The sequence below is a fragment of the Camellia sinensis genome, chromosome 9, assembly GCF_055761805.1.
Source record: "Camellia sinensis isolate YWXY chromosome 9, ASM5576180v1, whole genome shotgun sequence".
NCBI classification, from domain to species: Eukaryota; Viridiplantae; Streptophyta; class Magnoliopsida; order Ericales; family Theaceae; genus Camellia; species Camellia sinensis.
Window position 1 is genome coordinate 79,762,129 of NC_138969.1, and position 72,089 is coordinate 79,834,217.

Below are 72,089 nucleotides of genomic sequence, written 5' to 3' on the forward strand. Positions count from 1 at the left end.
TCAAGAAAAAAAAAACAAAATAAGTCTCATTGTGTGCACAATAAAGGCTATTGTGTGTGAAGTGCAACCGGCACCCGAAAACCGTATGCGATAGAGAAACTTCCGGTGGCCAAATGGAAAAAAAGCAACTTTCTATAGACAACCACAAAAATATTCTCATCAAACTAAGGGCATCCCGATCTTTTCCGGCCATATCACCAAAACCTTCAAAATTTTCCCATACTTTCTTTGGATTTTCTTTCTCAACCTTTAAACACGACACATACATAATCATAATTATTATGCACTATTTGATTTAGTAGAATGAGATGAAATGAAATAGAATGATCCTTAGTCTTTTATATGAAATGAGCATTTCCTTCAAATGGCGAATAATGATTTCATTTTTATTTTGTAATGCATTTATCATTATTTTTTAGTCAACCAAACATGAAATAAACATTTCAATGGTCCATTTTATTTCAGTGAACTAAATATTATCTTGTCAACTATGCTACATCCCTTCAATATAGCACCACCATTTTGACACCTAATGACGTGGAAGAAAGAAAAAATAGAGAGAGAGAGAGAGAGGACACATTATTAGGGGTGATAAATTATGTCTCTCAAGCATTTTTTGAGAGAGGAGGGATGAGAAGTGTGGGCATACCTTTTCACATGGTCCATTCCATGTCATTGGGGTTGGATTAAGAGTGCTTAATTAGGAAAAAATATTCAATGCTCCTGGAATACCATTTGTTTATACTCCTTCACTAATCATCATACAACATACCCCTTTATGTTACTCAATCACCCAATACAAAATCATAGATCCTATATTTTCGACCAATCACAACACTTTGGATTAATTAGTGCTCCCAAATATTTTTCTTATCTTATTGGTGCTCATGAAACACCAATCACAAACCAAATTGATTACTCTATGTTTATTTCTCAAAATTGCATATGATGTGGGCATGTATGTATATGTATATATATATATATATATATTTATGTGTATCTTAACTTTTCTAATTACTGCATGTTTGGTGTGTGTAATTCTTTGCCTGCAATGTTGACTTGCATATTAATGGATGATTTGAAATTTCACATCAGAATATTTATAAGTGAAACTTGACTCTGGTTAATTGCATTGCATTGTTTTTCTCTTCATTTTTGCAGGCTGGGTTTATAATATCTTATTGTTTCTAGCAGTTCTAATTTGGGGACAACTTGGGTTTGGCTAGTAGCAACGAAAGTGGTTGTTGGTGAGATTAATTTTTCACTGGTCTAGGGTTTGTGGGTTTTTGTATGATATTTACACTGAGCAGGGCAGAGAAATTAGACCTGTGGGAGCTTGCACACATGTCATTCTCATTGGAAAGGATACTACATCATCAATTGTGACATGAAATACCTATTACACTAAATACTTTCACAATGTAGTTTAACTGTGGGAAAGCTATTTCTCAGTGTAGTTTATATGGGGCAGATGCTTCCTAAAGAGTAACAGATGTGTGCAATGGTAGTCTCAAGTTAAGATTCTGCTCATGAGCATAATGGTATAAGCCTTACCTGACTAGGAGACCGTAATGTAAGTACCCTAGTGCAAAATCCAAAAAAAGAAATTAAAGCAAAATTCGTTCAGATCCTCTCTCACATGGAGAACAATTTCAAGCTTCTGCAATCATGAACATTATACAACATTGAAATTTCAGGGAAGGCTAGATTTAGGAGAAACCTCTGAACTTTCACAAAGGAACATGTGAAAAGAATATTTTCAACAAACTTCACAGAGCATGAAAAGTTAGATGTTACCATCTTTATTTTATGCCATATATCTACCTATATATACATATAAACAGTTGAGAACAAAACAAACAAATAAATTACAAACTTCATCGGAGAAACGTAACTTTGGAGAGGCAGCAACATCATACATAATTAAAATAACAAAACAACTACCATATCATCTGTACAAACTACCCTGTGCTATTTTGTGATGTTCTGTGCTACATACAAATCTTTTTTTTGTTACTATTTATTCTTATTTTTTATGTGCAACCAAAAGTCTGATTCTCCCAAATTTGTTTGTCTCATCCGTCCATATTTCACCAAGTACCAAAGCTGCAGCCAACATGTTCTTGGGTAATGATGTGAAGATGAGCTTACATAACAGCCTTTGATGGGTATGGTAGGAAACACAACCGGTAGAAGCATGTGTGAAATAAAGGCAAGCGATCACATGACTCTGAAGACTTGCTGATGTAAAGCCAAGAAGACAAATCACGAAAACCCTTTATTGGTAGATATTTTACTGATGTCCAGAAAAAGAGCAGGACCTTTCTCTACTCTGCTGACATTCCCCCAACAATTTGCTAGATACAAAAGCTTATATGAGTTGTTGCTTATAACTCTTTTTTAATTTATTTTTTGAGTATGTGCCAGATTAATTGGTGCAACTTTTGCATGTAGCTTATTAGGCAAAAATAACTCAAATAAGCTGAAAGTAACTGATTATTTGGAAGCTGAAGGAGGGGAGTTTTTGGCTTCTATTTTTTGATTTATTAAGTTTCAGCTTACAAGTAGCTACACCAAATAGGCCTTATGGATTGCACTAGGATCAATGGCTGATTTACATCTCAAATGTAGTTGATAATACAAGAGGCCTCCACCTTTGATGATGACGCGATATTTCTACTCAAGTTAAACAAAATATAAGAAATTTCCCCAACCTATAAACTTATTTAAGACAACCATATGTTGAAATAGATAATTGACCTCTGCCTCGTCAAGGGACAGGTCCAATGGCAAAATATTTTAATGTTGTGGTTTGACTTCAAAAGTTCTTCATTATTGTTATGAGAATATATATATATAGAGAGAGAGAGAGAGAGAGTATAACTCTGTATATTTTAATGAATAAATAATGAATGAATACAAGACTCCTTTATATAGGAAAAGGAGAAGGAGAAGCTAATATGGTAATGTACAATATGGTAAGTAATGTATAATATGGTAACATGGTAAAACACAATATGGTATGGTACACAATATGGAAATATAGCTAACACGCCCCCCCCCCCCCCTCTCAAGCTCAAGGTGGCAATGCAGATATCAACTTGAGCTTGGAAAGTAAATCAAAAAAGTGTTCTGGAGGATGAACCTTGGTGAAGATGTCGGCTATCTGATCGGCAGAGGTAACAAAGATAAGGCGAACAGTGCCACTAGCAACATGTTGCCGCATGAAATGATAATCAATCTCAATATGCTTGGTGCGATCATGGAACACATTACTATGTGCAATTTGAATAGCACTCTGATTGTCACAATAGAGTGTAGTAGCGGTTGGATGAGAAACGCCTATATCAAAAAGAAGCCAACGAAGCCACACAAGCTCTTGAGAAGTATCAGTAAGAGCACAATACTCAACCTCAGTACTAGAACGAGCAATAAAAGTTCTCTTCTTGCTACGCCAGGCAATGAGAGAGTCACCCAAGAAGAAGCAGAACCCTGTAGTAGAATGGCGGTCAGTAGGATCCCTTGCCCAATCTACATCAAAAAAGGCGTGTAGCTGTAGAGAAGAGTGTGTTGAATAGTGAAGACCATAAAACATAGTGTCTTTGAGGTAGCGCAAAATGTGAACCAGAGCATCATAGTGTGGAGAGCAAGGAGCAACCATGAACTGACTGACAATGTGAACAGCATAGGCAATGTCTGGACGAGTAACCGTGAGATAGACAAAACTGCCAACTAGCTGACGATATAAAGTAGCATCAGATAACAGGTGACCATCAAGAGGTGTGAGACGAGTCTGAGAATCAACTGGGGTAGGCATAGTCTTGCAATTGGTAAGACCAACATGAACTAAAAGATTAGATGTATACTTGGCCTGAGTGAGAAAGTAACTAGAAGGATCTTGAGAAATTTCCAAGCTGAGGAAGTAGCTAAGTAGACCCAAATCTTTCATCTCAAACTGGCGACTGAGGAACTATTTGAGACTAGAGATACCCATTGTGTCATCCCCAGTGATAATCATATCATCCACATAGAGAAGAAGAAGAATAATACCACACTCTGTCTTGCAGATAAACAGAGCAGAATCATGGGCACTAGAGGAGAAGCCAAAGTCACAAATGGTAGAACTAAGCTTGGCAAACTAAGCACGAGGAGCCTGTTTCAAACCATACAAAACACGGTGAAGTTAGCAAACTTTGGCGGACGAAACTGAGGAACCAGGATGATGTTGCATATAAACTTCCTCAGTGAGATCACCATTGAGAAAAGCGTTCTTGACATCCATGTGACAAAGACTCTAATGGCGAGCAACAGTGCTGGCAAGGAGGCTGCTAACTGAAGTAAGACGAGCAACAGGGGCAAATGTTTCTGCATAATCAATCCTATATTCTTGAGTAAAAGCCCAGGCAATAAGTCGAGCTTTGTAACGCTCAATAGAACCATCATAATGGGTTTTGATCTTCTAAACCTATTTGCAACTAATAGTACTCTTGCTAGGTAGAATGTTAACTACATCCCAGGTATGAGTTTGATCAAAAGCTAGTAGTTCATCAGTCATAGCTTGCTGCCAAAGAGGGTTAGAGTAAGCCTCTTGATAGGGAGTAGGTTTATGAGAAGAAAAAGCAATGAAACCAATAATGAAATCATGAAGAAGTATAGAAGGTTGTGTTACCCAAATAGAATGACGAAGAGGTGCCTCTCATAGAGAAGATGATGGAGTAGAATCAAGGGATGCATGAAGCTCATTGTTAGATGGAATGAAAATAAAACAAGGAGGTGGAACAGGAGCAGGACCAGGAGTAGGAGTAGGCTTAGGATCAGAGAGTGGGGTAGCAGGACCTGGAGGCGGAGCAGAATCCTCAGGATGAGCCACAGTCATTATGTCAGAAATAATATCTGTATCAAGCTCATCAAATAGAAGAAAAGGATCTATAAAGAATGGTATAGTAGGAGGAGCGGACAAATGAAACTTAGACAAAGAAGAGAACATCTTGTGTTCCCAAAATACCACATGACGAGAGACACGGAGATGATGAGAAAGAGGATCCCAACAATGATAACCTTTATATTCAATCTCATACCCCAAGAAACAACACAGACGGGCGTGAGTTTCTAATTTGTTATGCTCATGGAGGTGAAGAAGAACAAAATGAGCACATCCAAACACACGAAGACCATTATAGGCAAGAGGTCTGCCATACAGATGCGCATATGGGGTTTGATTGTTGATGGTAAGGGAAGGGACACGGTTGATAGTATAGACGGCTGTGAGAGCAGCTTCCCCCCAAAAACGTTCAGGATAAGAAGAAGATATTAAAAAAGCACGAATAGTATCTAAGATATGGCGATGTTTGTGCTCAGTACGACCATTTTGTTAGAAGGTACCAGGACAATAATAGTGAGAAAGTGTACCATTTTGATGAAGGAATCACAAAAAATGAGTTTCCTTATATTCTTGGGCATTATCAACATGAAAAATTTTAATAATGGAATAAAACTGAGTTTTGACTATTTGTGAAAAATCATAGTATAGGTAGTGTAACTCATAACGAGATTTCATAAGAAATAACCAGGTAAAATGAATGAAATCATCAATAAAAATGACAAAGTATTTAGATCCCCCATAGTGGTATTAGGTGAAGGCCCCTAAATATCAGAGTGTATGAGATCAAAAAGTGCATGTGACATAGATGTACAAGGATGAAATGGTAAAGCAGGTTGTTTGGCAAGTTGACAAGATAGGCAGTCTAATGTATCATTTGGAACAGGACCTAATTGATCACTTGAAACTAGAGATTGTAAACAACCAAAAGACACATGACCTAACCAAGAATGCCATAAAGCAAGAAGAGAACTAGTAGTAGCAGGAGCAATAGTCTAGATAGGAGAAGTATTGGATAATGAAATGCGTAGACGGATGAGCTCATACAGATGACCATGTCTATGACCTATGCTAAGAGTCTGTCCTGTCTTCGGATCCTGCAGAACACAACTAGTTGGAGAAAATAAAATAGTGAGACCAAGATGACATAGTTGACCAATAGAGATAAGATTAAGTGTAAGGTTGTGGATCAGATAAGTGTGAGAGAGAGAGATATTAGACGTGGAGATATGGCCTATATGACTAACATGCATTTGAGAGCCATCAGAAGTATGAATAACTGGTAAATTAGAAGAATATGTAATGGAAGAAAAAAGTGTAGGGTCAGAGGTCATATGATTGCAACAAGCTGAATCAAAATACCAAGAAGAGGTACTGAAGTGACTAAGAGAGCAATAGAGGGTGTACCAGAGGTAGAGGTAGAGGTTAAAGTAGGAAGAAGCTTTTTCATGATGGCTTCAATATCATGAAGAGTGTAGGTTGGTGAAGGTGCAGAAGAGTGACCTAGAGAATGTTGAATAGGTGGCTGGCGATGAGTAGTAGTTGAGGCAAAATAAGCCGAAGTGTGATACCGACTATAAGTCGTAGGTGGTATAGAATAGCCAATGTGCTGAGAAGAAGAACCACTGTGCTAAGAAGAGTTGTTTACATGATCCATGGAGTGAGCAAAATATGACTCACAAAGAGGGTCCAGCGGTGTCGAAGTAGAACTAGGTAAAACTGAGTGCACCAGTGAATCTGGAAGGTCAAAAATAGTTAGGAATCGGCCCAAAATAATCAAAATAGGCCGAAACTGGATGAAAAATAACCAAAACAAGAAATAGTGCCAAATAAGGGATAGGGCTGACGTCAGCAGCAAGGGGCTAACGTCGTCAGCAAGGCGCAGTGCACAGTAACGCATAGGGACGCAGCGCAAGTTAGCAGAAAAGGCACAACGTACGTTAGCAACAGATGGACGCTTTGTGCAGGAGACAGAAGGTGCGCATGCAGGCGCATGTGAGTGTGGCGATGGAAGGATGTGACGCGTGGTGATGTAGGTGGGAAAATCTCTTGAACTGAAATCAATGACTGACTACTATCACTGTTTTTCGAGCCTTGCCCAATGCGGATATATTCCAACATTGACCCAAGACTAGTTCTACACAATAAATACAAAGGATCATCATGACCAGCTCTACTGAGCAACTTACAAAATTCTAGAACTATTGCTGCATACAGTGAGTGTACAGTTTTTGGCAACACAATCTTGCTTGAATTAACAAAATACTGAATTGATTCATCAGCACACACCTTGTTACCTTTATCCTGCAACATGTAAAGCATAACCAAACCTGCAGGTGCACACGAGCATAAAAAAAAAAAAATATGCAAATGTCTCGATGCCGCTTCCTTAATATTCATCTTTGTCATTGCCAAGAACTCCATTAGCCTCAACTTCACTAACTTGCAACAATGCGAAACTTCGCTTTTTACATATACGAAAAATTAATGAAACCACCTTGTTAATCACTTTCCAAGCTTGTGGATGATGAGTACCTTGTATCTAACCCACCAATTGATGTCCAGCACCGTTCTGAATCGAACATTCAGCTAAAGATTTCTCCAATTGAAGCTGTTTCTCCCTATAAACCAACCTTTGCTCCGTGACGGGAATTCCAGTAATAGAATGGATGCGTTCATGGACTGATTCGACAGTGTCTTCAGAATTTGCTTGTACAACTAGGGAATTAACTTCAGACATCATTCTAACAAAGAATTACTGTGAAGAACAACAAGCTTCTAACCGTGCAATGGTGTTGTTGGGTTCATCTTTCCTCATCCTGACGGAGACTAAGAATGTCCTTCAATTTGCGCTCCGAAGAGAGACGTTGATGGACGCTATCGATTGAGGTGTCAATGACAGACATTGAAAAACGTTAAGGTAGTAGGTATAAAAAAAAAGAAAAATAAAAACCAAATTGAAAACCTTAGCTGTGTGAAGAAAACGAACAAGTCGAGAACATGAAAAGCATGAATTGCAGTTCTGGAATGACGAAATATAGGAAAAGATATACATTCACTGACTGGGCTCGCAGAGAAGCAGCCATATTACGCTATCTATTTATGGGATATCATAAACGATAATTTCATACTTTCTAAAACGAAAAATGCTAGCAACCAAGGCAGTTTGTTTTTGGGGGTAGATTAGGTAGGGTTATTAGTGATGGAATTATTAGTGAAGAGACTGGTCATAAGGAAATAGTTAGTGAGAGGATTAAGAAAATTTGTATTTGTTTGATAACCAACGGACTAGCAACAATTCCTATTTGTTTTGCGACATAGGAGTCGGATTAACTAGTAAATTTCATAAATACCCTTGTTGCATTACTATCAAATTTGAGAATTGCTAGTGAGTGGATTATGAAAAATTGCATTTGTTTGTGATATATTTTAATATTAAAAATTATGTTTTATAAAAATATTATTATATTAAATTATTTTAAAAAAATATAAGTATGAAATAATGAGAGAAACAAAAAAAAAATCAAATTAGCCCATGGTTTCCAAAACCAATCTATGGTTTTAAAACAGTGTATTGAAAGATTTAATTCAATTAAATGTTGCTTCATTCATCATCAGAAGAGTTTTGCTGATAACGCCGACGGAGAGTAAGAATGAGATCACCGAAACCATGATGATCATCACTGTCAACGACACCTACGATGCCAATGATCACTGTCAACACGATTTTTTTTTCTTCTTGCAAATTTCAATTTCGGAAATTATGAAATACCATTGAGTTGGAGGATGTGGCTAAATCTTGTTATGGGCAAAATTGTCTTTCACACTGTAATGCCAATGACTTCACCTCTAATACCAAGTCTCCTATCACTGTGACTCTGTTGGCCAAAAAAGAAAACAAACGTGAACTCGAGGAGGAAGAGCTCACTGTTAGCCCAGTCCGGAGGTGTAAGTTGGAAAACAAACGAACCCCAAATGTTTTATCAATATTTTTATCAAATGTTTTATATGGGTATCGAACTCACACCTTGTGAATCTTATATGGGTTGCACACCTATGTAAGACATTTAATAAAAATATTGGTACATCCTTTTTAAGAATTGTGTATAATAGAATTTTCCTCTATCATAACTGAGAGGGTAATTTGTGTAGACAAATTGGACCGAACTAGGTGAAAGGGTTTTTGAGAATTGGGCCGAATAATGGACTGTGACAGTGGCCTAGATAGCCCAGTCTCAGGCTAAATATGTTAAAGGCCTGTCAAAGATGGTTGTTAGGGCATGGACCTAGCTATTTATGCATGGTTAGTAAGCGAACTAAGGTGACTTCAATGAAAAAGGCCGAGCTAGTTGGAGCTCGGCAAAGCACCACTCTTTGGTTAGGTTTAGCACGACTCAGCTAAAAGTAAAACAAAGCAAGAAGTGATAACAGAGCAAAGAGTTCTAGCCATCTCACTTGGTTGGCAGTGAGGAAGGTGTTCTGGGGATAAGCATTATCTTTTAGAAATGGCATTCTTATGAGGACTCTATTAAGGAGAGTTAGAGTCCTACTAGGATTGTGCCGCGTAGAATCTGTAAAAGCTCATGACAGAACCATTCCCAGGTATGGCAATTCATATTCCCGAATTCACAGAGCTTTAGTGTCTTTTGTCAACTTATTGACTTCGGCATCAAAGGGGTTTCCGGCATACACCCGCTGGCTAGCTCACGTTTGTGTTTTCAAGTGATAAGAAGAAAACGATGTTTGGAGGAGTGAAAACTTGATCAAAAAGATTATACGAAAAGGATTATTTCGTGCTCGTACAATTGGTGCCGTCTGTAGGAAAGATATAGAGAACTTACCTCTTGATTAAGTTTTCATTCAACTAGTTTTAATGGCGCACAATGAAGACTTGCCTTAGTTTACCATCGATGGACAAACTCCTGGGGGAAACAAAGCGTGAGGGTTTTCCTTGTGTTCCGCCTATGGCAGACTTAGACCTTTAGCAACAAAACCCTCATAAGGGCGCATAAGAAAAGTGGGGCTTATGTCCTCATCGCTCTCAAAGCCTAGATGGACAAAGGCGAAAGACTGAAGCCCAAGTTTTAAAGATCGCGCAAGGGAAAAAGACGAGATGATCAGGAGAATGGCAACTGACATGAAGCCCATGAAGTGCCAGATAAAAGGCAAAGGCATGGTTAAGATGAAAATCTGTGAAGGAAGAATGTGATCTCGCCGTTTTGGGGATAGGGATAGGCAAGCCACGCCTACGCACTCGGAAAGAAAAAGCCAACGAATAGGCGACCCTTATTCGAGAACTTTCAGGACTCGTTACTCCATGTTAGAGAAAACGAGACCTAAAAGGTCATGCACGGAGGAAAGCAGCTACCGACCCTCACACACTCACCAGACAACTTAGCAGTACACCGAGCTTCCTAGATCAATGGACTTGCTAACTGTTCTGGGAAAAAGGGCATGAAGAAGAGAAGTAGCCTATGCACAGGACCCCTAAAAGGTCTCAACTTTGCAGCGACTAGCTCCTAGGACGCACAGAAGCGTCGAGGTTAGAATGTCAATGCCGCACCTTTCCTTTGAACCAGCAGACAAAACGTTAGCAAGGTTGTAAAGTTCACTGTTCGTTCCGATAATAGAGAACGCACCGCTGCCCTTAGGCTTTAACTAGCCTAAGTTCATGACCTACGACGAGAAGTCATATCTGTACATGCATCGAAGCCACTTTCACTAAGTTATGACCATACATCGGTGGAACGAGGCTCTAATGTGCATTTTGTTCCCATCAAACCTTGGGGAGTTAGGCTTGACTTGGTTTGAGAAATTGCCAGAAGGCAACATCGCCTCTTGGGCACAAACTGGCTGAGACGTTTGTTACCAAGTTCAAAATAAACAACAAGATGCTAGTTGAGATAAATCAGTTGCTCGCCATCGACATGGACAAAAAAGCAACATTGAAGTCTTACAACAATAGATATTGGGAGACCTTTAATCAGATTGGCAATTGTCCCACTAACCTAGCTATCGCGCAGTACAAACGGGGTTTGCCAGTTGGGCACAAGTTGAGTTATACACAGATCACAAGAGCCTCAAATAAGTTTGTGCTTTCCTGTAATGCCTGTTGATTTGACAAACGCTCCTGTCTATTTCATGGGCTTGATGAACAAAATTTTTCAACCGTATCTAGATAAGTTTGTGATTATCTTCATAGATGATATCCTGTTGTATTCTAAGAATGAGGAAGAGCACAGGGAACACTTGAAAGTTTTATTACAGACTTTGAGGGAGCAACAGTTATTGTAGACGCCCCATTTTTGACCGACCTTAAGACTCAGACGTCACTGATTGAATGCTCGGTGATATTGTATATTGCGCTCGTTCAAAAGTTTCAGAGTCCCGACTGCAAACCTTGCCTCCGGACTTCTGGACTCTTTCGTGCCTTGCCTCGGTTTGTGAACCAGCTTTGTTTTCTCTATTTTCTCTTCCTGAAGGGAGGGAGAGGTCTCGTAGACCATCTCTCAGTGGCCGTAGGCTACGTTTTGTGGTCGTAGGCCATTTTTTCCCATTTGGAGCCCGATTTCTGGTTTTTCGGAGCCGACGACCGTGTGCCTCGGTTCGGGACCGCTTAACCACCTCCGTTTGCTCTGATTTTTGGCATACATCTTATTTCCTCCCTTTTGAGGGACACTGGGGTCCGAGAGACCAACTTCGTGGTCAAACGCCACCTCCGATGCTTAACAGTCAGTTTTCGGGCCCCCAGACCGCGTGTTTTGGCCCCCGAACCTTTGTTTTGAATAGATTTGGGTTCATTTTTGGTGGAGACCTTATTTTTGTTGTTAGAAAGGTTGTATGAAAGTGGGAGGCCAGCAATTTTTCTGAAAAACCAGCTTTTTTTGGTCAAAAGTGATTCAGCATGAATCCGGGAAGGAGGAAAACACTGCGCGGCGTCACCGAAACGAGCATAACTCTTTGCATATTTAGATTTAAGATATGAGGTTACCACCATTGGAAAGCTTACTTTCGGGGCTTCATTTTTCACTCAAGAATCTCCTAAGGACAAGTTCGGGTGGGGGAGATATGGTTGGTTGAAGTCCGTTTGGACCGAATCTGCGTGGCTTCACGAAAACTGGCATAACTTTTTGCACAGAAGGAATTTTGATGCAAGGTTTGCTACATTGGAAAGTTAACTTCTGGGGCTTCATCCTAGTGGGTGGCCGACCACTTTGACCCTTTTGACCTGGTCGGCCGGCCACCTGAACTGGTCGGCCGGCCACCTTTCCTGGCCGGCAGACCACTTTGGCCCTTTTGAGCTAGCCGGCCATTTTTGCCCTCCTGAGTGTGTTCCAGCTATGCCAGCTATTCTGCATTTGACCCACTGTCCGAAGGTCTTCCCTTTTGGGGGGAAATTTGAATTCATTTTCCCCCCCTTTTCTCCACCCCTCTCCCTCTATATAACCAGCCTCTCCCCTTTATTTCTGAGGGTTACAAAACTTAGTTAGGGCATTATACATACAACTTCCATATCTCTCTCATCCAAGCTCCAAAACCCTAATTTTTTGGACACTTTTACCCTACAACCCATAGCACCACACCTCTACACTCTATTCTAGCACTTTGGAGGACATTTGAAGAGGTTGGAAGCTCACAAATTTGATCCAAAAGCTGCTAGTTTGCTGCTCTTCAAGGGTGAGTTCTTCTTTTCCCCTAAACTAGTCTTTTCTTGCTTCATTCATAAGCCTTGCTTGCAAGCATTTTTGGGCTCCAACCCAAACTGTAAATAGCCATATTTTGAGCTCCTTTTCATGTTTGATCAAGGACCTTCTGTTGTTTGGGGTCTCCTACTACCACTTGCCTCTTAAACTCTCTTTTAGGCCAATTTTTTGCATAGTATTTTAGGCCTATTTGTGAGTTGTTTTGGACTTTTCCATAAACTGTGAAATATCTTGTTTTGAGCCCCTCTTCAACATTGTTGAAGGGATCTCCTCTGTTTGAGAATAGTAGCTACCACTTGTCTCTTTACCCCTCTTTTAGGCCTTTTCTTGCATAGTAGTTTGGCCTTATTTGTGATTATTTTCGTGGCTTGATGTAAACTGTAAAGTGCCTTGTTTTGAGCCCCTATTCAACTTTGTTGAAGGGATCGTTTCCATTTGGGGCCAGCTTCTGTCCCTTTGTGTTTAATCTCTCTTTTAGGGCCGTTTTCGCATGATAGCTTAGCCCTATTTGTGTTCATTTTTGAGACTTGTTATAAACTGGAAATATGCATGTTTTGGGACTGTATTTCATCTCTCTTCATACTTCATGATCAAATAATGCATGCTTTGTATAGCTGTAAGTCATTCTATGTGCCTAGTTTCGAATTTCGGGTTTCATTCCATGCATCGGGTGCCATGTTTCCATGTTTCGGGGCTGTTTTGTATCACATTTCAGCGCTGAAATTCACATGTTTGCATACCATATTCCATGCCTTGCCATGCTTTGGTAGAGTGGCATTTGTTGCCTTAGGTTCGGTCCTCGGTTTGCGTGCATGCGTGCACGTATTTCGAGAGTCTCATTTTTCATCTCACGGCTACTGATGTGAGTGTGGCTGAGGTCCACTCTTGTTGGTGTAAGTCCATTGTGCATTGTGTATGCCATTTCGATTCATAGCATTGCGTATGCTAGGTTGTATGTTAGAGTATTGTGTATGCCTTGTTACATCGTGCATTGTGTATGCCATCTCATAGCATTGTGCATGCTAGGTTGTATATTAGTTGCATTCATGCATGTCATGCATATTGCATTGTGTTTGGGATAGGAGTTAGCCCGAGCACGGGAAACGAGGGACGTTTCGTACTTCTAGTGACGGAACGTGTCTCAATTCCCAGTCACCGACACTCCGGATTATCCATGATGGAGTTTAGGTCTTGTTGTGTTTATATGTGCATTCATTTCATATTGAGTCGTGCAATTCGACTCCTCGACCATCATGCATCGATATGCGTGATTGGTGGCACGAGGATCGAGGACTACACTCCCCGAAGAGTAGTCATGCATACATATGTGAAAATACTTTGCCATGCCCCTTTGTTGCTCTCTGTTGCAGCAAATCAGAAATCGGCATCCTTCCGGAGCTTGGCACGCATTCCAAGAACAATTGCAAACAGAGGCAAACCGGGGCATCACAAGGGATTTTCCGACAAAGGCAACCGGAGCATGCATCATTCATCATCCGGAGCAGATTTGAGGCAGTCCCTGGCTTGCATGCCAATTTATTGCTTTCCTAATTTAATTTGTTAATTAATTAGGGTTTTGTACATATTTGGACTGTAATTATTCATTTGGGACTGTATATTATTTATTCGGACCCTCTGCGCGAGGGCAATGCTGTAATAAGTGTGCGTGTGTGTGATGTATGTCTTCCAACCCCACGTCTTTCTCCCTTTTATTTACCCACTTATGATGGTTAGATTAGGGCATGTTTCAATTAGCATACAGTATGATAGCATGTTTGCATTCATTCATCTCTCTTGCATGCACCGAGCTCGGCGCATCATACTAATTGCATTTGTAGTTCAATTCCAAGTTGAATACATGTTAGCTGTAGCATTTCATATGCCATCTTTAGAATAGCCGAGCCTATCTTAGTTGCATTTTGCATGTGTTGCATTAGGCATTTCTGTATAGTTAGGATCATGCATGGATTTCTAATTAGCTTCTGTTTTGGCTTGGAGTACTCGGTAAGTTTTTATGCTTTAGCATCCTTGCATGCGTGTGAGTGACTGCCATGATAGCATGCTTACCATGAGGCTATGTGCTTATGTGATATAACTGCCTAAATGCCTGTGGGTGAAGGTTGGGTTATTTGGATTGGAACAATTCATTCACTGTGAGTTTTAAGCCCACTAGATAGTGGCAAAATCATGTTTTCTAAGCCCACCCGAGGGTGGCAAATCCGCGTCTTAGCCTACTTGCGAGTAGCACCATCAAACCATTTTCAAATAAACAAACATGAAATGTTTTGTTCCAATTCAAGCGATCCAGTCTATACTTGTATGTTGTGCGCATCACATAGTAAATCTAGGCTAATAACCAGAATAAGAATGCATAATGTTTTCAAAAATAGATATCATGGTTAGTAGAGGCCGATCTTTGATCGGGCGAGCGGGGGTGCTCTCGAAGTGACCTTCCCCAATCGTACCCAAGTTCTCGAGCTGAGGCAACTTTGGTGATGACGGACACGTGGCCTTAGGCAAACGAGTCAGGGTTTCCTAAATTTTCCCAAAATAAAACATTTAGGTGGCGACTCTGTATCTGGCAAAGCAGTCCATGTTTGGCACTTCTTTCAAAATCTGTTTTCTCAAAACGATTTGCCGGATTTGGACTCTTTGGTTCAGATTTAGAACCGTGACAATTTGAGAGTCCTGAACTGTAGTGAGCCCAATATGAACAGAACCGCGGGGGAGGGGGGACTCACCCTCCCGGGGCGTTCGGGGACGTCTACAGTTTCTGGCGACTCTGCTGGGGAATTAGAGAACTTGACTCGAACTCATGATGTCTGTTTTTTACTACACTTATATGTTTCTTTGCATTGCATTTGCATTGGTGCGCCTAGGACACTGTGTTTGCCATCTGCTATTCCTGAACGGTTTGCCGGAGGCTTGTCTTGTCAAGGCATGACCATAAGGCTGACCAGTTATAGGCTCTGCCAGTATGGGAACACAAACCCCGGTTTTACCGGGGCACCCTTTTTGACCATTCGACCTAGCGCATATTCGGATCCATAGTGACCATTACAAACTAGGACAGGTTGCTTACCCAATTTAGGTTGTTTGAAACCGCTGCGTGCGTAGTGAAACCCTAGCTCCTGACAAAATAGGACAGGGAAACCTTACCCCAACATAGGGGTGTTTTGGCTCTCACTTATCTGCTATGTGCTTTTAGAGTGCGTCTCTATAGGAATGCATGTATCAGTCTACAAGTTTGGACATCAGGCTTGCGGGCATCAGTTTAGTAGTTTGGGCATCAGGCCTGCGGGCACCAGTTTAGTACTTTAGGATTCAGCTTACCAAAGGGTATCAGTTTACTGGCAGAATTTTGGGCAGAATTCTGTAGGAGGCACAGTCATTCAGCTCTGCTCATATGGGTTATCGTGAAATCGGGCTGAGATGCTGCATGTTTTCTCTTTTACTAGGTAGTCTAGGAACCATAGCTTCAGAGGGCTCCAATATCCCCCAGGTACACCGAACTTGTGATTGATAGACTTTGTCGGGTCAGAGATTCAGTTCAAAGGCAATCAGTGTTCCTTTACCAGAGGCAGAGTGAAAAGGTCGGTCAGGCACAGATCACCAGTACAGCAGCTACCAGCTCAGTGGTCTTTGAACAGCCAGGTTGAGATTTCTGAGCCTACTGTAGACACAGGTATACCAGTTGCTCAGTTAGATCAGGACAATATGTCGGGTCTGGAAGAGATGGTGCGCCAACTCCAAGATAGTATGAAAGCCATGCAGCAAGATGTTGTCCGTCAAGCGGAATTCACCAAGCAACAGGCCATAGTCATAGCCCAACAGGCAGAGACAATTGCCAGGTTAGAGCAGGAAACTAGAGTATCTACCTCACACCAGGCTCCTCCCCCACCAAGAGTTCCCATACTCGGGTAGGCAACCCACGTCCAGGATGATACGAACATTCCAGGCAAGCCAGCTCCGCCCCTGGTGCTACCCCAGCTGTCTAAAACACCCACCAACTTGCTAAACTCCCCCTTTGAGTTTGAGACGGACCCCACAGCATTGAAAGTGAGCAAGCTTAGGAAATTTTTCAAAAAGTCTCAGGGGGCCCGCTCTATTCCTGATATAGAGGATGGTTATACCGACTCAGTGGTGACCTTGCCAGAGCGGTTTAAAATGTCGTATATCGATCGATTTGATGGCTCTGAAGACCCAATGGTGCACCTCCAACTGTTTTCTGATATCTTGAGGACAATGGGTTTGACCACAGCCCAGAAATTGTCACTATTTGGCCGAACCCTATCTGGGATAGCCGCAATCTGGTATGCAAAATTGGAGAACTCTGTGAAACAGAACTGGGAAGGGCTGGCTGAAGCCTTTATTGCTCAATACTCTTACAACACACAGATCGAGGTCACGACTCGTGATCTCGAAGTCACCCGCCAAGAGCCAAAAGAGGGTTTCTCAGAGTTCGTGACAAGATGGAGAGCAAAGGCCTCAATGATGACTACAAGGCCTTCCGACAAAGATCAGATCAGGATGATTGTTCGGAATCTGCATGGCAAGTTGCTGCAAAAGATTGTCGTTCTACCTCTGTTTACCTTTCCAGCCCTTCATGAAATGGGGGTTCAAATCGAGGATGCCATCAGACAAGGGATCTTTGCAGAAGATAATGAGCCTTCGAAGAGGAATGTTGCTCGCAGTTCCAATGCTACTACCAATGGTAGCACAGCTACGAAATTCTCAGAAGTAGACACTATCACCACTTCCTTCAATGACCAAAAACCAACCACTTCAACTCGGCCCCAAGCCCGAAAATTCCATCCTCTTTACATGAGTCTCTCCCAAGCTTTGAAAAAGCTGCAAGAAGAAGGGCACCTAGAACTCCTAGAACCCCAACCCCTTCCAAATCCTCTTCCACCAAGATATGACCCCGCTAAATACTGTGCCTATCATCAACAACACGGTCATGATACGAACTGTTGCATCCGCCTCCGTCATAAGATTCAGGATCTTATTGACGAAGAGACCCTAGCTCCACCAAAAAGACCTCAGGTTAGTACTGATTCATCACCTCCCCATCTCAACCTCATTCATACACTACCATCCACCTTCAACCCCAGCATATACATCACCCCAGCCCATCTACCCAAGCCTAAGGTGTTCATTCCAGAAAGCATGGACTTATGCATGATGGATGCACCTGAACCTCAACAATCTCAAACCTGTGAACCCACTACTTCTGAGTTGATGGGAATGATTAAAGATCTTCAAAGAACCGTGACAGATCTGGCCTCCGGGACATTGGCTCCATCATCGACCACACCACATACCGGGAACTTCATGTCAAAAGGCTCCTCGATCTTGGGACGGGCCGCATTTGAGGAAGGCCAATCCCTTGGCAAAGTGGAGGTGAGTGGAAAGAACAAGGTAGGGGCAGGCATGGATCCCCATGAACATCTCCTGTTCGCTGTTAAGGCTTTGAAAGCCGAGGGACTGAACAAAGAGCAAGTGCTCACAGTTGTTGCAAAAACTATGGACGACATTTTCGCCACTCAAGTTGGGGGCAGTTTTAATCAAGGGGATTGGGAGAGAAAGTTCGGCAAATATATTCTTTTGATGTGTGTATATTGAGCGACCTTAAATTTTCTTAAGTCATTATTTATTATTATTAATTTTAAACCTAAAACAGATTTATGTTGAAAGTCTTTAATTTAGAGGTAACATTTATTATTAAAAAAATATATATAGAGAGGAGAAATTAGTTAGTGTATTTTGATCTAGTAATAGTGATATTTTATTTAAATTAATGGAGAGTGAAAATAAAATAAAACAAAAGATAATAATAAGTTAGACCCTTTTTGTTTAGATATATATATATATATACTAGCGTATGCCCGTGCCTAAAGGCACGGTGTAAATAATTTTAAAATTAAAATGCAGTTATAATTTATACGTATTATGTTGAAATTTATACAGTTTATGTCATTTTTTGATAAAGATACTGAAAAAATATATTGAAATATTTTGCTTGTATTACACGCTCTACAAAACTCAAATAAAATGACAACTCTCCCTAATCTTAATGCAAATTAAGAAACAAACATTTAAGATTTAAAGTTATATTGCATATCAAAATATAAAAGGCAGTAAAAAAAAGTGTAAACACTGAACAAAAAATAGAAATAAAGTTATACTGTCATACACCAAAAGAGTAGGTTAAAACTTTACAAAAAGTGGGTTAAAGCTTTACAAAAGATGTGTCACTAACATGTCATACACAAAAAATTATATTGTCATACACCAAAAATATGTATGCTTTACAAAAGATGTGTCAATAACATGTCTTCAAATATGCGTTTGCCCAAACTTCCTCCTCATTACTTTCCAAAAAGTCTTTGTATCAACTTTTATGTATCCCCAATGAGGAATATGCACAACAATCTGGTAATTTGTGAAAACAAAAAAAATATAGATTAGTACATGTGTTGGAAATATACATGTCAAAATATTTTCAGATTGAAATTACCTTATTACATCCCCATCGAAGCAAGGTAGTCGTATTTCTCCTTTTAAGCTCCATAGATTTTTCGGTCCAATCCTACAAAAGTCCAAATTTCAAATTATTATTAAATTGAAATTTTTTAAAAAGTTATATAATCAACAGAAATAAATCTACGTGGTTACCTTCTAATAAAACGTCATTTAATCTGCATAGAGTACTACAGCAACACTTCAGGATAAACAATATTTGTAGTAGAATCCAAATTATCTTTAGGAGGGAGAATACTTATACGATCAAATGATGTACATCTAGACAATGCCACATATAATTGCCCATGGCTAAACACTGGTATACGCAAATCAACCCCAACAAATTTCACAGATTGTCCTTGAGATTTATTAATGGTCAAGGCATATGCCAATCAGACTGGAAATTGACGTCTTGTCATTTGGAAAGGCATTTCTGAAGAAGATGGTGTCAAAGATATCCTTGGTATGAATGCCAAATTGCCAAACTTTTCTCCAGTTAAAATTTGAGCTTCAATTATGCGAGTGCCGCACCTAGTAACCATCAATCTTGTACCATTACATAGTCCATCTTTCGGTGCAATGTTTCTTAACAATATTATAGGACAACCCACTTTCAACTCTAACTTAAAAGTTGGCAACCCAAGAGGATCCAATGAATTTAAATATTCATTAGGATATCTATTTGTAATGGTAGGATCAATTTCATTATCTTCAGACATTTTATCTGCTGCAAGATAAGTATATAATCTCCCTGGAAAGATATTCAACGCAGTAGTATTAATGTCACTGACATCATCGTTACGCGCAGATAGAATTGTGCGTTCAGTTAAAAATGTTGGGGTTGACGTCTCTATCATATTCAATTGTGGATAAACTGTAGAGAGTAATTCATTCAAATCTTGACATTTGTGTATTGTTGATGGAAGGTTAACGATTTCTTGAGGATTGGTCCCAATCTAAAAAAAAGTGAAATCAATAAAAGAGTAAGTGTAAACACAATTTATTAATTTAAAATCTATATAATACAGGTTAAAGTAGTGTTACCTCCATCAAGAAATTTGCAAAATTAGCATTTTCATGGCCTTCATGATTCAAGCGCATATTCAAATCCAAAGTCAAGATATATATATGCTTCCATAGAACAGAGTGTCTTAATGATGCATTCACAATTTGCTCACGAACTCCTTTGGGTATAACTGGTAAGATTTGTCGAAAGTCTCCTCCAAGAACAACAGTAATACCCCCAAATGGCTTTTCACTATCACAAATGTCCCTCAATGTACGATCAACCGCCTCAACACAATGTCTATGTTGCATAGGAACTTCATCCCAAATTATGAGTTTTGTTTCTCTAAATAACTCAGCTTGTAATGATTGTTTGCTAAACCCACAAAGTGAATTTTCCAAGACATCTAACGGAATGGAAAATGTTGAATGTGCAGTGCGACCTCCTACCAGTAACAGTGATGCAATTCCAGACGAAGCCACAGTAACAACGATATGCCCAAGGCTACGACATTTTAATGCAATCGTATTGTATAGAAATGTTTTCCATGTTCCTGCACCCCCATTCAGAAAGAAAACAGTTCCTTTATTTTGAAAAACTGAAGAAGTGATTGTATTATAAGCATTCCGTTGTCCATTATTGAGACAATCAATAGTAATTTGTGGATCTGCATGTTCTGCCTCACTCTGCAGTTGTTGATGTTCAACTATCAATCGATTACCAACTACTGCACTCCAATTTGCAGTAGGTTGTGGCATGGGTGGGAAGTCAATTAAACTTTTGCCTGATTCATGAGCATTTGATTCAAAAGATGGAGACCATAATCTTCAATTTGAGCCTCAGTTGGTTTAGAAATGACAAACAATGTACAAATCTTATGTGCAAGATCATCACATATATGCGTTGAAAATTGATTCCATAATGCATATGGATTTAGTGGAGAGCACTGAGTGAGAATAATACTAAACAATCTTCTCAATTGATATCCAGTTTTTATGACTACAGCCTCTTTCAAGCATTGTATCCATTCTTCATCATCTTCTAAAAGCCCCCTTGCAATACATGCTAATTTAAATATATCATGCACAACATTATCGACTGTGCGTAAAGACTGAAACGACTTTGGTCCTTTGACAACAGTTAGTAACAAACGTAGATAAAATCTTTCACCACAATTAGGGCTAGCAAAGTACATTCTACCAATTGCATAACCCCTTTCTCTTGATTTCCATCTCTTTTCTGACTTGAGCCAGACAAAATGTTGTGGAAATTCTTGATAAGTGAATGGACATTCATCTTCACTGGCAGCACAATATGTAAAGAAGCCAGTAAGAGTTGACATTTGTTGACCAGCTCTAGATTGAATCGTTTGTAATGACTCTTCTGGGTAAAAAACAACACGATGCATTCCAGGTAAATGAAGTGCCAATCGTACAACTGTTGGCATCTCCGCATGCAAAGGATGACCAAATATTCGCCAAGCAGCTTCTGGAGGTCCAATATACCTTGCATCGAGATATTGTTGAATCTCATTTATCATTCCTAACACCATCGTTGTACGATCATAACCCTTATAAATGTACTTATGTATATACTTGACACATCTCATTCCGGCACAAACTTCCACATTTATATGACAGTTGAAAAGTTTTGAAAGATATGCATTGTATGGTACGACATCCCTGTTATCAACTTCTTGCCCTCTTACAGTATGTACTTGACCATTATTGCGACGACGATAGATAGGGTACCCATCTTGATCCATAGTTGTTGTTTCTGTGAAAGCTCGAGGGTATCTCTTAGTGCATCTACCATTTTCCATACATGGTGCTTGCAGATTTCGAGCACCACATGGTCCATGTACCATACAACATTTGATAGTTTCAAAAAGCATTGGATCGTCTTTTGGGTCTGGAAATTCTGCACACACCAATTTGTCTACTTGAGCACATGTCCGAATTTTGTCTGGGCCCTTGAGAAATAAAAGTGCATGCATATGAGGGAGGCCTCGTTTTTGAAATTCAATTGTAAAAACATGTGCAACTTTATTTCCAAACACTTTATTTGTTTCTATCTCCTTCATCAAACATTTTCTCTTCAACTCAAAAACACGGGCAATTAAATCAGGACGATCAATAGGTTTTTGATATGGTAATAATGCTGAAGTAATTTCTGGCCAATTGGGATTTGCAGTCATGGTAAGAAAAATACCTGGGTGTTGGTTGTATCGTGTGATAGCCATTGAATCTTGAAAGATTTCAAACATATGTCTAGGACTACCAGTAAATGAAGATGGCAAAACAAACCTTTGACCAATTTGTCCAGGTCGCACATAATCTGGATCCATATCTGACAACTCTTGGTAAAGCTCAGCCCGAAGTTTCCCTTGATTAAGCTTGTAGTATGTCAATCGATTTTGCTCAGTTGCAGCCCAAGCATCTACCAAAAACTCTTGAAATAGTTTCCCACCTCTCAAAATTGTTGAATACTCTGTGGGTCGTTCAAACAAACGATAACTATAAAAATTCATTTGAGTAAGTCGACCAATTGAAGGTCGATCATACTGAACATTCCACAATTTCAACTCAGGTTCCCATCCAAGCTCACCATATGGAAATAATAGAACATAATGTAATGGCAAGTATGCTGGGTGACATTCATTAATTTGCATCAACTCATTATTTCCTCGGAAATGTAAAATAATATCTCTCATTCCATTTACCTCTGTTCCATCACCTGGTATTACAATTGCAATCTCATCTGTAGTTGGTAGGTTATACCGACGTCGATCAGTTGTTGAACTGTAATGAAGATGAGCAGGTAGATTGTGTCCTGCCGAGTCTAATTGATGTAAAATGGCATGAGCCTGGCGATATTTATCTACAAATGCATTGACTTGCAACAAACTATCCTGAATAGTTTTGAGAACATCCCTTCTCAAGTTAGGATTTCTACGATTACGAATTTCTAAAGCTGAATAAGGGTCATAGATATACAGCTGAGCATAACTCGCATCCTGCCCTGGATGTGGTTGTAGTGATCCTGTTCGATGTCGCAATTCCCCATGAATTGTGAATGATGTGGGGCCCCTTCCACTGAGTACTCTAGGATCCAATGTAGCACCAAGACTCGTAAAAGCATTGGCTGCATTGTACACTCGAGTATAACTTCGAAAGGATTTTGATTGATCATTATTCCCATCATACAATGCCTGAAGTGGTGGAGGGGGTGTAATAAGTAAAGGTAGCCTAATCTTCCCTTCCAAACAGCAAGTTCCGAATAAGGGACGCTTTATAGATGATTTTGTCAATTTTTCATCCATCCAATGTAAGGCTGAACAATAAGGACATAATACATCCATCTTGCCAAGATAATGGCGGCAAGAATCTTTGTGTGCCCGGGCGCCAATTGATATACTCGTAGGTAGATCTTCTAATTCATCATCAGTACATAGATCTTGTTGAAGAAATCGATTTATAGGAGTAGACCTACAAATATTTGTGTATAAATAAAATTCTGTAAAACAAAACGGTATGAGTAAAAGTATGTATTGAAGATGTGAGGATCTGAAGATGTGCTTGAAGAAATCGATTTATAGGAGTAGACACAGTAATTTACCGATTCCTTTGTGAATTTGAAGATGTGCTTGGCATAGAAAACGAACATGTCTGATGATAGGTAACCATTGTTCGTTTTTGTGCCGACTGAGAATCTTCAGTTATTGTTTCCCACTCCAAGTGAGTGCGATCGCGACGAATTGGTGTTAAAGAACGTTGTCTTATTTGAACACATTCTTCTAATCCCTCTTGCTCTCGTTGCAAGCATTGAAATTCAATTTTTTCACGCTCTCGCCGTGCCCGTTGGGCCAATGCAGCTTTTGATATTATATTATCATTTTGTGCCTAAAAAGAAAATATTTTATCATTGAAGCAAACAATGTGAATATTTTGTGTTTAAAATGAAACTATCTTCTTATTTCTTCCCTTTCTCTTAATTTTGTTTTATATTTTATTTGTTTTATACCTTTAATAGTGTTATCTTTATTTCTTTTTTTCTTATTTCTTCCCTTTCTATCTTCTTATTTCTTCACTTTCCCTTTCCCTTTCTTTGTTTTCTATTTTGTATATTAAATAAGAATTAAAAACCTATCTTATTTAGTTTCTCCTTTCTTTATATATTTTTTCTTTATTTCTTCGTTTCTTTTTTCCTATTCTCTTTATATAAGTAGCAACTTATGGATGGTACATTATAAATGCACATGTATCCATGCAAAATAAGAATAAATAAATTTGAAAAATACATACAAATAATAGCAAGTTACAGGAAAAAATATTACAATCATTCTACAAAAACAACATAAAACAATAAATTCATTTTACACACTCATATATTTTAACTATCAAAATTTTGATTAGTTTTGCATCATATTTTTAAAAAAGAATATATACCACTTGACATGCATTTGTCATTCTCTTGCCGGAAGGAGCCATCTTTTCTTTTCCTTTAGACATTGGGTTGACCTTTTCTTTATCTTTTGCCTAACAAATATAAATAAAATATTGAAAAGATTAAAAAAAATCTTATATAATCTTATATAAATAAAATACATACAATGTTTGACTTGATTTTGTACTTACCGCACGAACACGGATAACGTTAAAGTCGTGCTCATCACGGATGACCACACCAACATTTCTACATGGAGTTGTAGGAGGAGGCCTACAGAAATAGATTGTGAACAAATTAAAATCTATATAATAAAGTGGTAATAGTAAGAGTAAAAAATTCAAAATTGTCTTGGGTAAAAGATTCTTTTTCTTTTTACCAATTTGGTGTTAAAGAAGGTTGTCTTGGGTTAATACATTCCTTCGATCTTTCTCTTTCTCGTTCTCGTCGCAGGCGTTGTCCTAATTGGTATGCAGAACATGGCTTTTGATTTTTTTCACGTTCTCGCCGTGCACGTTGGGCCAATGCAGCTTTTGATAACACATTCTCATTGTGTGCCTAAAATGAGAATATTATATAAGAATGTGCATAAAATGTGAAGATTAACTAACTTGCTTCCCTTTCATCATGTAATTTTTCTTTCTTTTAACTAACTTTTCCTCTTCACTCGGTTAAGTTGTTAGTCATATAAGAACCAATGCATGTATTTATGAAATTTAAAAAGGAAGGGAAAAATAATTTGAAAACACAAAACTGCAAACTCACTATGCACGCACTTATTGATTTTAAGACACTACCCATCTCTTTACAAAATGTACGTTGAAAAGGTAAATATTAAATCATTGGGTACGTAAAATGTGAATATTAGCATGTAATGTCTTGTACTTTCCTTTTCTCTCTTCTTGTTGTTTCTGTTGTATTAAAATGCATTTTTGTCTTTTTCTTCTTTCCTTAAGAACTTCTTATAAGAAAAATAAAAATTAAAAAAAATTATATTATGTAGTTTCCTTTTCATCACATAATTGTTCTTTCTTCTTATTTTCCTTTTTCGTTTTCTTCTATTTTATTTTTATTATGCTATGTTGTAGATGCAACATATTGTCTCAATGCAACATATTTTTATCATACAAATAGACAAACATATTAAAAATTCAAATTAATGTTTATACAAATGCATTAGCATGTTGTACAAATGCTTACTTTAACATGCTTCAGAAAAACATTTCACATTCAATAAAAAGAATTGAATAAATTTTTGAAAAAGAAACTTTTGAAAAATGTACATAAAAAATAGTATATGACACTATGCAATTCCTAAAAAAATCTATATAATATTCGAAAAAGAAACTTTTAAAAATTGTTGAGAAACCATACCATGGGATGTGCATTTTCCTTTCCTTTGCCACAAGGAATAGCTTTTTTTGTTTCCTTTGATATTGCCTTGTCTTTTTCCTTTGCCTTTGCCTGTAAAAAATAAGTAGAATATATTTATAAATTATTTTTAAAATGATAAGAAAATACATGTCCAATGTTGAAGCGACTTTTAGGCTTACCTCATGAATGCGAATAGTATTAAGGTCACGCTTATTGCGAATAACAACATTAACATTTCTTTCTTAAAGAAATCGAACCTATACATACAAAAATTTTAGAATGATAAATAAAACTTTATACACATAAATAAGAAAATTAGTAAAGGGAGGTGATATTACGGTTCGGTGTAAGTCCCCATCCACCTATAAAGTATGAGGAAAAAAAATAATTAGAATAGTGATATTGTCCATAACTGTTGTACTTAAATTTATAAGAGAGGTACTTAAATTTATATGAAGAGAAAAAAGAAGAAAAAAAACTTACTTGACCAAAAATAGTGATATTGTTCATAACTGTTGTACTTCAGCCTAAAAATGTTTGGTTATATAATTTTAGACACAAAGAAACAAAAAAATAGCAATAATAAAATTAGCAATTAGCAAAAAATTGGAAATGAAATGTTATTTAAATAAAATTCAAATAACATTTAAAATGAAATGTTATTTAAATGAAATGTTATTTAAAATTCGAATAATAAAATTCAAAATTTTATTTAAATAAATAACTACCAGGAATAGAAAATACTTAACGGGTTACAATCAAGAGGAAAAGAAATAAATAAAAATATAAACTTCTAAGAAAAAGAAAAAGGTCAACAGATATCAGAGGCACGTGCCTTCTCTGTTTAGAATGGTACAATTTTTTTTTTTTTTTATAACAAAATGTTAAATACATTTTTTTGGATTAAGTTAAATACTCGGTGAATTTGATTAAAAACAAAACGGATTATGTTAAATACTTGCGTTAAGTTAAATACTTGTAAGTTTAATACATTTTTTTTCATGAAGACAACTAAAGTAATACGCACACATATAAGGATTGACCAGAATTTTTAAAATACAACATAGAATATTATATTCCCTTTAAAAATAAAAATAAATAAACTCTCTTGCCATATTACGCATAAATGTTAAAATGCCAAGTCTTTCATATTTTTCTTTTAATTAGGAACTGTAGATATTCACAAAATAATTAAATGAAAAATATTTATCATCTGTACATTAGAATCACACAGCAAATAAATATTACATTTGAATGTTAAATAAATTTTTCTGAGTGTTAGTTTAATTTTTTTGTTGCAGGAAGATCAACTAAATAAATCACCCTTACTTTCTTTTTAAATAGCTCCAAACAAACAGTCCCTTCCCTCTCCCACTCTGTCTCTCTACATTCTTTGCGAAACCCATAATCAAACTCACATTTTCTGAGTCAACCCAGCATTTAGAATAGATGTTTTTTAACAATCACATTAAAATTAAAATGATAAATTAAAACTCGAGCACAATAATTGTCCGAATTTAAACTTTTCTCTTTCTTAACTGACTTCAATTTTATAGAGATGAAATTAAAACCAAAATTAACACCCATTATAATCATAAATATTTTGAAGTTCACCATTTATGATTTGGAAAGTCCAAACATAAATTTATGCCAAAAAAAAAAATTCACCACATAAGAAAGCCATTTTATAAGCAATAATGAATAATTATTTCATCAAGCAACTAAAATAATACACACATATGCATTGACCTGAATTTTTGAAATGCAACATATAATATTATACTCCCTTAAAAATGTGAAAAAAAAGGAACATAAATCTCTTGCCATATTACACATAAATGTTAAAATGCCAAGTCTTTCAAAAAAAAAATTAAATGAAAAAAAAACAATCACTTTCTTTTTAGAATCACACAACAAATATATTATATTTGAATGGTACAATTTTTATTTTTATTTTTTTTATAATAAAATGTTGAATACATTTTTGTGGGTTAAGTTAAATACTTGGTGAATTTGATTCAAAGCAAAACAAATAATGTTAAATACTTGTGTTAAGTTAAATACTTGTAAGTTTAATACATTTTTTTTCATAAAGACAACTAAAGTAATATACACATATATACATTCAACAGATTTTTTTGAAATACAACATAGAATACTATACTCCTTTAAAAAGGTGCCAAAAAAAGAAAAAAGAAAACATAAACTCTCTTGCCATATTACACATAAATGTTAAAATGCCAAGTCTTTGAAATTTTTCTTTTAATTAGGAGCTCTAGATATTAAAAAAAATTATGAAAAATATTTATCATCCTTTAAAAAGGTGCCAATATTTATCATCTTGCATACATGTGTGACCCACTAAATCATGGTTGATTGCATCTATTTTTGAAAAATAAAATTGAGCATGTAGAGTTCTTCAACTGAGCATTCCAGTGATTAGTGATGTGCTTGATGGTTTAGTAAGTTGAATAGAAATGAATAATGCCTTTTTGTCAGACAATCCTATGGGCGCCTAAGCCTAGGTTTTTATTTTGGAAGGAATAAATAAATAAAAGGGAGAATAGAAGCCCATATTACATCAAAAGATATCATTACATAACTAAGTAAAGGAGTCAGGACAACCAAACCATGATGGTTATGATTAGTAAATTACTTAACTTACTCTCTCTCTCTCTCTCTCTCTCTCTCTCTCTCTCTCTCTATGTTCATCAAATTTGAGTAAAAATTTGATTAAAAGTTTGATCTGATACGAATACTCCAATCGTTGCTCTCATGGTCTTCTTCAAATCTTTTCAAAAAAATTCCAAACTTATCCTAAAAACCATCTCCTATCTATACTATTTTTTATGAAAGAAAACCATCTCCTATCCATACTCTATTTTAAAATTTTATCAGAAAAGATTAAAAGTATTATTATTGGAGATTTGGTAAAAAGATTTGTTCATCCTTGATTTAGTGAAAATTTTGGATCTATTACGTTTTTCTTGTGTATAATAGCCAAATAATTTTGAGACCAACCTTATGTGTAAGGACCAAATTTGTGCTTAATAGTTCAAATAATTGACAGTAATTCTTTGATGAAAAAATAATTTCTGCTTAATGTTTTTTTTGATTAAAAAAATTGGCAATAATTCTAATTAAAAATTGACAGAAATTTGGTGATGAGAGACATTTCCTCAATGTTTAATAGTTCTGAGAGAAATTTGGTTCACAATAATTCTGGTTAATGTTTAATCAAAATTGATAGAAATTTGGTTGACATGATGTTTTTTAAATAATTAACAAACCAACTATTATACACAGTTGACAGTAAACACAATGTGTATAACCTTTTTTTTTTTTTAATAGCAAACCAATTTCTGTTTAATGTTTTTTTTATTAAAAAAATTGACAATAATTCTGATTAAAAATTGACAGAAATTTGGTGATGAGAGACACATTTCCTCAATGTTTAATAGTTATGAGAGAAGGCACTATGTTTAATCAAAATCGACAGAAGGCACGATGTAAATAATTTTAAGATTAAAAATATATTATTTTTTTTTTCTTAAATAACTTGTAACATTTTTGCTTGTATTACATGATCTACAAAACTCAAATAAATAACAACTCTCCCTAATGTTAATGCAAATTAAGAAATAAACATATAAGATTTTTAATGTTCACCAATACTGCAAATCAAAATATAAGAGCAAGTAAAAAAAAAATTATAAACCCTGACAGAATAATTTCTTAGTCGATGATTAAGTAAACCCTAAAAAAAATTGTAAACACCTAATAATTTCTTTGTTGATGATTAAGTAAACAAACAAACCAAATTTTTTAAAATTGAATTTATGCACAATTTGTATATACAGAATCTTTTTATATAATGCACCTAATATTAAAAAATCCAAGGCACTTAGATTCACAGATTCACATGATTTGTGAAGATCATCTATTTTTTTTGAGAGCACTGAATTTCATTTTAAATAACAAACATAGAAAAATCAAAGCACTCAGTAAAATATATCATCAAGTTTCTTTTGAATATGATATCTCAAACCAATAATTTTGAGTCATAAAAAAATCATCTCTAAAGCCAAAAGGGGGCTTGGATTCTCCACAACTTTTTTTTTTTTTCTTTTTGGAGTGTTGAACACATTCAAGAGGCTGAACTAAACCAAGCAAAAGGTCAAACCACTGAACTGAAGTATGCTCTCTCGTGCTGCACATTTTCATTAATTTCCTACCTAATTTTATATACAATTTTTTAAATTTTTTTGTGTAATAAATATAGATATATGAGTGGCATGGTTGTCACAAAAGTTTCATTCAATTTTATTGTTGTGGGATCTCTAGTGTCCAACATTGCAGTGGTGATTTAAAGGGATAGGCAACTTTTGTACTTATTTAGGATATCAAGTTAAAAAGAATCCCATATAGTGTATGTGTATATATAAGTATTTTGTTTTAGAAAATAAAATAGCAAATTGTATGATTGAATTCAAAATATAAAACGTAAAATAAATTTTAAAAAATAATAAAGTTAATATATTTTCCAAAAAAAGAAATAATAAATCATAATTACCCATATAACTAATTTAAAAAATGTCTTCAAATATGAAGTAGTTCAATAATTAGAAAAATGTCTTCAATAACATCAAGTAGTTCAATAACATGTCTTCAAATATGTGTCAATAACCTTTTTTGAAACCAATTTTCAAGTGTATAACACCAAGCTAATTTAAAAAATCCATTGAGCAGAATTTTTGGCGGAACCAAAATTTATGATTTTGGTGATAAACAGTTGACAGTAAACACATTGAGCAGAATTTGGTGATTTTGGTGATAAGAAATTCTGCTTTGAAAACACATTGTGCAGAATTCTTCTAATTGAGCAGAATTCTTTGAAAACAGAATTCTTTGAAAACAGTGGACAATTAAAATTCTTCTCAGTAAACACATTGAGTAGAATTCTTTGAAAACACAGTTGGCTCAATATCAAAGCAAAACAATAACAGAAGCTGCACCCAAACGTTACCAAAGCAATAAACTAACCGAGCAGCCGAGCTTTTTATTTTTTATGGCTCCAAGTTCCTGATTAACTAACCGAGCAGCCGAGCAAAGTTCCTGTTTCAAGTTCAAGTTCCTGATTTCAATTAAAAAATAAGTGATATTGTTGGGTGCAAGAAGATACATGGAGCCATGTGAAACTAAGTGAATAAAATAAATGAACATTCATACTTAAATAAATGAACATTCATACTTATATATATAAATGAACTTTCGCAACCATGTGAAACTAAGTAAATAAAATAAATGAACATTCATACTTAAAATAACATACATTTTTACTCATTAAAAATATATTATAAGAATTTAATATATTTCTATCATAAATATATTTTACTGAGTAGTCATTAAGTATAAATATTTTACTGAGTAGTCATTAGGTGCAAGGGGAACTTCACTCTGGATGATATATGCTAGTAGTCATTAAGTATAAATATTTTACATTGATGATATATGCTGTTAATGTGAATATTTTACATTGATGATAAGAAAATATATGTGAATATTTTCTTAATCATCAACTAAGAAAATATATGCTCGTATAAATATTTTCTTAATCATATTTTCTTAAAATGCTATTCTTAATCATTAAAATACTATGTGCCAAATATGTTTTTCAACTCACATTTTTCCAGATGTCATTGTGCCAAATATGTCACATTTTTCAACCTCTAACACCATTCTGCGAGGGGACCATTTTCAAAATAGAAAGTCACAGCGGTAAACATCATCATGTTTTTCAAAATATGTTTTTCAACCTCTAACACCTCTGTTTGAAGTTCTTAATCAACTAAGAAAATATTCTTAATCAATATTTTCTTAATCATAAACTAAAGCATCAGATTAACCAATCTACTATAATCTCAAGTCTGGAGTAAATGAAACGAAATGGTGGAGTCCTATCTTTTAATGATCAAAATATAAAAGTATTTAAATATATTATTGTATCCTATTTTGTATCCTATAAATTGTAAATTGTATCCTATTAATGATCAAAATCTCACCTCTGTTTGTAGAAAATTTTAAAATCTCAAGTATAAATTTTATGATATATTGTATGATAGAAAATTGTATCCTATAAATTGTATCCTATTAATGATCATAAATATATTTTATGATAGAAAATTGTATCCTATAAATTTTAAATTGTATCCTAAAAGTATTTAAATACTTTAATGATCAAATTTACTCTAGACTTGAGATTATAGTAGATTGGTTAATCTGATGCTTGAGAAAAAGCACTAATGCAAAAATTGAAGAATTGCTTCTGGTTGTTCAATCATTTAACAACCAGATTCCTCTGACAAAAATGAATTTCCCAGGTAACATAAATTTAACATTGATATTTCTAGAGAAATTCATGGAAGAGAAGCTACCATGAAAATGCACAGGAATACATTGACCCAATATAAACATAAACACAAACAGGGAAGAAATGAACAGTGAAGAATGATAATAAGATGCACCTGCAATAAGATCTAAAATACTCCAGCAGTTATATCAATATAGACAAATATTAAAATTAAAATACTCCAGCAGTTAAGAACCCAGAACAGAGCTGGAGCTGCTAATGTTAGATTTCAAGCTCCCTTGAAATCTAGCATATACGCTAGAAATTTTTCCCTTTAATCTCCCTCAGAACAGAGCTGGAGCATATATCAATATCATCCAGCATATATCAATATATCATCCAGCATATATCAATATCGATATCACAGACATTATTCTGAAGTTGGGATCCCAAAAATTCTCAAATACTGTACACTGAGAGAGTCACAGATGATGAGAATACAAAAGGAAGCATTATTGCACGTCAGAGGAGCATAAAAAGGCCCTACTAATGTTATTTTTTAAAATATTTTCAGACAATAAAAGGCCCAGAAAAGAGTTACATGGAAACACATTCTGCAGAATTTTCAAAAAAGCAGTGTGGGCCTAACCCATTCTGCAGAATTTTCATAGAAAAAAGACTATATCATCCAGTGGATCATCTATATCATTCAAAAGCTGATGAAGGCACACATCTATATCATTCAAAGGCTGATGAAGGCACACATCTATATCATTCAAATCATACAAACCCACCAGTGATCATCTATATCATACAAACCCATTTTCTGAAAAAGCTCAAAAGTATTTCTTATCCATACTTTTTCTGAAAAAACAAATGCAAATGAATCGGATATATGACAACACAAACTTCTATTATTTCCATTTGTATCACAACACAAACTTCTATTATTTCCTTCTTTTTTTTTTTCCCCCCGAAGGCAAATGAAACTTCTATTATGAAATGCTATCATCAAATTATGACATAGAATATATACAATATATACAATTTATCATCAAATGCTATCATCAAATGCTATAACAATATATACAATACACACCTCACTATCTGCTTCTCTCAACTCTGCAGCAGTATTGATGACAGAGGGTATGGGAAAAAAATGGTATGGGAAGATCAACTCTGCAGCAGTATTTGATGACTGATGATCGACATACATCTGCTTCATTCACATTATATAAAAAAGTGTAGGAATGGGAAGATCAACTCTGCAGCAGCCAAGCCAAGCTTCACATCTCATCCGAGAGTAGGAATGGGAAGAAGACAGAGGGTATGGGGGAGACAAAGGGTATGGGGGAGATAGAAATGTGTTGGGCGGGAAATGCTTCTCTCCAACCATTGATCTCAACCATTGATATATATTTGGAATTGATCTCAACCATTGGATCAAAATGTATCTCACATACATTTTGATACATTTTTCAAAAAGCTTTGTGCCTTATTATATAGATATATAGGAACCCTAGGTTGTCTATACAATTTATAGTAGCAGTAGTAGTAGTAGCTGAGAAAGAGAGAGTCTGTGATTAGGGCCTATCATTAAGAAGAGAAAGAAAAAAAAAAGAAAAAAAAAAAGAAAAGAAAGAGAGACGGGGAGTTCTGAGAAAGAGAAATGCGAGGTACAGAGAAACAAAAGGGATGAGAGTTTTATTTTAGGGGTTTCATTAATTCTCCAACAATTTCTTTAATCTTCAAAAAGTAATGGTGAGTGCAAAACCCACTTTCCTTGACTTATGTTTATTTCGTTGTTTTATTTATTTATTTGATATTGGTTAGTACTTGCATGTAGATGGTGGATTGATTTCAACTATTGTGGTTAGTTTTGTATACAAGGTTTAGGGCTTTTATATATATTTATTTTATGGTTGTAATTACATTCATGAATATATGAAATTAAAATAAATTAAGAACCCATAAATGAATTTTGTATACTCCACCATGACTTAATGAATTGTTGTTTTATTCGAGTATTGGTGAGAAAAAGTGTATAAAAAAAAGTAAAGATTATGAGATTTATTTGAATGTCTTAGGCTCGGCATTATTATATTTGTTCTCATGAGTAGATGAAGGGTTGTGTATATATATATTGTTGCCTTGTTCTCAGGAGTAGACAAGTGCTTTAATTTACGAGAATACGTATATGCTAACCATCCGGAGAGTGTGAGTCAAACTCGGGACAATATCTCTGCGCAAATTTGGCTTTGGAGCATTGTTAGGTATACGGGAGACACATGGGATATATGTGTAGGCCGGAAGTGAAGGGCTAAGGTGGTGGAGTTAAGATACAAAGAATTAAATATGAATTTATTAGTATAGTTTAAATTATTTTGATTTGTACATCTCGAAAAATAGTAAACGATCTCTATAAATTACGAAATTTGGGCAGAGGCATGTATACGTAATTTTAGACAACTTTTATATTTTAGCTTTTTACTAAAAAGATCAATTAGAACTTGTAATCAAATGATCTTAGTTACAATAGTTGTTATTCATTTTAGCAATACAGACTTTAAATGTTGTTTTAACCTACAAAACGAGCTCATTTTCATTAATTTCCCGTAAAATAATGTAGAACATTATTCTAAACATTTTTCATGTTTTTAACTTTTCTAAAAAAAATCATCTTAGGACAATTTCTTTTTGTTTTCAGCTTCAAGTTTTTTAGTCGAATTCCGTCTAGGTTCTTCTATCAAGTTTTTCTCTCAACCTTTTCAGTTTTTACTAAATCCTTTCTCGCTGCCTTTTAGGAAATTTGATACTATACAACTTTTTTTTTTTTTTTGAGTTTTGATTAATTCGAATGATTTAAGAATGACACGGTACATTTTTTTATTCTCCTTCAGTAATTTATTTATAATTAAATTATATTAACTTTATTTTTTTGCAGAATGGTGGATCGTACTAACTTTTAACGCAGGACTGACCCATCATATTATTTTTATTTTTATTTTTTTATACTCAATTTATATTTAGTTGCGTACGGGCAAGAAACTAAATGCCACTATATCTCGGGAAACTACCTCTTTTGTGGAATTACTTGTCTTGTCTCATAACACGAATTAAATGTACTTTTATTTGTGTCTAGTAAACACATGAGTGTCAAATCTTGTACTCACACCAGTATACTTGTATATTAACTCGTACGATCACTTGGCATCTCAGATGCGTTATGTTTGAGTGCAACCAAGCTTTCTTTGTAGAATTAGTTGGGACTACGATGGTGATGAGAAATAACTATAATTGTAGGACGTGTCTCCTGAACTTCTTTTGCTTTGTTGAGATTAGGTTGATATTAGTTTATTTATTTAATTTGTTTTTATGACTTTAGTATTTTGATAATTTGACATTATGGGTTATTTTTTAAATTTACATTATTTAAGTTGTTTTAACTATTTGTTGTTATTTTAATGTTTGAGGAATTAGATAGTTATGAATTTATGATGGATGGTTTGGTTGGCATTTGTTAAATTTTTTTTTATCCCTTTTAATTTTTATGAGTATTGAAATTTACTTAAACCAGATTAAGACGAAAACATTTAGATTTTATTTCACCCTTAGAACTTGGATAACGGAATATTGATTGCGATTTAGTCCTAATTTAATATTTAATTGTCTAAATTTTGAGACGTGACATTTTACCTATTTTTGTATATTAATTTACACATTTTAATATATTTTATACATATTTTTTCGACACTAATCACAATACTAAGGGCTATTTTAAGGTATTTAGGTTCATTTAGAGTAGATTAGATGCATTAAAAATTTTAAAAACTATAATTATAATATATAAAAATTTACTGAAAACAAAAGACACGAAAAAGTAGAAAATAAAAATATTGATAATAAATCACACAATAATGAGGGGGTGTTTGAGAACGGACTAATACAATAAAAAAAAATTAAATATTCATTGTTATTTTCTCTATTTTTTTCAGTAAAAAGTTAAAAAATTATCTCCAAATATTTCACTTAATATTTTAATCAAAAAATTAAAGGATAAATTATAAATACACCCCTTGAGATTTACTTAAAATACGAATTGTTCCTCGTAGTTTGAAAAATTACAAATACTTCTTATCAGAATTTTTTATTTAACAGATAATTTTTTATTTAACTGAATTAACTGAAAAAATAAAATTTATAACTACTTATCTATACAATGATAACATTACATGAAATATTAATTGAAATAAATTTCTGACATTATTAAAAAAATATTAATTAATTTAATGATTTATTAAATAAATGTTTCATTTATTATAAAATTAAAATTTTCAATAAACAAAATGTAATTTTTGAAATCACATATGGACAAATCGCATTTTAAATATATCACAGTATTTGTATTATATCCATTAAAAAAAAAAAAAAGTCATTTAAAAAGTTACTTTCCAAACCCTAAATCAAGGCGAATTCCGGAATTCTGGCCACAACCACCCACCACGTGCATGATCTCCGCGTTACACTCCCTCCCGCCCCGTCTATAAATTCGAACCAAACCCATCAGCCATTTCCAAACCAGAAGAGACTCTTTTACCATACAAACACTCTTAACAACAAACAATGACTCTCAAATCCAAATCTATCCCCCTCCTCCTCACTCTCACTCTCCTGGTTCCATTTGTTCTCTCTGATGGCTCCGCCGCTTACGACGGCCGGAAGGAGGCGGCGGGGGCTGTGGGCGGTTGGTTGTTGATCAAGAACCTGAAGGCAGCGGAGGTGCAAGAGGTAGCGCAGTTTGCGGTGAGCGGGCACAACAAGCAGGCCAATGCGAAGTTGGTGTTAGAGAGAGTGGTTCGGGGCGAAACCAAGGTTGTTTCTGGCACGAATTACCGACTCGTCATCGCCGCTAAAGATGGTGGGCTTTCCAGCAAGTACGAAGCAATTGTTTGGGTTAAGCTTTGGGAGAATTATAGGAACCTTACTTCCTTCATAAAGTTGTAGGGTTAATGTGACCATCGTGGAGTTTTATGAAATGTGCTACATTGTAAAATCTGTACCCAAATTTTAATGATAATAAAAAGGAAACAAAAAAAAAAAATGGTGCTTGTTCCAGGTCTTCAGCAATGTTTATTTATTTACTTTTGTAATAATTGTTCTAGTAGAATATGTATTTAATTTGGACATATTTGTTTGGATGTAGTGAATTAGGCGAGATTATTCTAATCCTTTTTGCAATTTAGTTAATTAGTTTAAATTTCTCCTTATGCTATATTTGGTTGGAGAATTTGGAGAGACATTTGGAAAGGAAAACGGAAAAGGTAGGTGAAATGTGAATAAAACATGCCTATATTTCACCTAGTTTCACGCACATTTTCCCTTTCCCTTTCCAAATTTCTCTTCAAACCTCTCAACCAAACACAACATTAATCTCTCATTTTACATTTTACTCCATTATTGGGATTCAACTGTTTCTCTATGAATTTTACATTTTACTCTATTATTGGGATTCAACCGTCTCTATATGAGGAATATCATATCTAGTGGATTATTAATTCTTAATTTCTTTAGTTAAATGTGAGATTATATATTTTGTTGAATTATTAATCTAGTCTCAAGGTGATGGATGCTCAAACAAAGCCTTTGTTAATTGTTGGTATGTGGCCTAAATGTCAAATTGATGTGAAATATTACAAAAATGCGAATGATAAATCTAATTAATCACTTAGTGATATGATTTGTTATAATTAACGATTATGCTTGACATAAATGAATGCATATTTGGCGATGATATGATATAATATGAAAATTTATTTTATCTTGTAAGGATCATGTGCTAGGTCCTACATGTTTGAGTATGCTGGGTTATCTTCATGGTTGGAAAGGGAAAGTGATTCCCAGTGTGAAAATACAACAACAAATAATAAAAAACAAAATAATGTCCAATTATTAAATAAAGCTTTCCTCCAAAAGGATGTTAGAACTGTGAATTTAAAGTGTAATTAAGGACTCTCACTTTTAACTTGTCGTAGATGACTAATGTTTAACCAGGTGTTTATATGACTATGGAGGTATTAAAATTACATAATTTTAGTAGTGGATTGAGTGCATTATTTATTATCATTCTTTTCTTTTCTATTTGTTTGTTTGTTTGTTTTTTTTTTTTTTCCTATTTTGCCGAAAAGTCTAGATCAGTTTGATTGTCAATCATGCTTTCCAATAACCATGCTAGAAATGAAAATGGTATTATTTTCTTCTCCGAGTATGATATGCCGGTACCATTTGTGTAATTAGAGAACAAATTAATTTGTTTTTTTCTTTTCTTTTTAAGTCATAGGCTTACAACTCATGAGCTGTTTGACACCAGCTTAGAAGTGTTAATTTTGTTTTAGTTGTTTCTTTTGTTTTGTTTTGTTTTGTCTTGTTTTGTTCTTCTTTTTTTTTTCTTTCTTTTTTTTTTTTTTTTTGGCGTTAAAATAGTTGAAACCTGGTTGAGAAGTGGGAAGTAGAATCTTTTACAATAATTACACAAGGATTCAAATAGATAAAGGATCTTTTATATGAGAAATTGATTGTAAGGTTTTTTGTTTTGCATATGTTAAGTGATTAGCTACATCTACATATAGTCCTAATTATACTTCCTTTGCAGCCTCAGCCCTTTTGAACCAAATTATCTGTCAATGAATTGTACTAGCTTGTGACACAGAGAACAAGTTGTGTGATTTGTGCTATCAATCTGTTAGTTATATTATCTGCTTTTATTAGCACAATTCAAGTGTATATATCCATACCATCTAAAAAATAAAAAATAAAAATTGTATATATCCATATTTTAAAACTTTTTTTAGAGGGCAAATTACACTAACGGTGCCTATAGTTTGGAACTTATGTCACTTAAATCCATGACTTTTCAATTGTGATATATTTGACCATAAATTTTAAATCTTGTTCCAAATAAGGACAATTGAAGATATCATTACTCAATTTTAAGGGTAAAATTGTCAATTTAATAAAATATAAACTAACACTACAAGAAAATGCACCTTTGCCGACTAATTTGGCGAATAAAACATTTTTAGTCGCCAAAAGTAGAATATTTGGCGACTGAAAATTAATTTTGTCGGCATTGGTTTAATATGTGGCTACTAAAATATTTTAGTCAATACATATTTATAATTGGCAACTAAATTTCAATTTAGTCGGCAAAATTTAATTGTTTAGCGACAAAATAGGATATTAGTCACCGTTAGTGTACATTTTAGGCTAAAAAAAAAAATTTAATCTGTAATATTGCTTTTTCCTAACTAAAATATAAGTTAGTCGCGAAAGATGACGTTTCGCAACCAATATTTTTGTCACTGTTGAGTGATATTTGGCTACCAAAGCATTATAGTCGGCATAAGTTATTCCTTTCCTGACTAAGAATAAAATTCGTCGCTAAAAGGTTGAACTTTCAACGTGCACCACTTCTTTTATTGCTGCGCGCGCGTTAATCTGCTAGGCAACAGTGTATCACACACAACTTGACAACAGTGTATCACACACACACCTCACCAAATCTCACAGAAATCAGCCCCCCTCACCGTGGCCTACTGTACGAGTGACATTGCGACGAGGCACAAATCACCACCGTCGTAGCCGTACATCACAGGTTCTCTCTCTCTCTCTCTCTCTCTCTCTCTCTCTCTCTCTCTCGCTCTGCTTCTCAGTCTGTCTGTGCGTCTCTCGCTCTCTCGCTCGAGCCCTCTTCTACAATCTATCTGTCTGTCCCTGTCTCTCTCTATCTCTTTCTCTCTCTCTGTCTCACCCTTTTTGTGTTTCTGCCATTTTTGACATTGTTGCTGTAGGTTTCATTAAATATGTGGCTGTAATTGATTAAAAATTTCGAGCATGATGTTTAATGTGTGTGTGTATGTGCATATATAATGCTTTGTACATGTATTGTAGGCTTCTCTCCCCTCTCTCTTGCTCAACCTCTCTCACTCACAGTCTTTGTGTCTGTCGCTCTCTCTGTCTTTCCCCCCTTTCTCTGTTTCTCCTTTTTGAGTGTTTTACTTCTTGTGTTTTCTGCACCTGCCTTTGAATAAAGGCGCTTAAGGTTTGCATTGATTTATAGGATTTTCAAATTTATATCTATTTCAAAAACGACTTATGCCATTGATTTTTCTTTTATTGTCTTGTTTCACCACCTACTTGGATATACTTGAAAAATGACTTATGCCATTGTTTGATGAATAATTATTAAGAAACTAGTGAACAAGAATACCCGGTGACATTAAACAGTGACTTATGTCATGGCTCCCATTATCATAGTATATTTTCTCTTTGGTTGTTCAAATATGAATTTCAAGCAAACAAGATATAGAAGAGGTTAATGCAGTTTATTTGAATTGTTTCTTATTATTATTAATTATGATAACATATTTATTAAGTAAAAATAATTTAAATAATTAAAAAAATAATTGATTATCTCTAAATGTTTAAGGAATGATACTTTTCATTTCTATTGTTTAATTATTAACTTTTAACTTATAATAAATTGTATTAAACAGACTCGAACACAATGGTGATGGCTCTGTCCTCAAATCACTAGAATTAGACTAAGAATATTTTTATTTTGCTGTCCCTATACTCACGACCATTAAAGTATTAAAAATTTTACTAATTTGCAACCATATAGATACTATAAGATATAGAGATTTAACTATAGGGAATCATATATACTATAACTAACTCACCTTTCATTTTGTTTTGATATAGCTGGAAGTATCGACATAAACATGCATATAATTATAAATTTTACGATGAAATATGCATATGGTGCTCTTAAAGTCGTGCTAGAGGGGAGATTTAATATAGGTTAAGTCAATTCTATTCAAGATCACCATATCAGCATGTTACGTTGATATTCTTGACCATGATTAATTGCACAAGCCAGTGAATCAAAATCATCTATTTCCTTGAAAAAGATGAAAGAGAAACCTAAACTCCATAATGAATGGATTTATCATTATTGTTATTATTATTTTATTTTTAGCTAAAGTTATTTGCAAGGAGTGACGAAGTGACGTTGATGAATGATCATTTCAACTTTAAGTCTAAAAGAGCAACAAAATGTGAGAGATCAATGATTTCAATGTGCTTATTTTTTTCTTAGAATGTATAAATATATGTAAACACAGAGAGTGAATTAAAACGGGCACCAACCCCAATTATCATTAATATTAGTTCTCTTCTATCACAGGGCACAAAACCAAACACCACTGTGAGGAAAAATTTCAAACCTTTTGAGATATACATATGCTATATCTAAATATTTCACTGTTAGGCATTTTCGGTCCAAATTAACAATAAGTACGAAATATGTGCTAAAATGTATCCAGAGGGCAAACCAAAAATGAGAGAATCCTAGCTTCCATTTGGCATTTACTCGTAAATTAACATTCTTTCGTCTTCATGGCTGCAACATCCCAAAAGCCTAACCAGATTACAGTGTTGAAGTTTAGCGATCAAAGTCACTTAAGTTTTGAATTCACTAAGAACTTGTTTTGCGATAGTCGAGAGCCATTTGACAGCTATTTCCTTTCCAGTTGATAGCAGGCCCTATGATAATCAATATGAAGATTTAGTTTGATCATCATGCGAAAGATTATAGTATGTTTTCTTTGTGAAGGATTTCATTTGTCCACTAAAATAGCTAGTGTATGAATGGAACAAACTGACCTTGTAAGACCCATTTTTCATTTTTTAGGTTTCATGGTTTTGGTTATAAATTTCTTTGTGAGTGAGGGATAATAAAATGTTCTTCTAAAATGCCCTTATATTATTTCTCAAACTGGAATGACACTATATCCAAGTATTGTTAGTTAAGATTTTCTGAGCATCTGTTCTGAGATTTTTTGTGATTGGATATAGTGAATACAATTATTTATTGGAGATGTATAGTAATGAAAAATTATGAAAAACATATTCAGAAACCAATATTAACTCATTTTACGTCTTGTTATATTATATTAATTTCTTGAACGTACACAAGTGTGTTATATTATATTTAAGCTTTGATACAATTATCAAACTCTGAATGTTGTTTCTGAGGCCATGTGCTTCCTGAGATATCAAGTATTCTTTCTTTGATGAACCATTTATAGATGTCTCAACATACATTTTCCTTTTGTGATTGAACTTTATTTTTGTTATTATTTTTCTCACATGTTCTAATATCCTGAATGAAATGGCACTGACAGACATTAATAAGTAGGGATGGTTTTATATCCAATCTAATGATTCAAGTGCCTTTTCAAACAATTAATGAGGAAGTTGGTGAAAAGAATGCTTTCTATTCGCATTGGGCTTTGATATTGGTTTAGTCACAGAATTTGGATACATGTTGCATACAAATAGAAGATTGTTACATTAGCTTTATTTTAGTAATGACAGATTTAGTAATGATGGTTCTAAATTTAACAATGTTCCTTATAATAAAAGACTTTAGAAAAACTGATAATTGATTCATCATAAAAGATTGCTTCTTTGATATGTTATTTGTCACTTGTTGCCAAATTCATTCATAAAGTTGGGCATTTTTTAATCCAATTCTAATGTTTTTTTTTTTTTTTGTTTTTTTGTTTTTTGTAGATGACTTTGTTGCGTGGACTTTCAGAGTAATATTTTGGTGTATGGAGAAGAAATTTCACTTTTGTATAGAACTAATATAATTCTTTTGTCGTCCCTGATTTTTGTGCAATTCACTATTATTGATACAGAAAACTTTTGGCAGCCAACAGATAATTACTGGCGTGGTACATAGATCACCTTTTGTCGCCGTACATATATATGATTTTTTTGTCGTGGTACATAGATGTACTTTTGTCTTGGTACATACATCACCTTTTGTTATGGTACAGATTACGATGGTAATTCGTACTATGCCAAATGGTCATTTCACATGGTAGTAAATGTAATTTTTGTATATGGAGGGCTTTGATTTTTGTATGATTCTATATTTTGTATGGAATTATTATTTTAGTTTGGATAATAGTTGGTTTGTATGTACTTTGACAGTTAAAGTTATTTATTTTTTATATACGGATGCAGATTGTGGAATGATTGATAGTATATGTATCATTTTATTTATATACGTATTACAGGTTGCATGGAATACAGACATGTCATGGAGAAATTGTAATATTTGCAATAAAACATAATATCATGTTTTTGGCGACTAAAAGTTTTGTAGCAAAAAAAAAAAAAAAAAAATTCAAACATTTGGTGACTAAACATTTTGTAGCTAAAAGAAAATCAAACTTTTGGCGACTCAGATATTTCGTAGCTAAAAACACATGTTGAAGAATAAAAATACTTTTGCCGACTAAAAATTTAGTAGCAAAAAATGTAGGAGTTTAGGCGACTAAATTTTTAGTAGCCAAAACAAAAACTATTTGCCGACTAAAATTTTAGTAGCCAAAAATATAGGAGTTTTAGTGACTAAATTTTTTGTAGTCAAAGCAAAAACTATTTGCCGATTAAAATTTTAGTAACCAAAAAAATTTGACTTTAGGCGACAAAAATATTTAGTAGCTAAAAGCTTTTTCCGCGACTAAATCTTTGGTCATCAACAATAATTGAGGCTTTTGGCGACAAAAAAAATCGGTCGCCAAATATGTATTATTTAATTTTTTTTTCCAAGCTTTTGGTGACTAAAATAAGTTTAGTCGCCAATTAGCTTTCCCGACTACTCTTCGGCTACTAATTCTACGACCAAAAAATTTAGTCGCTAAAGTCCTTCGGAGACTAAAAATTGACTTTTGGCGACTAAAAATTTAGTCGCCAAAAGTGAAAATTCTTGTAGTGTAATTTGACAAAAATAAATGTCAAAAAAATATTTTTGAATTTTTAAAAATTATTTCTACCCACCAAAAATAAAATTGTGTAAAATTGATAAATCTTTTACACATTAATTTATTTTTACCAATTTTTTTTTTTTGGATGATGATCATGTAATAGATGGTTATTTTTATTTTCATTAAATTAGTTTTTATTTTTTCAAAACTAAAATATGACGACAACTTTGATATCATTATTAAACCAATCCATTAAATCAAAAAATCCAAAAATAAAAACATTTCATATAATAAGGCCTAGTTTGGCATCCTTAAAAAAATTCAAAAAGTCAAAAAATTACTAAAAAGTTAAAAAGTTATCACTATTCACAAGTTAAAAATATAAAAAATTTAATTTACACAATATTTTTAATACAAACCAACCAGTTGGTGTGACTGGTACTCAACTGATAAAAGTGTACTTATTGGGCTGCCAAAAGAAAAAAAGAAAAAAAATTAGGTATATATATTCATTAAATTGGAGGGTAATGTTGGGCTAGTGGGGGCCCATCACGGGTCTTGTTTTAATAATTTGAACCGTCAATATGTACAACTTGTCGAGTACTATATGGCTGTAAAAAATCACATTGATCGGATATCGCTAAGTATATGATCAAATCAGTTTTGTATAAAAAAGGGATGATGTTATAGTTAATAGTTGACAAAAAACTAACACGATCAGATAGCTATCGATATCCGATCACCGTGACTTTTTCCAAGCATATAGTACTCGATGACTTCTTTACATTGAACAGTTCTGATTAGCAAAACGAGGCCCGTGGTGGGCCCCCATGGCCGAACAACACAGTCCAATTCAAGCCTGAAATGAGGCAATCATTTCCTATCTCCTAATTCGCCCACTGCTCTGCCAGACTGTATGGGCTACATCACTAACTTCTCCTATACACTTATTTATACAATTTTTTAATACACATTTTTTCGTAAAAATTCTAAAAGTTAACCCAAACATCTATATTTTTTTCTCAACTTTTTAGTCCAAAAAGATAAAAAATACACTTATTTGGGACACCCCAAACAACCTCTAAATATATTGATTACACATTAAAAGTCTAACAACCACACATTATATGATCATCATCTAAACACATAATAAAAATTAATTTGGTAAAATAAATAAATAATTAAATATATGTGTAAAAGATTTATCAATTTTACATAATTTTATCTTTAATGGATAGAAATAATTTTTAAAAATTCAAAAATATTTTTTTGACATTTATTTTTGTCAAATTAATTTATATTTTATCAAATTGAAAACTTTGCTCTTGAAATTGAGTAATGGTATCTTCAATTGTCCTTATTTTTTTGAATAAGATTCAAAATTTATAGTCAAATATGTCACAATTGAAAAATCAGAAATTAAAGTAACATCAGTCGTAAACTGTTAGGACTGTTAGTGTAATTTGCTCTTTTTTACACTGTGTTTGAATCATGAATTGAATAGTAATTTGAAAAAAGAAAATAATTTTTTTTTTTATTAATTTTGCCTTGTATTTCGTTTATATTTTTTTTCACATTTTTTAATCTAAATTCACTTAGTAAGAAGCCAAAGAGAAAATCTAAGGAGAGATCTTTGCTCGTTGCGTTGCTCGTGCAGGAGTGCCCCTTATCTTTGACTTAAAAGCCTATTTTTTATCACTTCAAGATTGCAGACTTCAATGCCAAATATAGAGTAGAGAAAAAGAAAATGATATCCTGGCATTTAATTTGTTAACCACCACACCTCATCATTCTTATCCATGCCCACACTTTTCTGCCCGACTTCAAGAAGCATTAATTTATCATGGATGGGGAGTTGTTTTCTCAAAACCTAATTGTGATGTCATATCTTTCAAATTTTTAAATTGTGTTTGAATTTTAAATTAATTTGTGAAGAATTTTTTGTCTTTTAGTGTCTGTTTCACAAGTTTTGTAACATTTGTCATTTATGTTGGGTTTATAAATTTGTGAAGAAAAAAAAAAAAGAAAAGAAAAGTGAATGAAATAGAAGTTAATTATTTTATTTTTTATTTTTTATTTCTATTTTTGATTTATTGTTTGTTCACTAATCTTTTTACAAATTCAAAAACCAAACATAATCTTACTATTTCTGCCAAAAATCACCTATACAAATATATATATATATATATATATATATTGCGTGTTCCTTTCTTATCCCCACTGCCCTCCAATTCCATGCTTTATGTGAGAAAAAACTTACCAGAGTGTGTAGATGGCTGCTGGAGAGCACCAACATGGAAATGGGTGCACATTCATTATTGTTGTGGAGTCATATTGGTCTATTTTAATTCAAATCGTTCACATTTTAAAATATATGTATAATATATCTGTAAAAAATTAAGTTGATCGGATATCGTTAAGTTCTTCATTCACTCATATTTGTATTCAGTTTTAGGGTGATGCTATGGTACATTTAGATGCACCATACATTTAGTTATGAACTTATATGATTTTATGTCATAACTAATGTCATATTAGTCATAACCGCTATCATATTACTCATAACTTAGTTATATTTAGTTATTTATTTATATCATATTATCTCATAACCAGGTCATAACTAAATTATTTAAATAATTTAACTCTCAAATAGGCAATCGGTGTAGCCGGTTACAAGGGGAAACAAAATTGAATCAGTCGTGTTTGACCCTCTTGTTGGCTCTTCTCCTCCCTCTTCTCTTCTGCCATAGCCGAAGCTTCCAAGGACCACCAACTTCGTCGGCGAACCGGGCTTTAGCCATGTCGACATCTTCTTCACAAGCTCTCACTCTCTGGATGTCTCCACCATGGGTTTGTGAGCAAAGACCTAGTCATCGTCTTTTCCCTTCCCTCCAGTCGAATCGAATTTTTCCGAGAACTCTTTTCCGTAGTTCAGGTCTGTTGCTAACTCTAAGGTTCATCTAAATGTGCCATTGGTGCTCTGATTTCAAAACCCTAACCCTTATTGAATATCTGTTATTAATTTTTTTTATCAGTCAAAATTAATATCTATAGCCACCCAAGATAGTTGTGCCCATTAGGGCTTTGATTTCAAAACCATAACCGTAAAGAATGAATATTTGATATTTGTGCTCATTCAAAATTACCATCGGTTCTCAGTCATATTCACATTTCTTTAATTGCTTTCACTTTACTTTGGCATTGTTTATCCACTATTTTTTTCATATTTTTGTACCCAAAGCAAAAAATCTAAACGAGGTTTTTATTTTTATTTTGACATTGCAAATTTTTCTATATAAAAAAAAATTCTTTGCTTGTAAGTTACAAAATTACTTTGTTAAGTTTTTATTAAGATATATATATATATATATATTTTAAAGTTTGGCATATCTAATTTTTTATTAGATACATGTAAAGTAAAAAATCTAGACAAATAAAACAAACACTTATTTTAACTGAGTAATGTGTAAAAGAAAATTTATAGTAACATAATATAAGCTAATTGGTGTGAATATCATAAATGGGTAACGTTTGCCAAGGGATTCCTTGCTCAGATTCATATCATAAACGGTTAACGTTTGCCTGTTTGTTAGATGATTCAGTCAGATATGATTTTAACTGGACTTTTGGAATACATGCATGTAACACACAGAGGCCTCTTTCTGCCTTCACCATTTTTTGAAAGAACAAGGGATAAAGAAAACAAACCAAAGCCTCTTCATGGGACAGAGACACTTCAGAAGGGAAGCAATTAATTTGTCAAGGAGGGACTGGAATAGTTTCCACCCATCTTTTAGAGTCCAAAATTATTTTGTGTTACTTATTAACTGCCCTGCCTTATTAAACAAAGTTGTGTTAACTAATATATAGTCCCATGGTCTACTTATGAGAGTATCTAATTCCCAAAAAGCAAAGAGGGCTAAAGATTTGCATTTACAGATGGAAATTTATGGTGAGAATTGCAACCATTTTTTGGTTCCTTTTATTTATAGTTTATTTTCTTTCTCCTGGTAGAACATGATATATGATAGTGTTTAGGCTTAGACCCTGCTTGATGTAATTATCGCAAGGATTGGTAGGATCCATTCAAGTATATTTTATTGTTTGTTAACCCTCCTTTATTGGAGCCATTCCACTTTCTATAATGTGGAGATCTCAGGTTCAATGCATGGATGCTAATTTTATACACAGACTGGAAGTCGAACTCTATTTCTTCTTGATTGATGCAGTCCAGTATTATTTGAAGTGGGATTCTTCTACTTTAGGCTAATGGAAACATCCATTTTGTTTCACTGGAATGCTATATGGTTTTGTATGAGACACAACCTTAACCATGTGGTGCATAATTGTTTTGTTAAAAAAAGGAAAAAAAGAAAAAGAAAAATAAGCATGTCTTGCAAAATGTGATGTAGGCAACACATATTTTAGTAGTTGATAAGGGTTACCCTCTCTTAAGCATTGAGTGAGCCCTTAATGCAAAGAAAGTATCAAGCTGATTTTCTGACTATTACAATTGGTGATGGATATTAAATGTTGTCTCTTTCCTATGCAATCAATACAAGTTTAGGTATCACACAGTTGTTTGATCTACTTGTGAATGACTATTTTCTATAGTTCAGAATCAAGACATACGAACCAGTTATGTTCTATCAGCCAGTGTGATGCAAATTCTCTTTTGAGTGAGGTAATATAATAGGTCATATTGACATTTTTGTTTCAATATCTCAAGCATTACTTAACATGCCTAGATGTGCATATGATTTTATCCAACATATAACATGATTTATGTTGGAAGCGGAATAGCCTCGGTCTTGGAGAAGTTGCATGACTGAAACAAATTTTGTTGTTCTTTGCACTGTATCTTCTGAATCTGAATCCCATTCTGGAACATGCTTATGTCTGTATCATTATATTTCTTCTATTATTTGCTTCCTTTTTTCCTATGATGTCTTACAAACTTTTTGCAAAACTCATGGTGTAGCAACATTTGATATAACTTGTTCTTTTCTGGTTAGTTCAACACGTAATTCAATGAAACAAACTTTTGACATCACTATTTGCATGACAAGATAGGCATCACTTTTTCCTCCCAGAACCATAATTTCTTCATATTCATGCACATTGTTAGTGGCCCTCCCTCTTTAAAAGTTGTGGGTTTTTAGATTTTTCAATGGAGAAGAAAGAGTTTGGAGCTGGGTGGAGGAAATGGATCAGGGACTTTCTTTCTTCTTCGAATCTTTCAGTAGTAGTTAATGGAAGTGGGGATTTGTTTAGAGCCACTAGGGGCTTAGACAAGGGGTTACCGTATCCCTATTTATTTTTACATTAGTGGTTGATGTTTTGAACTGATTGGTTGATAGGGAAAAGGTGGGTTTGGTGGATGGCTTTTTGATATGTAGGGATAATGTTTCCATGTTCCACTTTTAGTTTTCAGATGATAACATTATCTTTTGGTAAGGAAGTAAAAATGGTTTATTTGCCTTCCTTGTTAAGAGTGTTTGAGTTGGTTACGGGGCTTAAGGAGAATTTGGATAAAAGTACCATTGTGAGGATTAATTTCCGTAAAGAAAGTTTATAGGGATTCGTTTGCTAGTATGGTTCATTGAGTCTTTACCCCTGAAGTATTTAAGGCTTCCTTTGGGGGTAATCCTAGGTCTAGTATTTTTCTAGGCTCTAGTGATGGATAAGATTGGCAAGAGACAATATGGTTGGGTTGGGAATAAAGAAGCATAAACTTGCATTTGAATTCATTTTTAATGTGGAACACAAAAATGAAGATCATTATGCCGTTTTCAAAAAGTCTCCAAGTACCAGAATTAGTGTTAGCCACTATTGCGCTGGCACCAACATTCAGCATATTTGAAATTCCATGAGGGTTTTTTTTCCTCTTTTGTAACATCTCATCGATAGTGCAATGATACAATACTTCAAATTTTTCTCTCTTATTTTGGTGCATATAGTGTTAACGTATGATGTATAAGAGACTTCCTACTATTAACAAGTGTATGGTATGTTTGTTGATGTGACAACATGCATCAGAAAATGGTTTCAATGTGTGCAAAATGCTCACTTTTTTTTTTCTGAAATGTTAGAAAATTATGAAGAAAGAAAAATCATTGGTTCTATGTTTCCACTACGAAGTCTCTAGTTTTTTTTTACTTTTGTTCTTTTATTTTTATTTTTTGTGTGTGGCAAATATCATATAAGAGATTGATGACTGTAAATAGTTTACTTGTGTACACATTTTATCTCCTTCTCTAAAGGGTAATTTCCACTAGCCTTTCTTGAGGGTCAGTCAGCAACTGTAAATAGTTTCTTTTACATTCATCTTTTAGCAATACAATCAGTTATTGGGACAATTTATTTTTATTTCTATCTTCTGCAGATTTCAAGGGCATCTTTAATGCCTGAATCAACCCACATTGCTAAGCCAGTTGCCTCATGGCTTGTTGACTTTCTTGTATGGATGTCACCCGAGGCTTTTGGTTGCTGTCGGAAATTTGTAGATGGTAGATATTGTCCCCCTGATGACTAGGTTGGTGATATACCATGCTTTTCATGTGGTTAATTAGTGGGAATGATTGCTGTCTAGATCAATGTCTGGAAATGCTCATTGTTTTTTCTTTTCTTAGTCGAAGTCCTTCGTTGTTAATTAAAGTTTTTATTAATATGCCCTCTCTCTCTCTCTGTCTCAAGTATCATCCATATTAATGTATGGTCCAATAGTTTATGGTATCTTGTATTTTTGAAAGGGGGAAAAAAAGAAGGTACAATTCTGAATGATTTTTGAGATGTTAATGTGTTGTATTTCTTAAAGAACCAGCTGGTATGGCGTTCATTTTGATATTGTGAATCCTTGATTTGATGGTTTTGAATGTTTTCAAATGTAAAATGACCTTTGCTTGTCGTTACTCGAGTATGATGCATCATCCGATAACTGACTTGGCCATTTTTCTTTCTTTAGCCTCCTTGTTGTTCACCTGATGAACATTCTTGCGACTTGGAGACTGGTACTTGGAGACTTTTTGAAAACTGCATAATGATCTTCATTATGCAATTAATTGCAAGGATTGTACAACTGTATGATCCCACTGCTTTATGTATTTGAAAACACATCCCAGTGTCCTTCGGTCAGTACTTTGTACTTTGTAGGGCTAAATGTACTTATGGGTGGGCTATCTTGCAATTAATTTACAACTTACAACTTATGAAATGCAAAAGGAGTTATCCAAAACTAACATTGTGCAATTGTTCCAGTGCTTCCTTCACTCGGATCTGGATAATGGTCGTCCATCTACAGCTCAGTTCAAGGAGAAGCTGCCATGGTTCCTCAATGCATTGCCCTCTGCTGATTGTGCAAAGGGTGGCCATGGGGCTTACACAAGCAGTGTGGATCTGAATGGTCTGTTCTGCTTCTTACACATATATATCTTGTTGTAATGTAATTAATCCAAAGAAATGTACTATAGTGTAGTGCTTAAATATATCAGAACTTCCCTTTGGCTTGTATCATCACATGAATTATTAACAGCTTTTACCCTGTTGTCAGGTTACGAGAGTGGTGTTATACGAGCCTCTGAGTTTTGTACTTACCACACACCACTAAGGAAACAGGTACAGAAGGATCTTTTTAGTGGATTGATACTTCTGCTAATTTGCTTAAATTCACTCAGAGAATATTCCTCCTGATCTGCTTGTCCTTTTCTACAGGATGATTTTGTTAATTCAATGCATGTTGCACGAGAGTTTAGCTCAAGGGTTTCTGATTCTTTGAAGGTTCACAAACTTGCAGTTTTGTCCTGGAATATTCTTTTGCTGTTATAGTTGCATATGAATATGGTTTGGGGTATTGGCTTTCAGTGAAAGGACTTATTTGACAAACGTATATAGTTATGGGTATTCTTTTCCTCTACGAGATATAGACCATCTGCAATTATATGTCTACAGAACATAGAAAGTGACAAATCTACACTTGCCAAAGATGTTAATTTATTTGTTGGACTGTATTGGTTTTTCATATCGGAAGTGCTTCTCATTTCTTTGGTTTTTCTCTTCCGTTGTGTGCAGTCTATCCTTGGTATCAAAAGTATTCTAAGCAAATTATTTGAGACTTTCAATCAATACCTTGACTATGATTAATCTTTAACTGAGTTTCTAGAAATACATGTCAAACAAGATTCTAGATTAGGTGTTTGCTCATGTTATTTATTCAGTTGTGGTTAAAGCTTCATCAATTATACACTGCATAGAGACAGTTTGTTTTATTCTCTTGCCAGTCAGGTTTTGATTGAGATCCATTCTTGAGACAGTAACCAATTAATGTCATAACTCACGTAAGACATTTTTTGAAGAATAATTCTGGCTCACTTATGATGCAACATTAATTGCATTTTCCTAGTCAATTAGTTATGCAAGTGGGCTAATATTCCAAAATGTAACAAAATAAGTTGTTTGTAGGAAATCCTAGTAACTTCTAATAAAATGTGTAATTTATGAACAATTTCTCTTGTTCATTTCTTGTTGCATTGGCAATTTCGCTGTCTAATAATTTCAGCTCTTCTTATCTTCTGAAATCAATGTTCCCTTCTTTCATTCTTGTTTGGAGTTATCTGCAATGCAAGTACTTTATTTTTCTTTTTATGCTTGAAGGCTCACAATGGTGATGAATTCTTTCCATTTTTATTCAATATATTCACAGAAGTTATTTGGAAGTATACCCTTGCACCATGCATTTGGTTGACCCATTCATGGCCTGATCATTTAGATAATTCTTTATTGCATTTCCATTCATGGCCTAGTCAGTTAGATATTCTTTATGGTATTATTGACACATTCAATTTAAGTGGTAGTGCCAAGGAGAAGAATAAATAAACAATCAACCCTCAAGATTATAGTAATTGGTTTTTCAAATGACTTGGGACTGGGTCTGAGGCTGTATGCATGAGGCAATTTCTGTGTCTAAACAATATTTCTTTTTCTGGTGTGTGGCTTATGCTCACTTTATTGAAGCTCAATGAGGCCCCTTCCAAACTTTTATCCCCCCCAAAAAATTGTCTTTTGCTTTGAGTCTACTCCCGTGAATCTTATCAATAGTTTTTTCTTCTTTATTACTTGGGATATGGAATCTGACATAGGCAGACATCATGTTCAGGTATTTTACATCTTATTCTAAGCCTATGCTCTTGTCATGAAGTTGTGTCTTTAACGCATTGACTGTACTTACCTGATGCAGATCGAGATCTTTCCGTATTCGGTGTTATATATTTTCTTTGAACAATATGTGGATATATGGGAGACAGCTGTGATGTATATTTGGTATTCAAACTCTACACTACAGTGATGTATATTTGCAGAGCCCTTTCACTCCATGTGACAAAGATTGGAGTTTCCAATTATGTGATGTTATTGTCCTGGTGGTTGCTAGTAATTCCATTAAATTCTTTCATTTTACTGCTATCTCTGTTTGAATTGTTGTTTCATGCTGCTTTCAAGTTGTTCTGTATGATATGATCAAGTCATCTTTGTGGTGGTTAGAAGCCTCCATTAGTAAAGGCAGTATTTATTTCTTTTGTGAAACATAATTGAAAATTTTGTTCGTTTGTACGCAAGTCTTAGGACTTTAGAATGTGTAACTAGTATTCTGATTGAAGGTGCTATTTTTTGCCGGGATTTTCTGTTCATTTATCTAATTCCAGATGTTAGAGATACACATGTATTTTATTACCTTCTAATTGTGACTAACATCATTTAACAATATATTATGTATTTGTATCGTTTCATGCCATTGGATGCATTATTTTGAGCAATTATTGACTATCTAATTTCTTGATTTGATAGGTGCTGTATTTCTTGTTTGCCTAGTTATCACCTCCAGGTTTGCTTTCTCTTCTAGTCTTTAGTTCAGTGTTGAGACATATTTCTGCCTTCATGAGAGACAAAAAAATTTCTCTTGGATGGTTAATATTTTCTTTGTTGAATTTAATAATCTTTACTTCTATTATTTTTCCTTGCCTATTAAATGCAGTTTATGGAGTTCAGCTATCATTGTTCTTCTCTTGGCCATGATTGCTTTGGATCTTTTGTTAAATCTTCTTCCTTACAAAACATATATTGTGCTTCTTCTAAAACATTTATAACATTCTTGTTATGTATTTAGTTCATATTAATTGTTCATTGTTTAGTATGACTTATATATTGGCTACACAATTTGTCCAAAGAAAAAAAGTGAAACCGAAATTTTCTTGATAAAAACTCTGCAGGGTGTGATGGCAATTCTGGATATCCAACTGAATGTTGTTTCTGTGGTGAACCTCATAATGTCAATAGGGATTGCTGTTGAGTTCTGTGTGCACATATGACATGCCTTCTCTGTCAGTATTCAAATGCACTTTTTATTTTGTTTCAAGGATTTGTAGTAGTGATTACTTCTTGTCTTATTGAAGGAGGCAGTAGCTGTTGTTTGGCATAGAGCCAATTCAACAGGACTTGCTAGGAAAACCAATTGTTCTGTTGACAACATTTCTGCTCTTAACACAGGTAAGCCATGGAAATAGGAGCCAACGAGCAAAAGGAGGCTCTGTGTAGGATGGGATCTTATGTCTTCAGGTTTATTACCATTAATTACCTTGATATGTGAGAGACGTTCTGTAAGCATGTTGAAATTTCTGAGCAATACTCAGCTGAAAAGTGATAATTTGAAAGTCAGATGCGAGTATATCTGACAGAAATGCAGAATGCAGAAGTTAGACTGATAAAATGCATAAATGTGTTGTGTTAGGAATTGGTATACCTAACTAGGATCGGTGAGACACAGGACACAAACAGGAATAAAAGCAAGAATCTAATCAAGCACATAAGAACACAAAAATTTACGTGGTTCACCCCAAATGAGGGCTACATCCATAGTTGTTTCGGTTTTTACTATGATCAGAAATTTTACAAGATATATATAGAGATATATATATACATAGAGAGAGAGAGAGAGAGAGAGAGAGAGAGCTATTCCCCCTTAACTATAAATACATAAAAATTATGGCAACATGTCACAAGTGCGGAAATACTAACATACCCTTACTCCAAAGTACCCTTGATCCACGGTCGAGTTGTTAGTGTCCAGTACTTCTTAGGATCCCACACTACCCCAACATGTTCTTCTGAGGTGCTAGAGTTCTCTTACCTGTATTATTCCATTGTCTTTGGGATTAATCCTTGTAAATTTGAAGGACAATCCGTTAAGTGTATTTTAAGTTTAACTAATGTGAACTTTTGGCTAGGGATGGCAACATGGCTGCCTATTAACTGCATGTGGTTGATTTTTCTTTTGTTTAGGAAGAGTAAATTCATTCTACCAAAGGTTCATACTAAAAGCTAAAATCTTTCATCCTGGGTCTTACTTTGCGGAAACAAAAACAGGTTTCCCTAACATAGCTGATACCGAATGACCACCATGCCTACAGAAATTAAACTATTCGTATTTAGTATTGTTGGAGAATTTTCTTGATAACTATTTGTCTCGGAGTCATTTTTGTTCTTGTTTCCTGTCCACACAACTGTTTCTGAACAGAGCCCTCTGTAACTTGGTTGCAACTTGCAAATTTATGAGTTTGGTATGGACAAACACTGCCTAATTTTCCACGTTACAGAAAATAGACAAAAGCTACAGCAGTCAAATTTCTTTTTTTTTTCCCCTCACCAATATTGGGAATTACATTTGGAACCTTTCTCTAGCTTCTATGGTGGTGTGCTTGTGTATGGTGGATGGGCTTGGAGTTGATTTATCATGACATTGTTATTCGACTACTGCTTTTTCTTCATTTTTATTTGCTGTTTTGTGTTTTGCAGTGGAATTACACTCACAAAGCTAGCCGGAGTCATTATCCTTTATTTCACAAAATCAGAGATTTTTGTGGTATAATGATCCATCCCTCTGACTTTCAGTTTTGTTTGCTTGTCAGTTTAGAGATTTTTGTGGTATAATGATCCATCCCTCTGACTAATGTGATAGAAGATTTTCCTAAAATAAAAGTACATGATCACATGGGGCTTCAAGTGGCATTTTCCACCACATATGTGCCCTGTCATGTAAATGACCATTCTGTAATGCAAAATATTGGACTACTAACCATATATAGGTTTGTGTTTGTGGATTGCAGGTGGTATTGAGTATGTTTGGTCCACCATCGAGAAGTGTGCCCATTGAAAGAGAGCAAGAACTTGAGACTTCCACTTTGTCACGCTTGACTGATTGACCAAATGCATTTGAAAGTTGGGTGGTTTTATGATGTAAAATTATGCAAGCAAGAAATGAAAACAAAATGACGGCAAGATGGAAAACAAACAAATAAGGAGAAAGAGGGAAAGGTAGAAAGGACATGCATGTACAATGAGTTAAGAACATGTAATTGCTTTCTACCCAAATTAACAGTGCATATATTTTGGTCAATGCTTATGGTGTCAAAGTTTCTGTTATCTTCACATTTGTTGTCAGGATCCTACCATTTCTTTCCTTGTCATTATGCTATGTTGTGTCAATAATTGACCCAAACATTAGTAGGTTGGTTTTGGGTTGGATCTATATCTAAATTTGTATAATAATGTATTATTATGTCATGTGATACCATGTAGCTACCAAAGTAGCAATTTTGATGGACGTAGGTTTTTCAGAGCAAACTAGGAAAAAAAAAAAACATTGGAGACCAAGTGGTGAAAAAAAAAAAAACATTTTATGGCCAAAGAGAAAATGTTTAAACTTAACGAGTACAAAGTAAAATTTATCCAACAAATAATTCTTATAAATTTTCATGATACTATTATGTTAAAGCATTTTCAACCAAACTTTCAAATTTAGAGATGTGGATGTTGGTGTTTTTATCCTCCAATTCTTTCACATCAAATGCATTATTCGTCCATACAAATGCATGCAATATAAGGCACAAAACATGCCTCTTTAACCACCCCTTGTATATTGTTTTGTTGAGCTTTGAGCTTACATAAGTCTTATGTCCTCTTTTTTTTTTTTTTTTTTTGATTTTCGATTTTTGATTTTTGATTTTTGATTTTTGATTTTTGATTTTTGATTTTTGATGATGAAAGTATAACCTGTAATGAAAATAGGATAGTTGCCTCTTAATAAATCTTTACACCTAGCGAGACGAGAGATAAAATGACAATTCAATTCAATCCACCGGTGCATGTTAGGACTACTGTTGATAGTACTCTGAACTCTAAACAAAAACCATGAACTTCCCAAAACAAATGCTGTTCAACTAAATATCAAAATTGGCAAAAAAAAAAAAAGTCAAAACCAAAAAGGCATAGTCAACAATGCTTTGAAATCTATGACCAACAATTTAATTCAAAAAAATAGGCATTTGTCTAACCTACAGTCACTATAGTCATTCAAGCTTTACCTGATAGAGGCAACAACAATGATCAAACTGAGAAAGAATACACACATATATATAGAGAGAGAGGGGCCAAACTTGCTAAAGAGTGATATCCATCATAAATAAAAGTTTTCTAGACACACATACACACACAAGTAAATCAACAACAAATTGTAGAAAAGGTAATAATTTGAAAACAAAAATACAGAAACAAAAGCAAACCATTCAAAATTTCAGTCAGCAATCAAATAATGTAACCTATTCAAATCCACAACCCAACACACACACACACACACACACACACACACACACAAATCAAAAACATTAATATTAACATACACTACTAATCAAAGAATGATCAATAATATCAAAGTATATTGTCTCCTGCTTAGACTGAGAAATCCAAGAAAAGTTACTATATCCTCTACTCAAAGGAGAGAAATTAATATGGATATAATGCTGATTCAGAAGAATTTAACTCTTACAGAATTGATGAAAAGGCGGATATTAATTATCGAACCCCTTCGCCTGTCTATAAAAAATGATGGACAGTTTATTATGTATCAAACCATAGGTATTTCATTAGTTCATACGAGTAGTTCAGAGAGGTCTGCAAAAAATTCTGGGACAACGTTAATGCCAACTCGCTTATTTGTCCAAAAAAAAAATAGAGTACGTTACAAAGAATTAATTGGTCAGTTGAATATTCGAGAGATAAAAATTCGTTAATTTGAAAAGCCATTTTGAATTATTTACTTGAATTTGGATGAATCTTTTTTCACTTTCAGCAATTCATGGAAGAATAAATTGGGAAAAAACCTGTGATCTACCTCATGGCTAGATAGATAAATTCAGATTTTTGCAATTTTTTTTTTTACGACGAGTTACTGAATATCAAAATCTTATTACGTAGAATCCTGTTTTTTTTTTATAACGAGTTGAGGGAATAGGCATCATTAGTAAAATCAATTCCCAAAAAATACAATTCCCAAAAAAATGTTACAGGTAATACATCCCAAACCATTTTCTTTCTCATAGGAAAATCAAGCCACCACAAGAGTAATTGTTAGAAACATAAACAGATTTCAATAAGCAAATCAGTTACATGAGTACAAAATTCAAATTCAATTACCCACACATCAGATTTCACACACAAGCCATATTCAAAGTGTGTGTGTATATATATATGGAATCAACACAACTAACAAACATAAAAAACCTAAACCTATTCAAATCATATTTTCCTAATTTTATAAACCAACCCAGTGAGTTCACAAAGGTGAAAGGGGCAGTTTCGAAGAAGGGGATTTGGGTCTAGGGTTTCATAGAATGGAGATGGAGAAAGGGAGAGAAACAAGTTGCAGAGTGAGAGAGAGAGAGAGAGACATACATTGAGGCATGTAGCTTGCTAATACGAGGAGGAAAAGAAAAGGGTAGAGGAATAAACTCACTCTTCGGTGCTTAGCGCAGAGGAGCTCCAGCGAGATCCTGTAGATATCTTCGTCAACAGCTTTGGGAGCTTTTCTCCGTGGCGGAGGATGCGGCGGTGAAAGCAAAGCAGGTCTCGGCGGTAGAAAGGGCAACGGCGACGACCGACACACACAGAGAGAGAGAGAGAGAGAGAGAGAGAGAGAGAGAGTGATTTTGAAGTGAAAACGTTTGCGATGATGGAAGGGTTAGGCATTTGTGAAAAACAATTAAGGGGGAGTTTTGGTTTTGACAAAATTTGGATGTTTGTACCAAATTTTTGGAGAAAATTATTTGAAATGAATTATAATAATCATTATAAAAAAATATTAAAACATTTAGGTAGCGTTGGATAACATTTACATTTTTTGTTTATGTTTATAAAAAATTTTATAAATTGATTTTTGTTTAATTTTAGAAAAACATAGATTACAAACGCGTTTGGTTTTAACAAAATATTAAAAATTTTAAAAACATAAACAAAAAAACATGTTTATCCAGGCCTAAAATATTTATATTTATTTATTTTTATTATTTATGACAATAGGATCATACACATCATAATTGAAAAAAAAAAATGATTGGAAAAAAATTAATTGAAAAAAAAATATTTGAAAAAAAAATTAATTTAAAAAAAAATTGTTAGTCAAATTTTTAAATTTCTATTTGAAAACCAACGTAAACTCATTTTTTTAGTTTACAATTTTTTCTCAAATTTATAAACTGAGACAACCATTTATAAACTAAAAAAATTATCAAACAAGTTTTTATGACAGCTTTGTAAATTTTTGTAAATATAAATTGAAAACTAAAAATGAAATGGTTACCAAACAGGCCCTAATAATAAAATAAATTATTAATTTATAATTTTGTCAATTTATACTCAAATTTTTTTATAATATGAATTCTTCATATATTTTTATTAAGTAAAATTAAAAAAAATAGTATTTTACTCATCAACTACAAAATGTATAATCACACCATTAATTGGCGTAATAAACATATTTACAATTTTAGAAACTACAAATATCGTAATTAAGTCATAAAATTTTGTAATATAAAATAAAAAATACATAACTACATAACTATATCACTAATTAACTAGTAGAGCAAGAGGAAAGGGAATATGAGAAAAAGAGGCAGAATGGACTTATCGCATGTGAAAATGACGTCAAAGGTGGTGTCGTTTCCGATAAGGAACATCGAAGATATGTACAGTAACTGTAAGGAATGAGAGAGATGCCTGAGGGATGAGGAGGACAGAGATAGCAAAATAGTACAACAAAATGCGTAATATTTATTTTTCAGTGTTTTTATAATACATGTACAATTTGATAATAACAAAACCTTTCAAATCATAATTACAATCAAAGGTTTGTATATGTATGACATATTAATGTGAAAGAGTTAGGGTTTCGAGATAAATCCATTTACTAAATAGAGAAATATCACCGGAATGAATAGTGTTGAAATAGACAGAGAGAATAATGACGAGTTCAAGGATCTATTGCAGAGACATAGGAGTGGAGAGAAGAAGAATCCAGTGAGGAAGAACTATTAACAATGGTCGTTTGATGATTTGAGCGAAATAGAGAAGTTTGATTAAGAAATAGAGAGAGCTCAGGCACAACTAGGACAAATCAAGAGAAAGAAAATTGATTGGAGAAAAAACGAAGAAAAATTAGGGAAAACATTTAGGAGAAAAATTATTTAGTAGAACAAAATAAAATCACGTCATGATAATTTTTTTCAACATATTTTTTTATTAAAATTTAGTTTATAAGTGTATATAGATATTTTAAAAAGCATATCGTTTGTATATTATTATTTCTATTATATTTAATGAAAATACTATGACAAAAAATAAATCTAAAATAGAGATAGGTGATCGATTGCAATTGTCACTTAGGGATGACACTTCAAAATTAATTGAGAGAGTTGAGAGTTCAGAGAGAATAAGAGTTTGAGAGACAGATTTGTTTGTGAGAAATAAAATGTGAGAGTGGTGGAATTTATAAGACTTGGGAGGGAGGGGTTAATTTATATATATAAACAAAAAAATAAAATTGGCTGTTGGTGGAATTAACGGTTATATGACTGTTTCAAATTTTTTTGCTTTAAATTTTTTGACCATTGCACTGACAAGGGAGGCAGGGAGCCGTTAGGATCAGGTCGAGCCAGATGGGGTAGAAAATTTTGGGGCGAGCTCACGGGATAGGTCACACTCCATAACACATAAGGCCGGGCCGGGCACTAGAACACATAGCCCAGGGTCTTAGGTTGAGCTTAGGCTCGGGCCTGGTTGGGCCTACCCAAGGCACGAGCGGACTTGGGGTGTGCTGTGAGCTCGTGGGCCAAATTTACACCCCTATATGTGGGTAGTGGTTGTGAGACAAGTGATTAGTGGTTATGATATGTGTGATGTTCGTTATGAAATAAAGGGTGTTGGTTATGAGATGTGGTTATGACATATGTGGGTAAAGGTAATGAGATATATGATTAGTGATTATGAGATATGTGATTTTAGTTATGAGTATAGTGGTGCAGTTATAAGTCAAACGGTGTTTGGTTATGAGATATATGATAAGTGATTATGAGACATGTAATGTTGGTTATGACCAAAGTGGTGTGGTTATGAGATATGTGATTTAGTAGTTATGATATATATGGGTAATGGTTATGACATATGTGGGTAATGGTTATGAGCAAAGTGGTGTCAAAGAGGGTGTTTGGTTATGCTATATGTGTTACTGGTTATGAGATATGTGGATAATCGTTATAAGCAAAGTGGTGTGGTTATGAGATATGTGATTAGTAGTTATAATATATATGGGTAATGGTTATGAGATATGTGGGTAATGGTTATGAGTAAAGTAGTGTCAAAGGGTGTGTGGTTATGCTATATGTGTTAGTGGTTATGAAATATGTGGATAATCGTTATGAGCAAAATGGTGCCAAAGGGTGTTTGATTATGCTATATGTGTTAGTGGTTATGAGATATGTGATGTTGGTTATTAGATATGTGACTAGTGGTTATGAGATATGTGATGTTGGTTATGACTCAAGGGATTAGTTTTGAGAGATGTGGTTATGATTCATGTGTGTAATAGTTATGAGATATGTGATCAATGGTTATGAGATATGTAATATTGGTTATGATCAAAGTGGTATGGTTATCAGCAAAAAGGTGTCAGTTATAAAATATGTGACTAGTGGTTATGGCATATGTGATATTGGTTATGACAAAAGAGTGTTGGTTATGAGATATGTGACTAGTGGGTCATGAGATATGTGATGTTGGTTATGACTCAGAATGGTCGGTTATGAGATGTGGTTATGATTAATGTGGGTAGTAGTTATGAGATATGTGATCAATGGTTATGAGATATACGATATTTGTTATGATCAAAGTGGTATTGGTTATGAGATACGTGATTATGGTTATGAAATATGTGATATTAGTTATGAACAAAATGGTGTCTGTTATGAGATGTGGCTATGAAATATATGACTAGTGGTTATGAGATATGTGATATTAGTTATGATCGAAGTGGTGTGACTATCAGCAAAAAGGTGTTAGTTATAAAATATGTGACTAGTGGTTATGAGATGTGCTATATTGGTTATGACAAAAAAGTGTTCGTTATGAGATATGTGACTAGTGGTCATGAGATATGTGACGTTGGTTATGACTCAAAAGGGTTGGTTATGAGCTGTGGTTATGATTCATGTGGGTAGTAGTTATAAGATATGTGATCAATAGTTATGAGATATGCGATATTTGTTATGATCAAAGTGGTATTGGTTATGAGATATGTGATTATGGTTATGAAATATGTGATATTAGTTATGAACAAAATGGTGTTTGTTATGAGATGTGGTTATGAAATATGTGATATTAGTTATGAACAAAATGGAGTTGGTTATGAGATGTGGTTATGACTAAGTTATGATCAATTTGATTATAGTTATGAAAAAATATGATTTTGGCTCATAATTATAAAAAGTGACCTGTTTAGCAGATCATTTTTAATGATGTGACTCCATCTTAGCCATTAATTTTCTATGTACCGTACATTTTTTGAACAAAATGTCCTATAGACTTTCCCTCAAAATCACAATTGCCAGTTTTTTTTATATACAAATGCAATTTAATAAAATGATTAACAATGTCTGAATCAATTTATTTTTTATAAGTATGTTCCACTCGATGTACTGTAAATGTAAACAGTTCAGATTATCCAAATGAACCCGTATGGCCGCACAGACCACAAGCATTATTTAGATCCTTTAAAAGCACAAAGAGAAGGATACTCTAGTTGGGGTGGTCAGTCGGGGATTCTCTTATACATAAGTCAATATTTACTGAGAGAATGTTTGGTGGATTGGTATAACTGAGCATCACTAACTGTTATGGTTAGTTGAGAGATCTTCGGTATTAGCCCCTGTTGTTCCGCTTTACATGGCATCATGGCCCATGTTCGCGAGGTTCCAAGAATGGATAAGTACATTTCTATTGACCTAATCCATTTACTGCTCGGAGCTCGACCACTAGTTCGACAACTCTACCACATGTCCTGCTGAGCAAGCTTGCTGGTTGCTCGGCTGTGAAGTGTGGTAATTCAGATTTCAACTTCCATAGTTGTATATATATATATATATATATACTTGTAGGTCATGTTTGTTTGGATAAGGAGGGATTATAATACAATGGACTGATAGTCTTGAGATACATAGTCCTCGACTATTTCATTAGAAATGATATGTATCCCATGTTTTTTTCCTCATGGGATTAGATGTCTGATAATGGCTATTTTAGTGAATCTCATATTTAATTTGAAAATTATGAAGTATATTGTTTAAATTGTTTATAACGACAATACTTAAATTTAAAGTATAATTTATTTTATTTTATCTAAAGTATATTTAATTTAATTTAATTTAATTTTTATTTGAAATATATTTTATTTTACTAAAAGACTTTTAATTTTATTTAAATATGACATTAGAAACATATTTGCATTATGATTTTGCTAATACAAAATAAAAAAAAATAAAAAAAAAAAGAAGAAGAAGAAGAAGAAGAAGGAGGTAAGAGAAGACTATTATATTTCATGAGATTAATTTACATAAGTTTAAAAGAATTCAACATGTTTAAAGAAAATTTAAAAAAATGAAAGAAATAAATTTTATATATACTTGAAGGTTAATTTCGTTACTTAACTAGCTAATATGGAGGTTGGTTTAGTCCGCCCATTTCTATCCCACACGCCCCATGGGATTGAGTTATCCCACATATAAAAGATTATTAGTTCGACCTTCATTTTTACAAGCAAATATTAAACTATTTACTTTGATGTAAATAAAGTTTCAATCTCATACTTTAATTCCACACACCCCCTTAGAATTATGTATAAGAAAGGAACCTTGTGAACAAATATTGCTTTCTAAATCCTGCCTAAGACATCCCTAAATTTTATTTTGAACTGCACATATATTTATCCTAGCTGGTCAACAGAACTAGAGGATAATTACATAATAACCTGAAGAACAGGTTGTACGTATGGGGTTATAATGTAAAATTACCTTGCCTCGTATATCTTAACGCACCAATGTGACAAACAGATAAGGGATCAAAGTTCTACATCTTGTGTAATGGGGTAAATGTAATGTGAACTAACATTATAATGTGCCAAAAACGTATCTAAGCTATCTTAAGGCTGTGTTTTGAAAATTATATCTTAAAAAAAAAAAAAAAAAAAGCTTCTACTTCACTTATCATTTTTATTCTTCTTGTCCTTTCACAAATTCCAAATTCCAAATTCCATTTTTTTTTCTTCTTGGGTTCAAATTATGACAGCCCATTTCTCAAAAAAGAAGAATTTGCACACAAAAAAAGAAAAAGAAAAATGAATTTTTTTGAAGAATGTGACTTCTTCCCTGAAATTAATTTAGTCACATGAAGTGCACCAAGAAAGCCTCCTTTCATGATTTATTTCAAAAATATGATTTTTTAGGAAAATTAAATTAAATTTAAAAAAAAAAAAGCAACTTTAAGCGCGGCTTTGTGGGGCAATCATCCCAATTGCACCCGAAAAAAATAAATAAATAAAAATTTCAAGAAAGATTTTGAGAAAGTGACATGCTTTGAAGAAATCCAGGAGAAGTGATGGAGCATTGAAAAAGAAGAAAAGAAATGGATTTGAAGGTGTTGTTGGGTTGGTGAAATATTTATTAATGGTAATCCTAATGACGGTTCTAAATACGATTAATAAGAAGTAAATAAAGATAAAATATTTATAATTTTAATATTTCTTTTATGTATTCTCTCTTCTTTTTTTAAAAAGAAAAAATTTAATATACTTTTTACATATATATTAAGACTATAATGACAGCTCCTAGATTGTCTTTAGCATTTTCATTTATTAAGGGATGTTTGAGAATAAAACTTAAAAGTTATAAAATTATTATATTGTTTTTTATATTTTTTACACATTTAAAAAATAAAATAAAATAAAAAAATTAAAATAATATATTCCCCATTTACACCTAAATGAGCAGTAAAGACGAAGGCATGTGATTGAAAAGGTGGACAGTGGAAAGGATCTAGCCTTGGCTGGATGCAATTGCAATGGCAAGTGGGCCTATACACATGCATTTTATAAAGATATAGTTTATTTGGTGTGCTTTCTCTTAAATTAAAAATTAATAATTAAAAAATAAAAATAAAATTTTAACTATTTATTTTTTAATAATTAATTTTTTATTAATATATTTAAATTATTTTTATCTCATAAATTATAAATATAAACTATATCAAACAATTGAGTCCAAATATCTAAAAATAAAAAACAAAAATAAATTAAAAAAATAATTATGAGCTCAACAAACCAAATAGCCCCCATACATTGATGCAAAGTCATAGCAGACACCACTGTTCTTGTTATAAAGCTGTTGTCTCATTGATGTGAGTCAAAAGTACCACATTCGTATCACTTAAATTATATTTATAGTCTTTGAATTATGATTATTTAACAAAGATGATTTTTTTGTGTACTTTTGTAGATTTGACAAGCAACACAAAATTTCAGGTGAAAAGTAGCACAAAAGCATAACCTCCGCTCAAGCAATGAAAATTCTCATCCTACTATCCTGTGGTTCGTGTGTCCAAACTTCACCGCACGCATGGCCAATATGGGCGCTCGAGCTACCGACCTATGGAAATGTGCTCAAAATTTTGATTTAGTTTGGTTGAGAATAAGAGGTAGAAAAAAAGCAGGAATAAGGATCGAAAATTTTCCAAAGGATAAGAGGGGTTGGGGTTTGAAGAGAAGAGTTTCAAGCTTTAAGAATATCTCTCATGGTGATTTCCTCTTCCTTTACCTCTTTACACTCCTTTATGAGTGGCTAGTTCTTTTCTTTCTAGGATTTTGATGAAACCCTAGCTAAGTAAATAGGGTTTTCTCTTTGGTTTTTGATTATGTAATGGTTTGAACGGGTTATATAGTATTTAAGAAGTTTTAAATATATTTTTCATTATTCTCTTCACGTATTCTACTTAGGAATGACAACGGAACAAGGCAGGGCGGGGCCGGGGATCACACTTTCTGTCCCCGATCTCCAATGGTAAAAATTTTCCCGTCCCCAGCCCCGATCCCCGACAGGGAACCTATCACTGTCCCCGTCCCTGTCCCCGCTCCCTAACGGGGATCGGGTTTCCTCGACCCCGAAAATTCCTCGAAGAAAACAAAAAAAGAAAAAGAAAAATCAAACAGCATCAACAACAGCAACAGCAACGATTCAACATTCTTAACATCATCAACAACAACATCATCAAACAACATCAACAACAACATCATCAGCATCATAACGAGGAAAAGAGATCTGAGTAGATATATATATATATATATGCTCAGATCTATCGTAGCAGAGGGAACCGATGCTGGAGTATAGAGGTTTGGCGACTCTAGCATCGCGGCAGAGAGAGAGATCAGATTTGGTACTCTGGCATCGCGGCAGAGAGATAGAGAGATAAGATTCGGTGCTTTGGCATCGTAGTGACTCTGGCATCATGGCATCGTGGCGAGTCTGATTCGGTGCTCTCTCTCTCTTTGAACGAATGAGAGGGAGACAGAGAGATGAGAGACGGTGAGGAAGAAAGAGAGATAAGAGACGATGATGAAGAGAAAGGGATCAGAGACGGTGAGGAAGAGAGAAAGAGATCAGAGACGATGAGGAAGAGAGAGAGAGAGAGAGAGAGAAAGAGAGAGAGAGAAGATATGAAATGAAAAAGATGAAATGAAAGAGAAAGAGAGAAACAGTTAATCAAAAAGTGTATATATATACCACTTCGGGGACAAACGTGGTCGGGGCTTGGACACTTATCACCGTCCCTGCCCGAAATTGATTGGGGATTGATTTTCGAATACCATCCCTGTCCTATCGGCGGTATTTTTCGGGAAAAAACCATTCCAATCGGAGTCGGGGGATTTGGTCCTTATCGGGTCGGTTTCAAATTGCCATCCCTAATTTTACTTCCTATGATTGTTAAATTCTTTACATGCGATAGTTTTCTATTATTTCATATTCAATGTATGAGACGAGCCATACTACGAGGAACGAGTTGTGTTGCTACCCTAGTTTAGAGCGAATGACTTGTGCTGCTTGAGATGGTTCGTGCTTGTACATTGGATGCGATAATCTTTTTAATCAATGCTTCAAACTTGTAGTTATGAAGCATTAGGTGGTTCGAACCATAACACAATTAATTTTCAATTTGAAACCTTATTTATGTAACTAGTGGTGAATTCATTACCTTTGGATTTTCTCAAACATCAATACCTAGAACTTCGTTTTTCATTGCTAGTTTAATTTCTTAGTTTATTTTAATTATTATTAGTCTATGAACTATCACTCTTGTTATCAAAAATTAATTTAACAATTTAACAATTAAATTAGTTTAATTTTACATTTGTCCCTGTGGATCGATACCTGGACTTACCGTTATTCTAAGGAATTTTGGTACAGTTTCGTGTTTATTTTTAGTGTGTAAAACGACCCAGTGTTATGTGCAGACACCCCATTTTTGACCGTCCTCAAGACTTGGATGTCATTGTTTGAACACCGGATGATTGTGCTCGCTCATGTTCGTTTTGAATCTTTGAAGGTCTTGGCTGAGTGCCTTGCCTTGGAGCCTCTAATCTTGTCTGTTTTGTGCTTGGTTGTGGACCAAGAGCTTGTTGCTTTGAATCTGGAGGAGAGGGTGGCTTGTCGGCCACCCCCAATGTCCATCGGCCATGGCTTGTGCCTGCCGGCCATCAATTGTGGCCGGTCGGCCACACTTATGGCCGATCGGCCACTAATGAGGGCTGACGACCATTTTTCTCCTTTTTTAGATATTTATTTGCCAGTTATGCCAGTTGTTGATCACTGATGCTCATCTCCATACACATGTATGGAGGGATGAATATAAGCTTTTGGCTTGTTTTTCTATATAATGGGGGTCTCTCCCCCATTTGAGGGGTTACAAAAATTTGTGAGCAAATTTCCTCTCTCTCTCTCTCTCTCTCCATATTTTGTGCTTGAAAGTGGGAATTCTCTACATATTTACATACAAACCCTTGACCAAACACCTTCATCTTGGAGCTGAGATTCTTAGAGGCCTTGTTTGAGCTTTTAAGGTTGGTTGTAGCTCAAAATTTTGGCTGTTTGTTACTGTGCTTCAAAGGTATAAGACTTACCTCTTTAAAGCTTTGTTTTATTCAATTGCTTAGCCATCTTTTTACACTGTTTTGACCTGATTTTTCAACCATAAAAAACTCTGTTTTTAAGGTTCCAAAATGATGGTTTAAGCCTTGTTGAGTTAGGGGGGTTGTGTCCTCTTTTGCTCTTTGGCTTGTGAAGCCTTTTGTGCCTTTTTTTTTTAAGCTTTTAAAACCCTTTTTTTTTTTGCCTTTTAACCACTGAATTCTAGGGAAATTTCAGTGGTAAAAAGTATATTTTGAGGTCCAAAATAGGAGGGGGTGACCTCTCTCCTTGTGTCTTGTTTGCAAGTGTAGATGGCCTAGCATGTGAGCATGTTTTTCTATATTTTTGTGACTTGATCTCAGCATGTTTTGGCTACTAATTTGTTCTACTTTAGCTCTATTTTGAGCTGTCTTGATCATTTGAGCCTTGTTTTGTATAGCTATAGTGCAAATGCCTTCACTAGCTTTGTGTTTTAAGGCCCCTAACATATTGTGCATGCGTTGCTTGCATGTTGTAGCATCATTTAGCATGTGATTTCAGTGTATATAGCTCTGTCATACTCTCACTTATTTCACTCTTTCATTGCTTTTGAGAGTTGTGCCTTGAGCCTTGTTTGTAACCTAACATGTGAGCATGCTTTTCTTGCCTTCTATGCTTCAATCTCAGCTTATTTTAGCCTCTGATTTGGCATGTTTTAGCTCTATTTTGAGCTGGTTTGGTCGTTTGAGCTTGATATTGCATGCCTCTAGTGTAGTGTTCTTCACTAGTTTAATGTTTTTGGCTTTTGAACATGTTATGCATGTGTCGCTTACATGATTTAGTGCCATATTTCATGCCATTTCAGCACTAAAAAGTTTGCAACCTCCCTCTATTCTTCACTTTTTAATTTGCTTTGAAAGTGATCTTGAGCCCCTTGTTGGCTTGAGTGTGAACTTGAGGCTCTCATGCTTAATGGTTTTAACCTTCTCTTAAGGGTTCCTCCTCACCAATAGCATGAGGCCTCTTTCATGCTCAACGTACTTGTGGCTTAGGCCATTTTTCCAATTAGAGGATTTTCACATTGGACTTAATCAGTTAAAGGATTAATCGGTAATGTAAAATGTGTAAACAAAATGAGCAAAGTAAAACATGAACAAGATAAGCATTTGTGTTGCATTGCATGTGTTTGGATCGGATGTTAATCCAAATACAAGAAATGTGGGACGTTTCATACTCAAAGTGATGAAACGTGTCACGTTTCTTGGTCGCCATCACCCTTGATCATGCATAGGGTGGTGGTACTTAGAGTCTTATTTGTGCATTCATTGACTTTGTACAAGCTTGACTCTTTGGCCATCATGCATTGAAAATGCTTGGTTGGTGACTTGAGAGCCAAGAATTACAGTCCTTTGAGCTTGAGAAATGATAAGGAGGGTAATAATACATATATTGTTTGAGAATACACTATTTTGCCTCTGTTGGCTCTCCATTGTAGCAAAAAGGAGAATTTCAGGGAAAAGGGTGGCCGACCGGCTAGTAGTAGTGGCCGACAGCCACCTATGGTAGCTGATCGGCCATCAGTAGAAAAGTTGTTCAAAGTGCTCCTGAGATGGAGCAAAAGTAGTCTGGAATTTGGTGTAATGTTCAGAGATCAAAGCAAAGTGCAATCAGAGGCATCCAAAGGCAAGGCGCTGGATTCTCGGAAGGAAGCCAACCGAGCATGCATGCGTCCCTCGCCCTCGAGGCCATTTAATTGTTTCAACTAGTTAGCATAGCTAGTTATTCAATTCAATTTGTAATTAATTAGCTAGAATAGTTAATTAGTTGGTTTGTAATAATTAGCTTAGCTTAGTTTAGCTTAGCTTAATTATTTAGACCCTCCTTCGAGAGGGCATATTGTTGTAATAAGTGTGCGTGTGTGTGTGCATGTCTTCCAACCCCACTTCTTTCTCCCTTTTACTTTACCCCTTTCGATGGTTAGTTTAGGGTACGTTTCAATTAGCATACCTTATGCTTGCATGTTTGCATCATTCATTTGTCTTACATGCACCGGGCTCGGTGCATCATTCAAACCGCATCATATTTTCAATACTTATTTGAATATGTGTTTCAAAGCATGATATCAAATTGTTGCATATATTTATTTTTTTTAAAATTTTTTTTGCAAAGCTCGGTTGTGCTCCGCTTGCACTTCGGTGATAGCTCCACTCGCAAAACTCTATACACTTAGCAACACAAAAACATAAAATCTTAAACTAAAAACTAAAATAAGAATATAACTTTCTATTAATTAATTTTGCCAGAAGTCCTTGGAAAGGGCGCAAAAATTTTAAGATAGTTTCTGAGTATCCGGATGTCTTTCCTAAGGATCTCACCGAGTTGCCACCTCATTGTGAGGTAGAATTCTCTATATAGATCTGGTGCCTGATACGATGCCCATCTCCATGTTTCCATATAGGTTTGCCCTTGCAGAGCTACTTGTCCTAAAGGAGCAATTACAAGAATTGTTAGACAAGGGTTTTATACGCCCTAACACCTCACCACGGGGAGCACCGGCTCTTTTTGCCAAAAAGAATGACGGTTCATTGTGACTATGCATCGATTATCGTAAGTTAAATAGAGCCACGATCAAAAACAAATATCCCTTGCCCTGGATAGACAATCTTTTTGACCAACTTAAGGGTTCTCGCTGTTTCTCAAAGATAGATTTAAGACCGGATTATTATCAGTTGCGAGTAAAAGAAGAGGATATCCTTAAAACAACCTTTCACACATGATATGGCCACTACGAATTCCTTATGATGCCATTTTGTCTAACTAATGTTCACACCACATTTATGGATTTAATGAATAGAGTTTTTCGAGAATATCTTGATAAGTTCATAGTAGTCTTTGTAGACAATATCCTCACCTATTCGCCTTCTGAAGAGGAGCACGAAGTGCATCTTCACATTGTTTTTCAATTGCTTCAGGAAAACCCACTGTACGCTAAATTTGAGAAGTGTAAGTTTTGGATTTTGGAAGTCAAGTTTTTGGGTCATGTTTGTCTCAAGAGAATGAGTCACGATAGATTCTTGAAAGATTGAAGCAGTGTTAAATGGGAATGACCTAAAAATGTTTTCGAGATTTGTAGCTTTTTGCGTCTTACCAGATATTATAGGCAGTTTGTGAAAGATTTTTCTATCTTAGTGGCACCACTAACAAAATTAACTAGAAAAGGGGTGAAATTCTTGTGGAATGAGTCATGTAAAAAGTCCTTCTTAGAATTGAAGACTAGACTGACCTCAACACCGATCTTAATTATCCTGGAGAGTGGATTGGGTTATATGGTTTACTGTGATGCTTCTAGAGAAGGTTTGGGTGTATTTTGATGCAAGAAGGCAAGGTTG

At 34.4% G+C, this 72,089-nt stretch overlaps 2 protein-coding genes and 1 long non-coding RNA gene across 3 annotated transcripts; 2 read left to right on the plus strand and 1 right to left on the minus strand.

Moving 5' to 3' along the window:
- Nucleotides 1–21,817: 21,817 nt before the first annotated feature.
- LOC145799570 (uncharacterized) lies at nucleotides 21,818–24,753 on the minus strand. Its single transcript, XM_082889165.1, has 4 exons — nucleotides 24,562–24,753; nucleotides 23,732–24,015; nucleotides 22,446–23,601; nucleotides 21,818–22,033 (listed from the first exon to the last, which is right to left on the minus strand). Exons 1-4 carry the CDS (start codon nucleotides 24,622–24,624, stop codon nucleotides 21,818–21,820), a joined length of 1,719 nt encoding a protein of 572 aa, XP_082745291.1. The 5' UTR covers nucleotides 24,625–24,753.
- A 12,152-nt stretch (nucleotides 24,754–36,905) lies between these two features.
- Nucleotides 36,906–37,286, plus strand: LOC114288075 (cysteine proteinase inhibitor 1). Its single transcript, XM_028231562.2, has one exon. The coding sequence runs from the start codon at nucleotides 36,906–36,908 to the stop codon at nucleotides 37,284–37,286; it is 381 nt and encodes a 126-aa protein (XP_028087363.2).
- A 10,638-nt stretch (nucleotides 37,287–47,924) lies between these two features.
- On the plus strand, nucleotides 47,925–50,641 carry LOC145799130 (uncharacterized). The gene is made up of 3 exons (XR_014341145.1): nucleotides 47,925–48,074; nucleotides 48,737–48,806; nucleotides 50,508–50,641. It is a non-coding gene; the product is annotated as an uncharacterized LOC145799130 (long non-coding RNA).
- Nucleotides 50,642–72,089: the final 21,448 nt, after the last annotated feature.

Excerpts from the sequence above, each read along its gene's own strand:
- LOC145799570 (XM_082889165.1), bottom strand. The coding sequence starts at position 24,624 with ATGTCTAAAGGAAAAGAAAAGATGGCTCCTTCCGGCAAGAGAATGACA. Across the intron at positions 24,016-24,561 it reads TGACAAATGCATGTCAAGTG|GCACAAAATGATAATATAAT; the intron begins GTATATATTCTT and ends TTTTCTTTTTAG. Across the intron at positions 22,034-22,445 it reads CAGATATGGATCCAGATTAT|AATTTCCAGACCCAAAAGAC; the intron begins GTGCGACCTGGA and ends TGGTGTGTGCAG.
- LOC114288075 (XM_028231562.2), top strand. The coding sequence starts at position 36,906 with ATGACTCTCAAATCCAAATCTATCCCCCTCCTCCTCACTCTCACTCTC.